Source organism: Oncorhynchus tshawytscha, linkage group LG14, assembly GCF_018296145.1.
Source record: "Oncorhynchus tshawytscha isolate Ot180627B linkage group LG14, Otsh_v2.0, whole genome shotgun sequence".
NCBI lineage: Eukaryota > Metazoa > Chordata > Actinopteri > Salmoniformes > Salmonidae > Oncorhynchus > Oncorhynchus tshawytscha.
Genome location: NC_056442.1, coordinates 373,029 through 445,117, shown reverse-complemented (window position 1 = coordinate 445,117; position 72,089 = coordinate 373,029). Strand labels below are relative to the sequence as shown.

At 41.9% G+C, this 72,089-nt stretch overlaps 2 protein-coding genes and 1 long non-coding RNA gene across 3 annotated transcripts in view; all 3 read left to right on the top strand.

Annotated features, from left to right (window-relative positions):
* LOC112237472 (adhesion G-protein coupled receptor G7-like) overlaps nucleotides 1-8,135 on the top strand; it is a 14,324-nt gene extending 6,189 nt beyond the window's left edge. Inside the window, exons 10-15 of the mRNA XM_024406063.2 lie at nucleotides 5,377-5,489; nucleotides 5,873-6,204; nucleotides 6,455-6,536; nucleotides 6,962-7,120; nucleotides 7,415-7,574; nucleotides 7,813-8,135. Coding sequence (XP_024261831.2) covers nucleotides 5,377-5,489; nucleotides 5,873-6,204; nucleotides 6,455-6,536; nucleotides 6,962-7,120; nucleotides 7,415-7,574; nucleotides 7,813-8,001 — 1,035 coding nt within the window. The 3' untranslated portion in view covers nucleotides 8,002-8,135. The remainder of the gene's footprint in view (nucleotides 1-5,376; nucleotides 5,490-5,872; nucleotides 6,205-6,454; nucleotides 6,537-6,961; nucleotides 7,121-7,414; nucleotides 7,575-7,812) is intronic.
* An 8,287-nt stretch (nucleotides 8,136-16,422) lies between these two features.
* LOC121839214 lies at nucleotides 16,423-34,128 on the top strand. Its single transcript, XR_006078745.1, has 4 exons — nucleotides 16,423-19,638; nucleotides 22,617-22,910; nucleotides 27,510-27,614; nucleotides 34,087-34,128. It is a non-coding gene; the product is annotated as an uncharacterized LOC121839214 (long non-coding RNA).
* A 2,575-nt stretch (nucleotides 34,129-36,703) lies between these two features.
* On the top strand, nucleotides 36,704-42,338 carry LOC112237473 (adhesion G-protein coupled receptor G7-like). Its single transcript, XM_024406064.2, has 12 exons — nucleotides 36,704-37,064; nucleotides 37,473-37,510; nucleotides 37,984-38,127; nucleotides 38,254-38,345; nucleotides 38,468-38,601; nucleotides 38,755-38,868; nucleotides 39,344-39,513; nucleotides 39,973-40,125; nucleotides 40,282-40,394; nucleotides 41,096-41,427; nucleotides 41,675-41,756; nucleotides 42,199-42,338. Exons 1-10 carry the CDS (start codon nucleotides 36,704-36,706, stop codon nucleotides 41,100-41,102), a joined length of 1,326 nt encoding a protein of 441 aa, XP_024261832.1. The 3' UTR covers nucleotides 41,103-41,427; nucleotides 41,675-41,756; nucleotides 42,199-42,338.
* Nucleotides 42,339-72,089: the final 29,751 nt, after the last annotated feature.

Below are 72,089 nucleotides of genomic sequence, written 5' to 3'. Positions count from 1 at the left end.
AGAGCAGTGATGTTTTGGGGCTGTTGCTGGGCAACACAGACTTTCAACTCCCTCCAAAGATTTTCTATGGGGTTGAGATCTGGAGACTGGCTAGGCCACTCCAGGACCTTGAAATGCTTCTTACGAAGCCACTCCTTCGTTGCCCAGGCGGTGTGTTTGGGATCATTGTCATGCTGAAAGACCCAGCCACGTTTCATCTTCAATGCCCTTGCTGATGGAAGGAGGTTCTTGCTGATGGAAGGAGGTTCACTCAAAATCTCACGATACATGGCCCCATTCATTCTTTCCTTTACACGGATCAGTCACCCTGGTACCTTTGCAGAAAAACAGCCCCAAAGCATGATGTTTCCACCCCCATGCTTCACAGTAGGTATGGTGTTCTTTGGATGCAACTCAGCATTCTTTGTCCTCCAAACACGACAAGTTGAGTTTTTACCAAAAAGTTATATTTTGGTTTCATATGACATCCTCCCAATCTTCTTCTGGATCATCCAAATGTTCTCTAGCAAACTTCAGATGGGCCTGGACATGTACTGGCTTAAGCATGGGGACACGTCTGGCACTGCAGGATTTGAGTCCCTGGCGGCGTATGGTGTTACTGATGGTAGGCTTTGTTACTTTGGTCCCAGCTCTCTGCAGGTCATTCACTATGTCCCCCCGTGTGGTTCTGGGATTTTTGCTCACCATTCTTGTGATCATTTTGACCCCATGGGGTGAGATCTTGCGTGGAGCCCCAGATCGAGGGAGATTATCAGTGGTCTTGTATGTCTTCCATTTCCTAATAATTGCTCCCACAGTTGATTTCTTCAAACCAAGCTGCTTACCTATTGCAGATTCAGTCTTCCCAGCCTGGTGCAGGTCTACAATTTTGTTTCCGGTGTCCTTTGACAGCTCTTTGGTCTTGGCCATAGTGGAGTTTGGAGTGTGACTGTTTGAGGATGTGGACAGGTGTCTTTTATACTGATAACAAGTTCAGACAGGTGCCATTGATACAGGTAACGAGTGTAGGACAGAGGAGCCTCAAAGAAGAAGTTACAGGTCTGTGAGAGCCAGAAATCTTGCTTGTTTGTAGGTGACCAAATACTTATTTTCCACCATAATTTGCAAATAAATTCATAAAAAATCCTACAATGTGATTTTCTGGATTTTTTTCTCATTTTTCTGTCATAGTTGAAGTGTACCTATGATGAAAATTACAGGCCTCTCTCATCTTTTTAAGTGGGAGAACTTGCACAATTGGTGTCTGACTAAATACTTTTTTACCCCACTGTACTTGATGCATGTTGCTTTGGATCTTCTCAAAATCAGGGGGTGTGATTTACAATGCTCCCCTCATCTCTGCTGTCACTTCCAACCTGGATCGTTATTTGGTTTTAATGCAGACTAGTGCATTAAATACAGCTTCACACCGATATGAGCTATCAAAGGGTACCATGAGTTGTAATGCTCGGAGGGAGACGGCAGGATATTTATTCCCTTTGGGTCAGGAACCAAAATGCTTTATACATTCGGTCATAAGGGCACAGAGCGAGACCCAGATGCAGACACGGGAGGCAAATGGTTCGAGTCTTTGATATTTATTAGTATCCAAGGGGCAGGCAAGAGATCATAAGGTCTAAGTCCAGGAGGTACAGAGTGGCAGGCAGGCTCGAGGTCAGGGCAGGCAGTACGGTCAGGCAGGCTTGAGGTCAGGGCAGGCAGTATGGTCAGGCAGGCGGCAGGCCAGGGTCAAAACCACGAGGACTAGCAAAAAACAGAGAAGGAAAAAGTAGGAGCACGGCGTAACATGCTTGTTGACTTGACAAAACAAGACGAACTGGCACAGACAGACAGACAGACAGACAGAAAACACAGATATAAATACCCAGTGGATAATGGGGAAGATGGGTGACACCTGGAGTGGGTGGAGACAAGCACAAGGACAGGTGGAACAGATCAGGGTATGACAATAATGGCTCTTGAAGCTTTTGATTTCACTTACTGGCATGTCAACTGAGGCAGGTTAACAGTCGAACAAATTTCTCTCCAGTAATAAATATTTTCTCTGAATCCACTGATCCAGTCACTCATCTGTAGAATGTTTTGTATTTCCCCTGCATGCTTGCGTTCAGTTCGTTCCATTTCCCAAATATGTAATTTACATAGGCAACAAGACGTCGTTTCTTTCCGTTACAAAGAAAGTCAACAGAGGCTGTTGTTTTTGTTGTTGCCCACCAGTCAATCCCATGGAATCTGTTTTTTGTCAATATAGTCACGCATCCTCTCTGCAGTTTCATGCTCGAGAATCGTGAGACAGAACAATATGTCACCGTGAATAACATCCCCGACATGTAGCGAACAAAAGGAAATGAATGGGCATCTTGGTCCTCACAACAAATGTCCATTTGGAAAGCTGGGGACTTTTTGAGTGGTTCATTCAGTTTCCTATTGATTGCTAGCTATAGCATCAATTCTTAGATTCAGTGTTAGCTGACAAAGGTATTGATGTGAGTTTCTGTGCCTCCCCATTCGCCTGAGAATAGGGTGACCACATATCCCGGATTGTGCAGGAATTTTGGAACATTGTCCTGCAAACAATCACATCCCAGATTGTATCCATAAATTCAAAACACCACCATCAGTCAGACATTCCAACCTGTCTCTTGCAGTCACGGTGAGAGAGAGAGAGACTTTTTATAAAAGCTGTTTATTATATACTTTTTTTCAATTGACATTTCTTTGTATATATATCCATAAAAATGATGCCAGCTGAATCACGATTTCAACTGGCTAAGAAACAATGCCTTCCTGTCAAATCTCCAAGTGTTGAAAATGAAATGTTAGTCTAAAAGAAATGTGAGATAATGTCTAGATGCTTTTTATAGTGGAGATCAAGTTTATACATTGACTGGCTGGGCTGAGGCCAGTGGACAGCGCAGTCAGATGGAACAGAGTAAATAAGCATTTTAACATCATAGATTTAGCCAGTGGAATAGACGCACACTTGTGGAATAGACACCAGCTGGAATGTAGTTTGAGCCAAACAGCATTCAGGATTAGACCCACACATTGTATAAAAAAGCTGAAACAATTTCTTGGAAGATCACTTAATGATTAATTAGTGTTCTGCATTACAGAATCAAATATAATAGCATAGTAAAATGTCACTGTTACACTAAAAACACCCCCTCATGAGATTTAGGATGGTTAGCTGAACAGTCCCAAAAGATGATAATGCAGCCAAACTTCAACAGTGCACATGCCACTAGGCAGAATGTGCTTTGATTGAAAAAAATTCAGGAAGGCTATATACACTGCTCAAAAAATAAAGGGAACACTAAAATAACACATCCTAGATCTGAATGAATGAAATATTCTTATTAAATACTTTTTTCTTTACATAGTTGAATGTGCTGACAACAAAATCACACAAAAATTATCAATGGAAATTAAATGTATCAACCCATGGAGGTCTGGATTTGGAGTCACACTCAAAATTAAAGTGGAAAACCACACTACAGGCTGATCCAACTTTGATGTAATGTCCTTAAAACAAGTCAAAATGAGGCTCAGTAGTGTGTGTGGCCTCTACATGCCTGTATGACCTCCCTACAACGCCTGGGCATGTTCCTAATGAGGTGGTGGATGGTCTCCTGTCCAACTCCTGGACAGTCTGTGGTGCAATGTGGCGTTGGTGGATGGAGCGAGACATGATGTCCCAGATGTGCTCAATTGGATTCAGGTCTGGGGAACGGGCGGGCCAGTCCAAAGAATCAATGCCTTCCTCCACATGAGGTCTAGCATTGTCTTGCATTAGGAGGAACCCAGGGCCAACCGCACCAGCATATGGTCTCACAAGGGATCTGAGGAGCTCATCTCGGTACCTAATGGCAGTCAGGCTACCTCTGGCGAGCACATGGAGGGCTGTGCGGCCCCCCAAAGAAATGCCACCCCACACCATGACTGACCCACCGCCAAACCGGTCATGCTGGAGGATGTTGCAAGCAGCAGAACGTTCTCCACGGCGTCTGCAGACTCTGTCACGTCTGTCACATGTGCTCAGTGTGAACCTGCTTTCATCTGTGAAGAGCACAGGGTGCCAGTGGCGAATTTGCCAATCTTTGTGTTCCCTGGCAAATGCCAAACGTCCTGCACGAAGTTGGGCTGTAAGCACAACCCCAACCCGTGGACGTCGGGCCCTCATACCACCCTCATGGAGTCTGTTTCTGACCGTTTGTGCAGACACATGCACATTTGTGGCCTGCTGGAGGTCATTTTGCAGGGCTCTGGCAGTGCTCCTCCTGCTCCTCCTTGCACAAAGGCGGAGGTAGCAGTCCTGCTGCTGGGTTGTTGCCCTCCTACGGCCTCCTCCACGTCTCCTGATGTACTGGTCTGTCTCCTGGTAGCGCCTCCATGCTCTGGACACTACGCTGACAGACACAGCAAACCTTCTTGCCACAGCTCGCATTGATGTGCCATCCTGGATGAGCTGCACTACCTGAGCCACTTGTGTGGGTTGTAGACTCCGTCTCATGCTACCACTAGAGTGAAAGCACCGCCAGCATTCAAAAGTGACCAAAACATCAGCCAGGAAGCATAGGAACTGAGAAGTGGTCTGTGGTCACCACCTGCAGAACCACTCCTTTATTGGGGGTGTCTTGCTAATTGTCTATAATTTCCACCTGTTGTCTATTCCATTTGCACAACAGCATGTGAAATTTATTGTCAATCAGTGTTGCTACCTAAGTGGACAGTTTGATTTCACAGAAGTTTGATTGACTTGGAGTTACATTGTGTTGTTTAAGTGTTCCCTTTATTTTTTTGAGCAGTGTCGTTTAACACCATCTGCTCTAATTTGTGCATGAAACAGTAACTCAAGAATATCTAAATGCATATTCTCATGAATCTGATTGAGATTAAATGATTGGCAATCAGATGCATTTTGGACATTTCATTGGCAAAACAGGAAGAATTATCATTCGTGATTGACAGATGATGCATTGGCCTATTTTGAAGTTAGGTACGGGGTAGGTTACACTGTCCCATAAATCCTCCTGTTGTCTCGCATTTGTGCATTTTAAATGTGGTCACCTTAACTGGGAATGATTCAAGTGCAGCGGTCAAGTGCGGCCCTCTGCCACAATCTAAGGCGCACTCTGGTTTCATTTTATGTTTAATATTTGAATCATTTAAATTAAGGTTAACCACAGGGATTTTGAGATTACTTTTTTTGCAGGATTTTGGAAATTCTCATTTTCATATCAGGTGACCCCTCGTGTGAGAACCACTGACCTATGGTTTACGGCAGCATATCCAGACACATGAGGGTGATGACTTTATACAGTATGACTGTGACAGAAACTTTGTGTTGAAATGTCTTTTTTCTTTTCTTTCTAGTCTTTCAGGAGGGATTATAAATACGCTAATGAGCTAAACTGGATCACCACATTGGGATGCTCCATGTCCATCATAGGGTTGAGTTTAACAATAACATTCCAGATGGTGACCAGGTAAGATCCTACAGGGTTCCAGAACCAATTCAAAATATACAGTAACATTCCAGATCGTGACCAGGTAAGATCCTACAGGGTTCCAGAACCAATTCAAAATATACAATAACATTCCAGATGGTGACCAGGTAAGATCCTACAGGGATCCAGAACCAATTCAAAATATACAATAACATTCCAGTTGGTGACCCGGTAAGATCCTACAGGGTTCCAGAACCAATTCAAAATATTGGGTGTTTCTCAATAGTGTAAAGAAGCCCTTTGTCTGATCCAACAGGACTTGATAGGTGAAACCATTATAAAACCCACTATTAATGAACCAACACATCCATAACTACACATCTAACTTCCCTAACATAGGGTTGTCTATCACCTGTCCCCAGGAAATCACGCAAAACCAACCCAACGGTCCTCTTAGTGAGCGTCTGCATGTGTCTCCTGATCTTCACCCTCCTCTTCATGTTGGGAGTGGGCAACCCTCATAAACAGCTGGGCAAACCTAAAATACAGAAGGACAACATTCTCCCCCCGTCCGACACACACACAGAGCGGGACAGAGGGCCATGTACTGCAGTGGCAGTCCTGCTGCAGTACTTCCTGTTGGGGACGTTCACCTGGAACACGCTGTACGCCACACATGTCTTCCTGATGATCAGAAACAGCCTGGCCACCAGCCCATCACACTTCACAGCCTATACCGTGGCCATCGGATGGGGTAGGACAGCATGGAGAAAAATAAAGTATTTAGTAGTTTCAGAAGCTTTGGCTGACATTAGACCTGGGCCCCTTAAACCAAAACTAATGCTAGGTGATATTTTCAGGCTCTAATAAGCCTGAAATAGAACTTAAAAGCAACTTGTATAGTGATGTTATGTCTTTAGAGGATGTATGTGTGGTATATATATACTCTGTATATGGCTGCATGCAAATCTACCAGGAAATAACGACATCATTCTCTCCTTTAGGACTGCCTGCATTTGTGGTGTCCCTCACCTTAGGAATTAGTTACAGAGTGGATAATCCACTGGGATACAGGCAGGAGGAATTGTAAGAAAATTCTTTACTATACTACTGCTGTACTGTACTGTACTGTACTATACTATACTGTACTATACTACTACACCTGAGTGCTGTGCTGTACTACAATTTACTTCCTCTTCTGTGGTTATTTTATAATAGGTTCAATTTAAATTAAAGTGGGGCAATTGCTTTATAAAGTTATTACATAACTCATGATGTTAAAGGTTATCCTTATCAATGTTCGTATGCTAATAATAATAATTGGCTAATAATTGGCCAAAGGCAATGTAAATATATTTATCCTTAAAAAAAAAAGTGATGATCCGTTTTGTTCAAAGGTTTCTTGTTTACTTATGCCACCCACCATGTCTACTTCATACCACGTTATTCAAATCACTGGTGTCCTGTTTTGTCACTGTCCCACTCTCTAACTCATTCATTTGACCTCTCAGTTGCTGGCTTGCTGCCCTCGATCCAAAGGAGAACTTTGACTTCAAGCTGCCAATGTTTTGGGGGTTCCTGATCCCTGTGGCGTTCATGCTTATCTTCAACACAGTGGTGTTGGTATATTTTACAGTTACAACATGCAAGACCAACCCACATTTAACCAGGTAATGTTAATGAGGGAATTTTGGGGACACAAAGTAGAACTTTGTAGTCATAATTGATTTAAATGCCTACTAACGAGCTCGTTAATTTTTAAAAATTGTATTTCAGTGAAAAGCTGTTATAAATCAAATGTATTATTATTTTGTCATTATTAATTCAGTCATTAGTAATCAAATCATAAAATTTAATTAGCACCATGCTCTAACCCACTCAGTCAATGGAAGCATACTGTTCTTATACCACAGCATTACAGCAGTCTATTACAGCAAACTAAGTATGTTGGTTATGTTTCCCAGTACAAGACACACATCGATGAAGAAGAAGTTCCTCAGTAGCTTTTCTCTGGCTGTGGTGCTCGGTCTCTCCTGGATCCTGGGCTATCTGTTGCTCATTACACAGAACCAGACCATGTACACCATACTCAACATCTCCTTCTGTGTTCTCACCACCACTCAGGTAGTAAATGTATGCACTCACTACTGTAAGTCACTCTGGATAAGAGCGTCTGCTGAATGGATCAAATGGAATCTATAAATACTAGTGTACTATTGTACCACAGAATCCAGACATTAATGAAAATTAGACACCTAGGAAACAAATAAATTGAGCTGGTCTTTATGGAAATGCTACCTTTTGTTTGTCCTTGTGTGTGCGTGAAAATACTTGATAATGTCTTTGTGTTTTCGCTCCACAGGGCTTGCAGATTTTCATTCTGTTCACAGCAAGAACAGCAATTGTCAAGAAAATGATGGCGGATGCTTTGAAATCTGTTTCTAGCGTTGGGATCCCGCTTCACACCAAGAGGTTCAGTCTATGGCGAGGCAAGCACAGAGAAAAGGTTGAATCATACACACAGCTGGACACTATTCTGTCAACACATTAACATCTTAACTGCCACAGAAAAAGTATTTTCCTGAAAAAATTGTATTTAACCTTAAAACTAGTTAGGGATAGGCGGGACGCAAATGTCTCAACTGGCCAATTGCCAGGGAAATGCAGAGCGCCAGATTCAAATAAAATACTATAAAATTCAAACTTTCATTAAATCACACATGTAAGATACTTAATTAAAGCTACACTCGTTGTGAATCCAGCCAACGTGTCAGATTTTAAAAATGCTTTTCGGCGAAAGCATAAGAAGCTATTATATGATAGCCTGCACCATCTGCACCAGCAGTAAACAAAGGGGTTAGCATATTTCAACCCTGCAGGCGCTTCACAAAACGCTGAAATAAAATATAAAACATGCATTACCTTTGACAAGCTTCTTTTGTTGGCACTCCAATATGTCCCATAAACATCACAATTGGTCCTTTTGTTCGATTAATTCCGTCCATATATATCCAAAATGTCCATTTAAAAAGCGCGTTTGATCCAGAAAAAAACAGCTTACAAAAAACACAACGTCACTCCAAAATATTTCAAAAGTTGCCTATAAACTTTGCCAAAATATTTCAAACTACTTTTGTAATAATACTTTAGGTATTTTTAAACGTTAATAATTGATCAAATTGTAGATGGGGCAATCTGTGTTCAATACAGGAATGAAAACAAACCAGCGCCACTTTTCACATCTTGCGCAACTCACAAAAGTGTACCCAGTTCCTAGTTGGCCTACTTCTTCATTGCACAAAGGAATAACCTCAACCAAATTCCAAAGACTGGTGACATCCAGTGGAAGCGGTAGGTTCAGGTTCCTAAGAAATATCCCTTGGCAATAACAAGTCAGGGAACAGAGAGAGGCAAAACAAGCAAAATTCTGAACAGTTAGTCCTCTGGGTTTTGCCTGCTACATAAGTTCTGTTATACTCACAGACATGATTCAAACAGTTTTAGAAACTTCAGAGTGTTTTCTATCCAAATCTATGAATAATATGCATATCTTATATTCTTGGCATGAGTAGCAGGAAGTTGAAATTGGGCACGCTATTTATCCAAAAGTGAAAATTCTGCCCCCTAGCCCTATAGGCCATAAATAATCTGTATTTGATCGCAAACAACTGTACCAGACTGAGTAGCCTGATTAGGTTAAACTTCATTTGTATTGGATTTTACATATGCTTCTTAATCTTAAGGATAGGGCTGATTGCTGCCCCCTTTGGGGAGATTGGGTGCCCATGGTAAACAGAAAAAAAATCTGTCAAAAATTGCTAATATATGCAAATAAAAATTATTATTCAATAGAAAACACTCTAAAGCTTCTAAAACCGTTTAAATTATGTCTCTATGTAAAGCAGAACTCTCAGGGCACTCATTCTCCCAAAGTCTCTCTTGTCATCATAAAAGTTGGCCCAACTTTGACGTCATCGCCCCCACCCTTCCCAAGCACCTACAGTCCTGGGAACAGTCTCTATCTCTTCAGCGCGGTGTCAGCTTTCAATGGGGCTTCTCATTGTGAGAATCGCGCGCTCACGAGGGTTTTGGCGGGCCGAAACCTTGCGGTCACGCGAGAAAACAGGCTACTCTCACGCGCGCTCTGTCTTTGTTCCAAGATTGATTAAACGACTCGTGTGTTTCTCTTTGTCCTGAGAATGGCTGTGAAGCTAGATAACATGCTAATGCTGTGTTCTGAACATAGTTTTACAAGTTTAGTCGACATATAATATGTAATTTCGACGTTTTGGTGCGCACCCACTTGACTTTTGGCTGCATTTCAACCGAAATGTGTCGTGTTTGATCACCGAAAGACACAGACTTCCAAACTAAAGCTGTTTTTGGTAAGTATAAACCCTTCCAGGTCTACTGATGGAAGAACAGCAAAGGTAAGGGAATATTTATGTGTTTATTATGGGTTTCTGTGGACTCCGAAGTAGAGGAGCCAAAATGCTAATTCCTGAGCGCCGACTCATATTATAGCCTAGTGAACGAAATCTGTAACTTTAAAAATAAAAGTAACACAGCGATTGCATTTAGAAGAAGTGTATCTTTCTATGCATATGTAGAACATGCATATTTAGTCTAAGTTTATGTTGTGTATTCCATGTTAGCTGACGGCATATGGCGGAGCTATCGTCATTTCTCCAGACATTTGAGTAGCATTTTTTTGAACATGCCGTCATTGTAAACAGATTTATGGATATATATAGCATATTATTGAAGAAAAAAAAAAGTACTGTGTAACATGTTATATTACTGTCATCTGATGAAGATTTCAAAAGGTTAGTGCAATTATTTTTCTTTTAATCCTGCGTTTGGTGATTGCATATTTTGTGGAATTTGGCTATGGAAATTAGCTTGGTCTTCGGTGTGTCTTCGGTGGTGGTTTGACATAAATATGTGCTATGTTTTCGCTGTAAAACATTTTAGAAATCTGACTTGCTGGCTAGATAAACAAGTTGTTTATCTTTCATTTGAGCTATTGGACTTGTTAATGTGTGGAGGTTAAATATTTTTAAGAATTTTTTTTGCGTTCCATGCGCCACATTCCTGCTGACGGTGGCTGGTTCCCAATTGGGACTCAACATGCTCAACAGCTCTCATCTGTACATCATTGTGCATTAATTAATGTCATGTCTGCTTCAGTTACTTATAATGGAAGACAGGCCAAGATAAATGACTGATTTCAATATGATACATTTGTGTCAATATATGAGTATTCATATATATGTAATTTCATGTTTACTGTTTATATGCTCATAATACCTGTAAAATGACATGTCCTGAAAACATTTGTGAAACAAATTGAAGATAACAGGTTGATATCAATATGAAAATATTTTTGTATTTGCATAGACAAAAAAAAATCCCATAACAATATTTCTTCATTGTCCATAATAGCTAGCTTTGTCTAAATAGCATTCCTTTAATGGGCATCTCAACTGCCAGGTAGAGCTATATTTTTCAAGAGTTCCTCAAATTAATAAATAACAACATATCAGTAATTTCATGATACCAAAATTATGCTTGAGGTCAGCAACATTGTACTGTGATGTCATATCCTGTTTTAAACACAAGTAGTACTGAAAAAGTGTGATCAATCAGGATAGGATTTGCTCACGTTCATGTCTTCGCTCACCTGCACATCTATGAATGTTTGTGTAAAAAAAATAGCAGTCCAATAATGAGAACCACATGATAATTGTAATAAATGGCATGATAAAATATGGTAAATAAAATGCATATGTTTAATTTAATTTGGTTGTCAACTGCTCAGTTGAGCTGCCTCTTAATAAAGAAAATGTACGCTCACAACGCTGCACCTTGGTCAGGTCATTTCCCTGACGAAGTTTGTGCCACTGGCAGATATTATCCGGGTTAAAGTGGCTGGTGTCTGTGCTAAAGGTAAAGACTGCTAGCAGTGGCTAACAATGACTAAATAACTAGTAGCTAATTAGCTGGCCAGGTTCTGAAGGCTAGCTTCCGATTGAGGTTCCAGTTACAAGGTCTAAAAAAAAATAGCAGATCCGTACCATGTTGGGTGAGGTGGGTTGCAGGAAGGTATATTTCATTTGAAAATGGAAAAAGAGATTGAAATACAGAAAATATTTACACGGGACAAAGACGTCTTGCTGCTACGCCATCTTGGATTGGAAATCATCTAATTGATTGGCTGCAAGTTCAACCTGTCAATATCTCATAGACCTCCATTATTGCCTATAGTTATACGCACACCATTTATATCTATCAAAAGTGTTATTGTCCAAAAATGTTTTGACCATGCACATGTTTGTAAATACTTTATGTACCTATGTTCTTTATGAATGTTGACTGTTTTGGATAAATCTGATTATTCTCTTGTTTCAGTATTCTTAGTGAGAATTAAAATGTTTGTGTTCTTAGTGAAATAAATTTGATTTCATTTTACACAATGTCTCAGAAAATAGCTTTAGACAGTGTAGAGGAGGCATGTCAGGCACATGAGGGGACTTAGACTTGACGCTCCGGTACCGCTTGTCGTGCGGTAGCAGAGAGAACAGTCCATGACTAGGGTGGCTGGAGTCTTTTATAATTAATTTTTAGGGCCTTCCTCTGACACTGCCTGCTATAGAGGCCCTGGATGGCAGGAAGCTTGGCCCCAGTGATGTACTGGGCCATTTGCACTGCCCTTTGTAGTGCCTTGCGGTCGGAGGCCGAGCAGTTGCCGTACCAGACAGTGATGCAACCATGCTCTCGGTCTATGAGCTATATTGACAGGTTGAACTTGCAGCCAATCAATTAGATGATTTCCAATCCAAGCAAGACGTGTTTGTCTTTGTCCCGTCTAAATATTTTCTGTATTTAAATCTCTTTTTCCATTTTCAAATTAAATATACCTTCCTGCAACCCGCCTCATCCAACATCAAATCAAATAAAAATGTATGTGTCACATACACATGGTTAGCAGATGTTAATGCGAGTGTAGCGAAATGCTTGTGCTTCTAGTTCCGACAATGCAGCAATAACCAACGAGTAATCTAACCTAACAATTCCACCACTATTACCTCATACACACAAGTTAAATTTCTTATTCTTATCCGTATTTTTTTAACTGCATTGTACACCTGTTGTATTCGTCACGTGACTAATACAATTTGATTTGCCTACTAGCCAAATAAAGTGTGGAGCATGCATGATGCGCACAACTCATCATTCCAACATTTTGAACATTTAATTAATCCTTCATTCAGTTCAGTCAATCAGTATGTCATCAATTATGTCATTTGTCTGAGTTGCAATAGGAACTAAATTGATGAGAATAGAACAGTCATCCATTTGTTTATTGAAATAATGTATTCTTCAAAGTTCTTTAGCCTATCACTTTAATAATTCAATGTTTAATTTAGGCCTATATTTCTGAAAAAAATAGGCCTTCAACTTGTAGGCATTGCAATTTAGGCTATCATTTTGGGTACTGTTGTTTTGCGGAATAATTTTAGAACTCTGTGTTTTATAACTGTTTTAATAATAGGCCTCCCCTCACAGCCCTCTAGAAAAAGTTTCTAAATAAAACATTTCCAAAATAGTTGAAGAAGCACATGCAGTGGCTGATAAGGAAAACAGATCTGCCAATAAGAACAGGCTATAGATAGCCAAGGGATCCCAAATGGTCAAGACTATTTCACTCAAGACAGGTTATAGCCAAGACTTAATCAATATTTTTTTTGTCTCATTCATTGATATGGATATAGCCTCTGCATAATGGGGTTGTGTACAAGCCTACATACAGAGTGGAACTTACAAATACAACAGTCAAAATGCCTAATACAAGGCCTACTGTCCATGCTCCCAAATACTGGGGAAAAAAATTACATTTTTTTATTTAACTAGACAAGTAAGTTAAGAACAAATTCTTATTTTCAATGATGGCCTAGAACATTGCCTTGTTTAGGGGCAGAATGACAGATTCTTACCTTCTCAGCTCAGGGATTTGATCTCGCAACCTTTTGGTTGATCACCACAGTAGTCTCAAGCAGCTATACAAATAAATTATGTAGTTATATGGCCATTAAATAACACAACAGCATTGCATATTTAGTGAGCAGAATAGGCCTAGTCTAAATCATATTTACTTTCTATTTTGCCGCTCAGGTGGTTATTCTAGACAAGACTCTTCTGTGTCTTTATAGTATTATTCTCACACAAGTCATTTGCTGAAAGCCCAAGCCTATACTACGCCATCTACTGGTATAAAGTCGTTACCTAATTCAGTTCTAAAACAACCTCTAGACTTTTATTTTGGAAATTAAACTGGAAGCTGCAAAGCAACTGACATGCTGCGCGAGCGTTGCAAAATACATACACATACATGTTATTCAATCATTGCATCCAAACTGCTCGCACGCGTCAACGAGCGTCTGTATAACCAGGCGCTAAAATAGAACTTGGTTCTATTTGTGATGCTTGATTTGCTGCAAGTCCCGCCTCTCCCATTGCCTCATTGGTTTAGGAGCATACACCCATGCGCCATCTCCACATTGGTTTTTAGGAGCATATGCCCACATGGGTGATTGAAAGATGAACTGAGGTTCACATTCCAGTCGGTAGTGGTAATGCTTGGTTGAGAGGAGAGATTACCAGAAACAAACTTTTATCTGTGAATTAATTGTCGGAGAAGAGAATTTTGTGCATTTTAGGTAAAATAACAACCCAATGTTTATATCCCAGGGCAAATTAGCTAGCTAAATTGGCATACATGTTTAATGCTTTTCGACCTGACCCCAAACTAATATAGTTGGTTCAGAGTTTGTTTTGATATTTCAACCTGCCTGTCCTGATCACGTCTGGTGTGGGTGGACAAAATCAACATGCGAGCGGTCTGGTCAGCACGTTAGCGAGCTAACTTAGTTACTCTTTGATAACTCAATAGAAAAACGAATAACGACAATCAATAACTTATTACTATATCTAGGTACTGGATGTGAGTCCTTGACTAGGGCAACCTTGTGGACAGGAAAGGTTCTCCTCCTTGCTTGCTACCAATAACCATAACGGTATTTGGTAGTTAAACAGTGGCTAGCTTGACACAGGCTTACTCCTTGCACAACAAAGTGTATTTTTTGTCAGTGACATGAGCTAACTAGCTAGGCCATATCATATGCCATGAGCAGAGATTGACTGTGTAAGCTAGTTAGTTAGCTAGCTTCGTGTCATTAGCTAGCTAGTGCTATCTAGATTTACATTAGCTACCAAAATGTGAAGTAATTATTACTCCTCAGTTGAATTGGACAACACAATCCTTACATGATAATTAGGCGGACCAGCACCATGTCGCTCTTCTCACACAGATTGCTCTTCTCACACATATTGCTACTCCGGTGGGAGAATGAGACTTGAACATGTGCAAAATACCTCTTTCTGGTTTCCCTGACTTCTGTTTTTTTTTTTACTGTGTTATGCTTGTTCACGTAGCGCTCCTCACAGGCTTAACATTTTTTGTTGGTTTTATTTTATTAGGATCCCCATTAGCTGTTGCAAAAGCAACAGCTACTCTTCCTGGGGTTCAACACAAAACATGAAACATAATACAGAACATCATCATACAAGAACAGCTCAAGGACAGAACTACATACATTTTTAGAAAGGCACACGTAGCCTACATATCAATGCATGCGCACAAACTATCTAGGTCCAATAGGGGAGAGGTGTTGCTTTCTGTTTTTTGAAACCAGGTTTGCTGTTTATTTGATCAATATGAGATGGAAGGAAGTTCCATGCAATAAGGGCTCTATATAATACTGTATGTTTTGAATTTGTTCTGGATTTGGGGATTATGAAAAGACCCATGGTGGTATGTCTGGTGTGATAAGTGTGTGTGTCAGAGCTGTGTGTAAATTGACAATGCAAACAATTTGGGATTTTCAACACATTAATGTTTCTTATAAAAAAGAAGAAGCAATGCAGACAATCTCTCCTCAAGTCATAGCCAAGAGAGACTGGCACGCATAGTATCTATATTTATATAGCCCTCTGATTACAATTAAGAGCAACACGTGCCGCTCTGTTCTGGGCCAGCTAAAGCTTAACTAGGCCTTTCCTTGCCGTGCTGGACCACACAACTGAACAATAATCAAGATTAGACAAAACTAGATCCTGCAGAACTTGCTTTTTGGAGTGTGGTGTCAAAAAAGCAGAGCATCTCTTTATTACAGACCTCTCCCCATATTTGTAACCATTGAATCTATATGTTTTGACCATGACAGTTTACAATCTAAGGTAACGCCAAGTAATTTAGTATCCTCAACTTGTTCAACAGCCACACCATTCATTACCAGATTCGGCTGAGGTCTAGCACTTAAGGAATAGTTTGTACCAAATACAATGCTCTTATTTTTAGAGATGTTCAGGACCAGTTTATAACAGGCCACCCATTCCAAAACAGACTGCAACTCTTTGTTAATGGTTTCAGTGACTTCATTAGCTGTGGTTGCTGATGAACCAGGAGTTTATTGGCCATTAACAATACTTTTTCCACCTCTCCCACACTGACTTTACAAAATTCAAACTTGCACTGCTTTTATTTCATTATTCGTTTTTTATGCATGAATATAATTGCTCACTGTTTGTCGTGGGCATTTCCTGCCTAAGTTTGCCCACTTTGCCAATGAAATAATCATTAAAATAATTGGCAACATCAAATAGTTTTGTGATGAATAAGCCATCGGATTCAATGAAAGATGGAGATGAATTTGTTTTTCTGCCCATTTAATTTAAAGTACTCCACATTTCTTTATATCATTGATTTTGGCTTCATAATAAAGTTTATTCTTCTTTTTGTTGAGTTTAGTCTCATAATTTCTCAATTTGCAGTAAATCAGCCAGTCAGATGTACAGCCAGACTTATTAGCCACTTCTTTTGCCCCATCTCTTTCAGCCATACAGTTTTTCACTTCCTCATCAATCCATGGAGCCTTAACAGTTCTAACAGTTCGTTTCTTAACAAGTGGATGTTTATCAATAATTGGAAGAAGCAATTTCATAAATTCAGATGAAACTGACAAAACTCTGAAAGGTACGATTATATGTCAGATTTGTTCAAGCCTAAAATGTTAGTCTAATCGTAACGTGGTGTTCATATGTTCACAGATGAAATGTCATGTTTACGTTTCACACATTTCTTATGAGCCTAACAATTTACATATGGATTTTCTTACTATCCTAACGATGCTATCTGGCTCCATACTGGCTCACCAAAAACAAGTGTCACGGAAAGCAAGCTTGGATTTTGGCGTCACTCCTTCACTCCGCCATTGACAGCATACGTCATTGACAGATAAACTTGCATTTTTGCATTTCGTTGTGTTGTTGTCCCCCGGTGGCCCTTTCCTAAATTATCCATGGATGGAGATAGGGATTTGGACTTGTTGTTTTATTTATCCTCCGTAATGGTGATTCTGATCCAACCATTAATTCATACATTGTTGTGCCACTGGCCTGAGAGGATGGAAGTTCAATATGTAGCTACAGTAACGTTAGATGTAACGTTAGAAGGCTAATGTTGCCTCGAATTGAAGTTAGGCTAGCGAACAAGCATTTTAGCCAGGTAGCCTAGGACAACAAACAAATAAAAGCGTGGACTGCTGTATGACCGAGTGATAAGACCGTGTCCTCAACATGAAAGAGGAGGATGGCATTGGCGTTTTTCTACAAGTAGGGTGAGTCAACATGTTTTTCTACTTGCACACAGAAATCAAACCAGGACAGCCACATCATATTTAGCTTACATTGATTGGACTAAATTGTTTTGGTATCTTTTTGTTGTGACTGTATTAGACAAAGCAGAGGTGATTCAATGATCAAATGTTGAAGTTGAAATGGTGCTGGAATAGTGGAGGCAGCTCCCGTTTTCTTTGCGATTTGCGATAACACTGGTTCTAATTCAATAGTTGTTTATTGGTCATAAAATGTTGGAACATTAACTTGCTTGATAATGCCGTAGGTCATGTAACTGCCTGTTACTGTACACGCAATATGCTTTGTGGACTTCATTGGACAGAGCAATCTGGTTTTGTGATAAAACAAAGGTGTGGTTGAATTTATTCTGCCACTTTGTCTTCTTATTGTCTCGGCCTTTAGACCTATATATCACGGTCGCAAAGCATATGAATTGGGTTATAGCACAATTACCACAACACAGGTTGTAATATGGCCTTTTTTTGTTGGGGGGGGGTTTGGCTTCACCAGTGATTTTACCCAGGCACCGCTGCTGATAGTCTACACCTGCTGATTAGAAGCATGTGTCAAGTACAATTTTATTTGATTTTGAAGCAGCCTCTGTGTCTACCTTCAACTGCCATGTGGTGGCGCCAAACTCTTCCTCTAAATGAGGATTTATTATGGCAGTGGAACGTTCCATCCAAACTGTTCACCAGTCTTCCTCATTATTGTGCATATAAATAGAGATGTTTATGAAAACACTGAGCATATTCACTGTCACTTATGTATGCTAATTTCAATAATTCAAGGTTCATTTGTTTCATAAGGTTCATTTAGGGGTACATTCTTAGAGAACTGCTATACATTTTGCCCACTGTTAAAGGGAATAAAGTGACAGTTCAATAAAGTGTTTTTTTTTTTTTTTTTTTAGCAATGAGGAGTTCAGCCTTTGAGCCTTCATTAGGGCCAATAGGCTGTCCTGTCATCTACCTGGTAAACCCTCACCTTCATTAGGGCCAATAGGCTGTCCTGTCATCTACCTGGTAAACCCTCTAACCTTCATTAGGGCCAATAGGCTGTCCTGTCATCTACCTGGTAAACCCTCACCTTCATTAGGGCCAATAGGCTGTCCTGTCATCTACCTGGTAAACCCTCTAACCTTCATTAGGGCCAATAGGCTGTCCTGTCATCTACCTGGTAAACCCTCACCTTCATTAGGGCCAATAGGCTGTCCTGTCATCTACCTGGTAAACCCTCTAACCTCCATTAGGATCAATAGGCTGTCCTGTCATCTACCTGGTAAACCCTCACCTCCATTAGGGCCAATAGGCTGTCCTGTCATCTACCTGGTAAACCCTCACCTTCATTAGGGCCAATAGGCTGTCCTGTCATCTACCTGGTAAACCCTCTAACCTTCATTAGGGCCAATAGGCTGTCCTGTCATCTACCTGGTAAACCCTCACCTCCATTAGGGCCAATAGGCTGTCCTGTCATCTACCTGGTAAACCCTCACCTCCATTATCTCATCTCCTGGCTCTGGAGCCTGTGGACAGATTAAGACTTGAGTTGTCTATCTGAGACTCCAGGGTTTAATGTTGACCTGTCCTGCTGCCTTTAGAAACCCATCCTCTTATATCTCATCCTGACCTATGGAGCTGGCTGCCATAATCTGTCCCCCAACGGATAGTACGCTAGTTACTGTACCTCCAGTCTTAGACATATGTTCCAATTATCTCTCCTTCCTCCACAAGTTAGCACAAGTGTTCACTGATTTGAATGGAAATGACTGGAATAATAAATATGGTAGAAATTCAAACTAGAACAGTGATGGACAACTTTGATGGGAGTGGGGAACACACAAAAAAATCAGAACTCATCAGGAGGGTAGTGGCTCCCACACATGCAGTGAGCCAGCCCTAGCCTTTTTGGGGGCCTTATGTGGAATTTTCTACACCCACCCAGTTTGGGAAACTCACTAGTACACCCTCTAGTGTCCTCAAATTCTAATCCAGACCTCCAAGACAGTTCCATCATTGTTTTTTACACATGCTCTAGTTCAAAAAAGGTCTGTTTACCAAAACATGTGCTGTACCTTCCCAGCTGCAACTAAGGTTTTGCATAGAGAAGGGTAACTCTATTGGTTGACTGATCCTCCCAGTATCCATCCATGTCTAATTTATTCATCCAGTAATGTCTGATCTATTTTCAAAGAATTTGTGTCATTGCCTTTACTGATCCTGTTGATTGTGTTGGAGCCAATGTACAGTACTTTCCCCTTAAATTCAACACTAAATCATTAACTGGTACCTGTACGTCACTGCGGACTCTGTAATAGGTGGAGCGCAGCATAAGACCCACAGACGGTCTAATAATGTGCAGTCTGCTGACACTGGATGACTGGAAACAGCAGAGATTAAGGAGCTATGGATTATGGTTGTCTTTGCTACAGGTAAGACTTGCTATATATTTGATTCATTCAGGGTGGTTTAAGATGTTCAGACTACACTGACTGTACAAAACATTAAGAACACCTGCTCTTTTTCCTTATTGATGTCTCTTGTTAACTCCACTCCAATCAGTGTAGATGAAGGGGAGGAGACAGGTTAAAGAAGGATTATTAATCCTTGAGACAATTGAGACATGGATTGTGTTTGTGTGCTGTTTAGAGGGTGAATGGGCAAGACAAAAGATTCAAGTGCCTTTGAACGGGGTATGGTAGTAGGTGCCAAGCGCAACGGTTTGGGTCAAGAACTGCAACGTTGCAGGGTTTTTCACACTCAACTGTTTCTGTGTGTATCAGAAATGGTGCACCACTCAAAGGACATCCAGCCAACTTGACACAACTGTGGGAAGCATTGGAGTCAACATGGGCCAGCATCCTTGTGGAATTCTTTTGACATCTTGTAGTGTCCATGCCCTGATGAGCTGAGGCTATTCTGAGGGCTAAGGGGGGGTGGGGTTGTTCCTAATGTTTGGTATACTCAGTGTATGATGATGATGTTAAGTTTCTTGTATGATGGAGAACTGTATTGGAAAGTTGCTTTCCCTTCTGATGTGCAAAGATGTATGATACATTTAACTTATCAATTGATTATTACCAATATATAACCTTACTGTTTTTACAGTTTGGTTTATGAATTTAAGTTGAGTTTTTCTTAAATGATTGATTGATGTTAGTCTTTTTGCTGTGAAGGATATACAGTTGAAGTCGGAAGTTTACATACACCTTAGCCAAATATATTTAAACTCAGTTTCACTATTCCTGACATTTAATCCTAGTAAAAATTCCCTGTGTTAGGTTAGTTAGGATCACCACTTTATTTTAAGAATGTGAAAGGTCAGAATAATAGTAGAGAGAATAATTTATTTCAGCTTTTATTTCTTTCATCACATTCCCAGTGGGTCAGAAGTTTACATACACTCAATTAGTATTTGGTAACATTGCCTTTTAAATTGTTTAATTTGGGTCCAACCTTTTGGGTAGCCTTCCACAAGCTTCCCACAATAAGTTGGGTGAATTTTGGCCCATTCCTCCTGACAGAGCTGGTGTAACTGAGTCAGGTTTGTAGGCCTCCATGCTTGCATAGCTTCTCCGCTATGCAATCTGGTTTTCGAGCTGGTTACGGGTGCACCTCAGCCACGCTCAAGGTCCTAAACGACATCATAACCGCCATCGATAAAAGGCAGTACTGTGCAGCTGTCTTCATCGACCTGGCCAAGGCTTTCGACTCTGTCAATCACCATATTCTTATCTGCAGACTTAACAGTAGTTTCTCTAATGATTGCCTCCTGGTTCACCAACTACTTCTCAGACAGAGTTCAGTGTGTCAAATCGGAGGGCCTGTTGATCGGGGCCTCTGGCAATCTCTAAATATGTGTATGGACCAATAACATCTGTTAAATATGGACCAATAACATCTGTTAAATATGGATCAGTTCTGCCCACAAATTTTCTATGGGATCGAGGTCAGGACTTTGATGGCCACTCCAATACCTTGACTTTGTTGTTCTTAAGCCATTTTGCCACAACTTTGGAACTATAGGTTGTAGTCATCGTCCATTTGGAAGACCCATTTGCCACTAACCTTTAACTTCCTGACTGATGTCTTGAGATGTTGCTTCAAAATATCCACATAATTTTCCTCCCTCATGATGCCATCTATTTTGTGAAGTGCACCAGTCCCTCCTGCAGCAAAGTACCCCCACAACATGATGCTGCCACCCCCGTGCTTCAGTTGGGATGTTGTTCTTCGGCTTGCAAGCCTCCCCCTTTTTCCTCCAAACGTAACGATGGTCATTATGGCCAAACAGTTTTATTTTTGTTTCATCAGACCAGAGGACATTTCTCCAAAAAGTACAATCTTTGTCCCCATGTGCAGTTGCAAACCATAGTCTGGCTTTTTTTATGGCGGTTTTGGAGCAGTGGCTTCTTCCTTGCTGAGCTACCTTTCAGGTTATGTCGATATAGGACTCGTTTTACTGTGGATATAGATACGTTTGTACATGTTTCCTCCAAGATCTTCACTAGGTCCTTTGTTGTTGTTCTGGGATTGATTTGCACTTTTCGCACCAAAGTACGTTCATGTCTAGGAGACAGAACGCATCTCCTTCCTGAGCGGTATGATGGCTGCGTGGTCCCATGGTGTTTATACTTGCGTACTATTGTTTGTACAGATGAACGTGGTACCTTAAGGCGTTTTGAAACTGCTCCCAAGGATGAACCAGACTTTTTTTTTTTAGGTCTTGGCTGATTTTCTTTTGATTTTCCCATGATGTCAAGCAAAGAGGCGCTGTGTTTGAAGGTAAGCCTTGAAATACATCCACAGAAACACCTCCAAATTAACTAAAATTATGTAATTTAACCTATCAGAAGCTTCTAAAGCCATGACATCATTTTCTGGAATTTTCCAAGCTGTTTAAAGGCACAGTCAACTTAGTGAATAAACTTCTGGCCCACTGGAATTGTGATACAGTGAAATAATCTGTCTGTAAACAATTGTTGGAAAAATGACTTGTGTCATGCACAAAGTAGATGTCCTAACCGACTTGCCAAAACTATAGTTTGTTTACATGACATTTGTGGAGTGGTTGAAAAATGACAATGACTCCAACCTAAGTGTACAGTATGTAAACTTCCGACTTCAACTTATTAGTGTCTATGAAGACATTGTTTCAGATTTTTTTAAATTCAGACACTATTGACGGTGAATAGACTACTGTCAGGTCTCAGATTCAGTTGATAACAGAGTAGCCTTTGCTGTCAACCGTTTATTGGCAGTGATAATGACTTCTTTCATAAACTACAGTAGAAAACATTTCTACACTGATACAGACACACTGAAACTGGAACAGCTTGGATCATCTATGATTATAGGAACTGACACTGTATCCTTGTTTATGTGGTTTACCGAATTATCTTTTTTAAAGTCTCTTTACTACAGGGGGATCTCAGCACATCCTCTGCCATTCCAACCACCATTGACAAAACTACCCCAACTACTACTGCCCGTTTAACGCCTGACTCTCCAGCTACTGACTCTCCAACTGCTGTTTACCTAAATACTACTGGTCTTCCAACTACTGGTTACCCTACCTCTATCACTAGTATCATTCTCCCCTCTCCCACCACAACCCCTCCTCTGGTCTGTATCAACAGTGGTGAGCTGCAGAGTGGAGTCTGTATCTGTCCGGATGAGTGGACCGGAGAGACCTGTTCAGAGGGTACATCCACACACTTACACTATACCTAACCCTGGATCTACCATTCAGACTCCTCCATAATACTACACTACTATACCTAATAGAGGTCTACCAATTTATCAGAATGGCCAATTAATTAGGTCTGATTTGAAGTTTTCATAACAATTAGTATTCAGCATTTTTGGACACAGATTATGGCCGATTGCATTCCACAAGGAGACTGCGTGGCAGGCTGACTACCTGTTACGCGAGTGCAGCAAGGAGCCAAGGTAAGTTGCTAGCTAGCATTACACGTATCTTATAAAAATCAATCAATCTTAACATAATCACTAGTTAAACTAGTAATATCATCAACCAGTGTAGTTATCTAGCTTGTCCTGCGTTGCATATAAATCGATGTGGTGCCTGTTAATTTATCATCGAATCACAGCCTACTTCGCCAAACGGGTGATGATTTAACAAGCGCATTCGCGAAAAAAGCACTGCCGTTGCACCAATGTGTACCTAACCATAAACATCAATGCCTTTCTTAAAATCAATACACAAGTATATATTTTTAAACCTGCATATTTAGTTAATTTTGCCTGCTAACATGAATTTCTTAACTATGGAAATGGTCACTTCTCTTGCGTTCTGTGCAAGCAGAGTCAGGGTATATGCTGCAGTTCGGGCTGCCTGGCTCGTTGCGAACTGTGTGAAGACCATTTCTTCCAAACATAGAATTGTACATAGTTATGACATAACATTGAAGGTTGTACAATGTAACAGCAATATTTAGACTTAGGGATGCCACCCATTTAGATGGCACTTTCCTGCATTTGCCAGCAGCTCTTCGCTGTGCTTCAAGCATTGCGAGGTTTATGACTTCAAGCCTATCAACTCCCGAGATTAGGCTGGCAATACTATAGTGCCTATAAGAACATCCAATAGTCAAAGGTATATGAAATACAAATGGTATAGAGAGAAATAGTCCTATAATTCCTATAACTACAACCTAAAACTTCTTACCTGGGTATATTGAAGACTCATGTTAAAAGGAACCACCAGCTTTCATATGTTCTCATGTTCTGAGCAAGGAACTTAAACGTTAGCTTTGTTACATGGCAAATATTGCACTTTTACTTTCTTCTCCAACCCTTTGTTTTTGCATTATTTAAACCAAATTGAACATGCTTCATTATTTATTTGAGATTAAATAGATTTTATTGATGTATTATATTAAGTTAAAATATGTGTTCATTTAGTATTGTTGCTATTGTCATATTTACAAATACAGTGCCTTGCGAAAGTATTCGGCCCCCTTGAACTTTGCGACCTTTTGGCACATTTCAGGCTTCAAACATAAAGATATAAAACTGTATTTTTTTGTGAAGAATCAACAACAAGTGGGACACAATCATGAAGTGGAACGACATTTATTGGATATTTCAAACTTTTTTAACAAATCAAAAACTGAAAAATTGGGCGTGCAAAATTATTCAGCCCCTTTACTTTCAGTGCAGCAAACTCTCCAGAAGTTCAGTGAGGATCTCTGAATGATCCAATGTTGACCTAAATGACTAATGATGATAAATACAATCCACCTGTGTGTAATCAAGTCTCCGTATAAATGCACCTGCACTGTGATAGTCTCAGAGGTCCGTTAAAAGCGCAGAGAGCATCATGAAGAACAAGGAACACACCAAGCAGGTCCGAGATACTGTTGTGAAGAAGTTTAAAGCCGGATTTGGATACAAAAAAATTTCCCAAGCTTTAAACATCCCAAGGAGCACTGTGCAAGCGATAATATTGAAATGGAAGGAGTATCAGACCACTGCAAATCTACCAAGACCTGGCAGTCCCTCTAAACTTTCAGCTCATACAAGGAGAAGACTGATCAGAGATGCAGCCAAGAGGCCCATGATCACTCTGGATGAACTGCAGAGATCTACAGCTGAGGTGGGAGACTCTGTCCATAGGACAACAATCAGTCATATATTGCACAAATCTGGCCTTTATGGAAGAGTGGCAAGAAGAAAGCCATTTCTTAAAGATATCCATAAAAAGTGTTGTTTAAAGTTTGCCACAAGCCACCTGGGAGACACACCAAACATGTGGAAGAAGGTGCTCTGGTCAGATGAAACCAAAATTGAACTTTTTGGCAACAATGCAAAACGTTATGTTTGGTGTAAAAGCAACACAGCTCATCACCCTGAACACACCATCCCCACTGTCAAACATGGTGGTGGCAGCATCATGGTTTGGGCCTGCTTTTCTTCAGCAGGGACAGGGAAAATGGTTAAAGTTGATGGGAAGATGGATGGAGCCAAATACAGGACCATTCTGGAAGAAAACCTGATGGAGTCTGCAAAAGACCTGAGACTGGGATGGAGATTTGTCTTCCAACAAGACAATGATCCAAAACATAAAGCAAATTCTACAATGGAATGGTTCAAAAATAAACATATCCAGGTGTTAGAATGGCCAAGTCAAAGTCCAGACCTGAATCCAATTGAGAATCTGTGGAAAGAACTGAAAACTGCTGTTCACAAATGCTCTCCATCCAACCTCACTGAGCTCGAGCGGTTTTGCAAGGAGGAATGGGAAAAAATGTCAGTCTCTCGATGTGCAAAACTGATAGAGACATACCCCAAGCGACTTACAGCTGTAATCGCAGCAAAAGGTGGCGCTACAAAGTATTAACTTAAGGGGGCTGAATAATTTTGCACGCCCAATTTTCAGTTTTTGATTTGTTAAAAAAGTTTGAAATATCCAATAAATGTCGTTCCACTTCATGATTGTGTCCCACTTGTTGTTGATTCTTCTCAAAAAATAGTTTTATATCTTTATGTTTGAAGCCTGAAATGTGGCAAAAGGTTGCAAAGTTCAAGGGGGCCGAATACTTTCGCAAGTTATATATATTTTCGCATATATATATATAAAAATCGTCCGATTTAAATCGGTATCTGCATTTTTTGTCCTCCAGTAAATCGGTACTGGTGTTGAAAAATCAGAATCGGACGACCTCTAATACCTAACCCTGGATCTAACACTGCTCCACTCCACACCACTACAGTACTCGTGGCTAAAAGTTTTGAGAATGACACAAATATTATTTTCCAAAGTTTGCTGCTTCAGTGTCTTTAGATATTTGTCAGATGTTACTATTGAATACTGAAGCATAATTACAAGCATTTCACAAGTGTCAAAGGCTTTTATTGACAATTACATGAAGTTGATGCAAAGAGTCAATATTTGCAGTGTTGACCCTTCTTTTTCAAGACCTCTGCAATCCGCCCTGGCATGCTGTCAATTAACTTCTGGGCCACATCCTGACTGATGGCAGCCCATTCTTGCATAATCAATGTTTGGAGTTTGTCAGAATTTGTGGGTTTTTGTTTGTCCACCCGCCTCTTGAGGATTGACCACAAGTTCTCGATGGGATTAAGGTCTGGGGAGATTTACTGGCCATCGACCCAAAATATCGATGTTCCCCGAGCCACTTAGTTATCACTTTTGCCTTATGGCAAGGTGCTCCATCATGCTATAAAAGGCATTGTTCGTCACCAAACTGTTCCTGGATGGTTGGGAGAAATTGCTCTCGGAAGATGTGTTCGTACCATTCTGTATTCATGGCTGTGTTCTCAGGCAAAATTGTGAGTGAGCCCACTCCCTTGGCTGAGAAGCAACCCCACACATGAATGGTCTCAGGATGCTTTACTGTTGGAATGACACAGGACTGATGGTAGTGCTCACCTTGTCTTCTCCGGACAAGTTTTTTTCCGGATGCCCCAAACAATCGGACTTTACCCCAGTACTCAGCAGTCTGTCCCTGTTGTTTTTCCTGGAGAGAAGTGGCTTCTTTGCTGCCCTTCTTGACACCAGGCCATCTTCCAAAAGTCTTTGCCTCAATGTGCGTGCAGATGCACGCACACCTGCCTGCTGCCATTCCTGAGCTCTGTACTGGTAGTGCCCCGATCCCGCAGCTGGACTTTCTTGGGCACCCTGAAGCCTTCTTCAGAACAATTGAACCGCTCTCCTTGAAGTTCTTGATGATCTGATAAATGGTTGATTTAGGTACAATCTTACTGGCAGCAATATCCTTGCCTGTGAAGCCCTTTATGTGCAAAGCAATGATGACTGCACATGTGTCCTTGCAGGTAACCATGGTTGACAGAGGAAGAACAATGATTCCAAGCGCCACCCTCTTTTTGAAGCTTCCAGTCTGTTATTCGATGTCAATCAGCATGACCGAGTGATCTCCAGCCCTGTCCTCATCAACACTCACACCTGTGTTAACGAGATAATCACTGACATGATGTCAGCTGGTCCTTTTGTGGCAGGGCTGAAATGCAGTGGAAATGTTTTTTGAGGATTCAGTTCATTTGTATGGCAAAGAGGGACTTTGCAATTAATCTGATCACTCTTCATAACATTCTGGAGTATATGCAAATTGCCATCATACAAACTGAGGCAGCAGACTTTGTGAAAATTAGTATTTGTGTCATTCTCAACTTTTGGCCACGACTGTACATAACCCTGGATCCACAAAACTATTCCTTGGATTTCACATTCAGAATGTATATTTCATGTTTGCAGTCACACTTTTGGTCCATGTTGAAATATATTTTATTTTGATAGAGAATTTCTGCAATTCCACCATCAAGGATGGATTCTCCTTCCCAAGAACAGTGGTTGACTGGTCTGCTTATTCAGAAGAGTTATGTGATGAGAAGACAACCAGTGGTATGTTACTTTTATTCACCTAAAATGAAACCATTTTTTATTTGTTACAATCCTAATGAATGTTGTATTAGGTAAAACATGTAATCAAGATGTGTTATTTAATAATATTTTTTTTCTCATTCAATTTTATGGTATCCAATTGGTAGTTACAGTCTCATCCCATCGCCCCAACTCCCGTACGGGAGATGCGAAGGTTGAGAGCCGTGCGTCCTCCGAAACATGACCCCGCCAAGCCACACTGCTTACAGCTTTTTGACACACTGCTCGCTTAACCCGAAGCCAGCCGCACCAACGTGTCGGAGGAAACACTGCACAGCCGGCGACCAAAGTTAGCGTGCGTGCGCTCGGCCCACCATAAGGAGGGCCGGGCACGATGGGACAAGGACATCCCAGCCGTCCAAACCCTCCCCTAACCCACAGACGACGCTGGGCCAATTGTGCACTGCCTCATGGGTCTCCAGTCGCTGGTGGCTGTGACACAGCCTGGGATCGAACCCGGGTCTGTAGTGATGCATCTAGCACTGCGATGCAGTACCTTAAACCGCTGCGCCACTCGGGAGGCCAATGAATTCTTATTTTTACTGTGTTATCTGACAAAGGTATTAATGTGAGTTTCTGTGCCTCAGCCTCCACACACCTTGTTTTCACCAAATTGATTGTGGCGATAAAGTCTCTGAAATAGTGTGTGGTTTCATATCGTAGTGGGCCTTGCCATTCACCTGAGAATAGGGTGACCACAAGTCCCGGATTTTATCCGGACAGTCCTGAATTTTGGCCCTTTACTCCGCAACCAAACAGTCATGTCCCACATTTTATCAAGAAGTTAAAACCGCACCAATTTTTGCAAAACTTACAAATGTCCTTGTTTTTGAAAGAAAAGCACATTTTTTTGTCAATTAAAATAGCATCAAATTGATCATAGGCATACAGAGGCCCATTATCAGCAACCATCACTCCTGTGTTCCAGTGGCACATTGGGTTAGTTAATCTAACTTTATAATTTTAAAAGGCCATTAGAAAACCCTTTTGCAATTATGTTAGCACAGCTGAAAACTGTTGTGCTGATTGATTAAATTCAGCAATAAAACTGGCCTTCTTTAGACTGAGTATCTGGAGCATCAGCATTTGTGGGTTTGATTACAGGGTCAAAATGGCCTGAAACAAATAACTTTCTTCTGAAACTCGTCAGTCTATTCTTGTTCTGAGTAATGAAGGCTATTCCATGCGATAAATTCCAATGAAACTGAAAATCTCGTACAACACTGTGTATTACCCCTTCACAAAACAGCGCAAACTGGTTCTAACCAGAATAGAAAGAGTGGGAGGCCCCTGTGCACAACTGAGCTAGAGGACAAGTACATTAGAGTGTCTAGTTTGAGAAACAGACACCTCACATGTCCTCAACTGGCAGCTTCATTAAATTGTACCCGCAAAACACCAGTCTCAATATCAACAGTGAAGAGGTGACTCCAGGATGCTGCAAAGAGAAGGCCATATCTCAGACTGGCCAATAAAAAGAAAAGATTAAGATTGGCAAAAGAACACACAATGGACAGAGATACAGCTTTTTCTTTGCAACTCTGCCTAGAAGGCCAGCATCCTGGAGGCACTTATTCACTGTTGCCATTGAAACTATCGTTATTGATATGATGTTTTTGCAGCTCAAGACGAGACATAGGCCTACGTCATAGGCCTTTCGTCAACAAATATTTCTCAAATCCTTTCAGCCTAAATTTCTGCTACTTGGAGAGGATTGTCAGGCCTCCTAACTACTTACAAAAAAACATGCTTCTGATGAAGAGCTAGAAAAGTAAGTAAATAGCCATATTCGACTGAAAGATAAGCATAGCAGTGGGAAATAGGGTGCCGAGGGTGTTACACCCCCTGAAAAATCAGAAATACAAAATAAATGAATTAATATTATTTCACAAAAGTAGTGCATTGGGCCTTTAGTCCTGTATTAGCAGACTGGTATAGTTGTTTGTAGCACAGGCAAAAAAAAAAAAATGAAATTATCATTCATGATTGACAGGGATGATGCGTTGGCCTATTTTGAAGTTAGGTACAGGGTAGGTTACACTGTCCCATAAATCCCCCTGTTGTCTCGCGTTTGTGTATTTTAAATGTGGTCACCTTAAGTGGGAATGATTCAAGTGCAACGTTCAAGTGCAGCCTTTTCCCACGATCTAAGGGCGCTTTCTGGTTGAATTTTATATTTGAGTATTATTAAAAAAAATGTTTTAAGGTTAACCACATTAATGATTGAGATACAAATACATATTTTATACAAATTAGTTTTATTATTATTTAAATCTTTAGCAGGATTTTGGAAATTCTCCTGCGATCTCATTTTCATATCAGGCGAACCCACATGGGGTTGTGACCCCTATTTTTTTGATCAGAAACAGCCTGGCCACCAGCCCATCACACTTCACAGCCTATACCATGGCCATCGGATGGGGTAGGACAGCATGGAGAAACAAAGTATTTAGTCGTTTCGGCTGACATTAGACCTGGGCCCCTTAAACCAAAACTAATGCTAGGTGATATTTTCAGGCTCTAATAAGCCTGAAATAGAACTTAAAAGCAACCTGTATAGTGATGTTATGTCTTTAGAGAATGTAAGTGTAGTATATTAATCAAATGTATTTATATAGCCCTTCGTACATCAGCTGATATCTCAAAGTGCTGTACAGAAACCCAGCCTAAAACCCCAAACAGCAAGCAATGCAGGTGTAGAAGCACGGTGGCTAGGAAAAACTCCCTAGAAAGGCCAAAACCTAGGAAGAAACCTAGAGAGGAACCAAGCTATGTGGGGTGGCCAGTCCTCTTCTGGCTGTGCCGGGTAGAGATTGTAACAGAACATGGCCAAGATGTTCAAATGTTCATAAATGACCAGCATGGTCAAATAATAATAATCACAGGCAGAACAGTTGAAACTGGAGCAGCAGCACGGCAAGGTGGACTGGGGACAGCAAGGAGTCATCATGTCAGGTAGTCCTGAGGCATGGTCCTAGGGCTTTTAACGATGGTAAAGAGCCATTTTAAAAGTTGTAAAAACTAAAAGAATGATCCATTCTGTTGAAAGGTTTCTTGTTTACTTATGCCACCCACCATGTTTACTTTAAACCACGTGATTCAATTCACTGCCTGTTTTGTCTGTCACATTGTCCCACTCTCTAACTCATTCATTTGACCTCTCAGTTACTGGCTTGCTGCCCTCGATCCAAAGGAGAGAACTTTGACTTCAAGCTGCCAATGTTTTGGGGGTTTCTGATACCTGTGGCATTCATGCTTATGTTCAACACAGTGGCGCTGATATATTTTGCAGTTACAACATGCAAGACCAACCCATATTTAACCAGGTAACATTAATGGGGCATTTTGGGGACACGAAGTAGAACGTTGTAGTCATAAAGATCAGTCTTGATTTTAAATGCCTACTGACAAGCTTGTTCATTTTTAACTGTCTTTCAATGAAAAGCTTGTTAGAAATACAGTTTATTATCTTCTTCTGCTTCTTATTATTAATAATTGTACGCAAATCATCAAATTGTAATTAGCACCATGCTCTAACCCACTCAGTCAATGGAAGCATACTGTTCTTCTACCACAGCATTACAGCAGTCTATTACAGCACTCGAAGTCTGTTGGTTATGTTTCACAGTACAAGACACACATCGATGAAGAAGAAGTTCCTCAGTAGCTTTTCTCTCAAGACAGTGTAGCCCAGGGGTGTCAAACAAATTTTCCCTGCCGGCCACATTTGGTCATTACCGAGGTCAGATGGGACGCACTTAAAATTAAGAGGCTTCTGCTCCATCTGCCTGTACAGCACAGGCAGCAAGCTGCAGCTGCCAGTTAGTTATGAAAAACTGAGGAAGAAAGCAAGAATATCAGAGGGAGGTATGAAAGGTTGAGGAAGAAAGCAGGCATGTCATAACCATGAAAAACCAGGGCATCTGGACATTCTGGGGCAGCGTGAGAGCGAGGGCACTCACCTGGCAAGACATCTGGATCATCGAAGGGCAGCAGATTAAGTTTCTGCATTGTACACAGGGCAATGTTTTTTCCACAACAAACCTTCACATGTGGGGGTTGGCAGACATCCCAGACAGCTGCACACTATGTGGACGATCAGCCAATCTGGAGCATGTGCTCTCCTCCTGCCACGCAGGTCTGACTGATAGACAATTCAAGTGGTAGCATAACCAAATACTGACTCAATTGGCCACAGGACTGGAGCATGCAAGGAGAAAGCTGAAACATCTCATCCAGGGCTCCTGTTTCATCCACTTCCTCAGGTCAGGAGAGCGAAGTGAACAGGGAGCAAAGGGATCTTTACCACAGCAGGGGACTGGGAGATGCAGGCAGACCTCAAGAAGCAGCTCAGATTCCCAGAGATAGCCAGCACAAGCCTCAGACCACATATCGTTCTCTGGTGTAGAGACACCAGCAGGTGGTCCTCATAGAGCTCGCAGTGCCCTGGAAGGAGAGGATCGATGAGGCAGGCACATGAGGGGAAGTTCAAGAAATAACAGTCCCTCGTCCTTGAAAGTCAGCAGAATGGATGGAGAGCCTGGAATCTACCAGTTGAGGTCAGCTGCAGGAGCTTTGCAGGCAAATCGTTCTGGTGAGCCCTGGGTCTGTTCGGCATTGAAGGAGTGGCAAGGAAGTGGCTGTCGTCAGCAAGCAGGCAGAAGTGGCATCTAGTTAGATCTGACAGAAGAGGAATGAGCAGTGGCAGAGCCAAGCAGACAGTAGGGAGTCAGGACTGAGTTGTGGTGGACCGAGGGGTAGTTCCAGGATGCTGGTTCTACCAACAAACCCCCCTGAGGTGTTGTGGGCTTATCACACTGGTGAAGGGGGGTGACCCCTAGAGAAACCAATGAAGTCCCACTTCGCTCTGGCCCAGTTAGGTGTGGAGCTTATCGTGTTTATAGTGTAGTTTTTTACTTTGCTTGAAGAAGGAGTAGCGATTGCATCCGGCTCACAGAAGAAACAGGTTGGCGAGTACCTTTCAGGTGAGCCAACAGCAATGATCCCCATTGTATTTTAGATATACTTCCTCAACATCTGCTCTAAAGTGTTTAAAGAATTCTAAAGAATTTTCCATGCTCCATGACTGTCTACCTTTTTGTTTGACTTTTATCAAGCTGAACAGAGTGAAGAGAATGAATGTAGGTTCATTATCATTTCAACACAGTTTAGATTTGGGTTGAATCATTTCAATGTCATTTTTTTCTCTCCAGAAGATCACATTAAATATTTGAATTCATTAGGGATCCCCATTAGCCTCTTCCTGAGATCCTAACACCGAACCCAAACCGCCTGCGCAGGGGCGCTATCATGCATAAATGTATTTTGCCCCCCCACACCAAACGTGATCACGACATGCAGGTTAAAATATCAAGACAAACTCTGAACCAATGACATTAATTTGGGGACAGGTCAAAAATCATTAAACATTGATGGCAATTTGGCTAGTTTGCTTGCACTTGCTAGCTAATGTTAATTTGTCCGATTTAGCTAGCTTGCTGTTGCTCGCTAATTTGTCATTTTACCTGAAATACACAAGGACCTCTACTCCGACAATTAATCCACACAGTCCACACAATCCAGTCATCTCTCCTCCTTCCAGGCTTTTTCATCGTTTAACTTATATGGTGATCGCATCTAAACTTTCATTGTATTTATTACCACAAATACCAACAAAACAGTTTGTCTTTCAGCCACCCATGTGGGTATAACCAATGAGGAGATGGCACGTGGGTACCTGCTTCTATAAACCAATGAGGAGATGGGAGAGGCAGGACTTTCAGCGCGATCTGCGTCAGAAATAGGAATGAGTTCTATTTTAGCCCTTGGCGTCGCTGGCGCGCGAGCAGTGTGGGTGCAATAATTGAATAAAATGGATTTCTACATTTATTTCGCGACGCTCGCGCATGCGACGTGTCCGGTCTGGTCAGCATGTAACACATTAAGACACTTACATTACATAAAACAAAATATAAAACAGTACATCATATAACATTATTACACCACTACATATCTACAATGCAAAATGTATAATACCACCGTACAACAATATTACAATGTACGTGTGCAGAGTGTGTGTGCTAGAGCTTGTGTCCGTTTTGTCTACCTGAGTTTTTTTCAATCTTATTCTATTGCTACCTGATGTGGAATAGAGTTCCATGTAGTCATGGCTCTATGTAATACTGTGCGCATCCCATAGTCTGTTTTGGAATAGGTGATTGTGAAGAGACCTCTGGCATTGTGGGGTATAAATCTTGGCCGGACTGAATCGGTTTGCTGGGTGGATCCTGCCGTGATGTATCCAATCGATACTAGCCTCAACTAGACCTAGGAAAAACAAGATTACAATTGTTACGGATACAAGTGTTACGGATACAAGTGTTACATACAAGTATCCTGTGTGTGTTTCTTTTCTCTCCTTCTCCCCTCACAGGTGAACATCATCACTCCCCAATCAGTCAACAATCAATCATCAATCAGAAGACACACCTCCTGTTTCCTACCCTATCACAGTTCCTTTCCCTTGGTTTAAAAACCCCATCAGTTGTTTGCTCTAGAGCTCAATCTCTGTAAATGCCATGTATGTAGAGCTCTGTGTTTCACTCTCTCTTTGTGTCTTAACCTCTCTTTTGTTTGAGCACCTCCAAATCACTTTCATCTCCTGTGAGTATTGTTTTTGGTTATGGTGTTTGTTTGATTGCTGGTGGGAAAAGGGGAAACCAAGACAAGTCGCCCATGGGCATACACTACCCGTAGGTAGACTTTGTTAAAAACACTAGTTAGAACTGGGCGGACCACCCACTGTATTTTTGGTTAGTTAGCTGTTAAATTAGGCTAGTCTAGCTTAGGGGTGTTTTGGATGGTTATTGTTTCTTTCCTTGGGTCCAGCTCAGCCCCTTTTCCTGCTCCCCCCATTACTGTGTGTTTTACAATAAACCCTGAGTTTGACGGTATAATTTCAGTTGTCGTGGTTATTTTGTTCACACTTTTACTTTGTCACAATTATAATTTGCATGAGTTATGTTACGGGTCTCATTACCATCCCCCCCCCTAGACTGTCGGGCCAAAAGGGATTCGTAACAACAATGGATGTATTTCAATACGTTTTGCCTAAAGGATGACTGTGGTATTATATTATGGAGAGTTGATGGTAATGTAGCTGTGACCTGAAGGGGTGATGTTGATGTCACCAGGAACTATGATGCTCATACTGTACTGTATATCTGCGTTGTGCTCCTCAAAGTCTGATGTACAGTTTATACATTCTTATTTACGTATGATTTGGTTTTTCTCTCCCTCAACAGGCACTGATATATATCAGAGTATCTCCTTAGTAGGGTTGCAAAATTCCAGGAAATGTCAATAAATTACATGGTTTTCCAAAATCGTGTTTGGAGGACTCAGGAAGGAATAAGCAGGAAATCCAGAATCCTTCAAACAGGATGTCTCAATGAACAGGGAATTTATTGAAAGTTTCCAGAATTTTGCATCCCTACTCCTTAGGTACCCAGTGGTGTAGTACATTCACACCATTAGTAAGTCTCAATGACGTATGCATGTCACTGTGTATTTATTCAATCTGTGTTATTTATATTATTGATCTTTAACTCTGCATTGTTGAAGGACCCATAAGTAAGCATTTCACTGTTAGTCTATACCTGTTTACAAAGCATGTGACAAATACATTATGATTTGATTTTGAAGCAGAGTCCTCTGTTTACCTTCCACTGCCATGTGGTGGCGCCAAACTCTTCCTCTAAAATAAGGATTTCTTATGGCAGTGGAACGTCCATCCAAACTGTTCACCAGTCTTCCTCATTAATTTGTAGATAAATAAAGATGTTTATGAAAACACTGAGCATATTCACTGTCACATATGTATGTCTAATTTCAAGGTTGATTTGTTTCATAAGGTTCATTTAGGGGTACATTCTAAGAGAACTGCTGTACAATTTGCTGACTATTTTATGGAAAAAGTGACTGTTAAAAATAAAGTTCTTTAAAAAAAAAAAATTTTTTTACAATGAGTTCAGCCTTTGAGCCTTCAATAGGGCCATGCACCTTTGTTGGACTGCAAATAGCAACAGACAGTTACTTCTATTTTGTATGTTGGTTAGTCAGAGTAAGTCATGACATCTCAGTGAGCTGTTGTGTGTGAACCAACCCTCATGTTTGACATTAGCGGAGGGTTCTCAGGATGTACACTGACTGGAAACAGTGAAGGGCTGGCATTGCACATCAAACCTTTTTAATGTAACTTTCCAACTACCGACACGCCAACTAACGACTTTCTATCTACCCACCTTCCAACTACTGATTTTCCAACTGCCGACATTCCAACAAACATTCCAGTAACCGATATTCAAGCAAACAACAATCCAGCATCTTACACTCCAGTAATCGACTTTCCAACTACCGACTTTCCAACTATCGACTTTCCAACTACTGACACACCAACTACCGACAGTCCAGCAACCGATACTCATGCAAACAACAATCCAGCAACTGATAATCCAGCAACCGACACTCCGACAACCAACTTTCCAACTACTGACTTTCCAACTACCAACGTGCCAACTACCGACATGCCAACTACAGTCTTTCCAACTACTGACTTTCCAACTATCGACTTTCCAAATATAGACACTCCAGTAACTGACACTCCAGTAACCGACTTTCCAACTACTGACTTTCCAACTACTGACTCACCATCTACCGGCATGCCAACTACCGACTTTCCATCTACCCACCTTCCAACTACCGACACTCCAGCAACCGACAGCCTAGCAATGGATACCCCAGCAACCGACACTCCAACAACCAACACTCCAACTACCAACAGTCCAACTACAGACAGTCCAACTACAGACAGTCCAGCAACTGACATTCCAGCAATTGATTCTCAAGCAAACAGTCCATCATCTGACACTCCAGCAACTATTGACTTTCCAAATATAGACACTCCAGTAACTGACTTTCCATCAAACGACTTTCCAACTATCGACCTTCCAACTACTGACTCTCTGTCTACTAACTTTATAACTACCGACATGCCAACTACTGATACACCAACTACCGACCTTCCATCTACCCACCTTCCATCTACCGACACCCCAGCAACTGACACTCCAGGAACCGACACTCCAACTACGGACTTTCCAACTACCAAACCTTCAACTACCGACTTTCCAACTTTCGGCAATCCAACTATTGCACATCCTTCCCTTCAAAGCACAACAGTGGGTGGAACCAGTACCACTCTCCCCACCACCTCTACCACCACCTCTCCCACCACCTCCACCACCCACTCTCCCACCACAATCCCTCCTCTGGTCTGTATCAACGGTGGTGAGCTGCAGAGTGGAGTCTGTATCTGTCCTGATGAGTGGACCGGAGACACCTGTTCAGAGGGTACATCCACACACTTACACTATACCTAACCCTGGATCTACCATTCAGACTCCTCCACAATACTACACTACTATACCTAACCCTGGATCTACCATTCAGACTCCTCCACAATACTACACTACTATACCTAACCCTGGATCTACCATTCAGACTCCTCCACAATACTACACTACTGTACCTAACCCTGGATCTACCATTCAGACTCCTCCACAATACTACACTACTATACCTTACCCTGGATCTACCATTCAGACTCCTCCACAATACTACACTACTATACCTAACCCTGGATCTACCATTCACAGTTCACACCACTACATTACTATACCTAAACCTAGATCTCACGGCAGGTAGCCTAGTGGTTATAGTGTTGATCTAGTAACCGAATCCCTGAGCTGTCAAGGTAAGAATCTGTACTTCTAACCCTCAGTGACATTCTAGGAAATGTAAGTCAATAGGCATATTTTTTATTATCCTGATTTATGACCAGTCTTGATTCAGCGTTCTTCTTTCTTCAGGTCAGTTACAGTCATCATTATGAGGAGTGGATCTTACAGTTTGTAGATCAGTAACAACTGGCTTTTACCTTCAGATCATGTATTCTGTTCCTTTATTCTGCTTAACAGTTGATGAGAAACATTTATTTTTTGTGTCTGACATCACATTTTATCTTTACAATTCGAAGATTTTTTTATCCAAAGCAACTTACAGTAATGAGTGCATACATTTTCATACTGGTCCCCTGTTGGTAGAGCATGGCAAGGGCCATGCTCTACCAACTGAGCCACATAGTTAGTACTGGCAACTATAATATCCAAATGTACTCACAGTTCAGCATGTTGCTGCCACTTATACAATCTTTTGTTGAAAAACAATAAAAAAATAAAATGAATAAAACCCCTTGTCTCTCCCTATTCAGATCTCCAGCAGTTCAGGTGATTTACGACAGTTAGCCTTCAGTACTCAGATCCTGACCTCCCAACCAGAGCAGCTGTCAGCTGACAACATCACCACAGCAGCTCAGATAGCTAACACACTGCTTCAGTCTGCAAATATCACAGAGGTATAACATGTTTTGAAATCAAGTCGTGACTATGACATGTTCTGGAGAGAAACGTAAGGTTGTTACTGAAGTTGAAATTTGATTTGAACCCCTGAGGTTCATCCCCTGGTTTTGATCATGTTGCAGGACATCGCAGTGGCAGCTGTAACCACCATCAGTCAGCTGCTCAATGCCAGTGAGGAGAGTACACAGGAGAGAGACGCTGTCCAAAAGTACAGGTGTGTGTGTGTGTGTGTGTGTGTGTTTCTGCATATATTTGAGTTTTATGTGTGTACGTGTGCCTCAGTGCACGTCTGTATGGGTGCATGTACACTAATGTTTTTCTGTGTTTCTCTCCCAGCCTCACAGAGACCTTGGAGAAGTTTTCCCTGGACCAGCACAATAATGTGTCCTTGGTGGTTCAGCCCAACCTGGCAGTCCAGTCTGTCCAAGTACCAAGTGACTCAGTAGGGATCCAGTTTACTGCTCTGACTGGTGAGTGAGACTGCTAGTGAACCTACACACTGGCATTTAAAGTTTATATCTGTGTTGACAGACTGGGTAAATCATCTCGTTTTTTAAAATGTTTCCTCTGCTGGTCAGTAAGGTTTGGTATGGATTGTATCTCATATTTATCTCCTTCTCCAGGGAGATCTGGTAATTATGTGGCCAACAGAATTCATCTCAACACCAATACCTCTGAACTGATAGCTGACAAAGGAGGTTCTACCGATGTCCAGATTGTTATCAAATTCACACCAGGTGAGCCAATGTTGGTGTACAAACATAATGTATAAACTCAAGCTTAATTTTCCTTGTACCGATATCACAGAGAGCTTAACCGCTCTTTGTGGTCTCAGAAATCATGTCAGCAGTGACAAAAATATTGATTGTCCAGTAAAGTTCAGTCACATGACATATGGCTAAATAAACTATTGAGAAGTCATTTCCACAATAAGCCTACAAGGCAAGGTCATGCTACTCATGTATATGAAGTCCTGACATGAACAACAATCTCTCTTTCTTTTGCTCTCTCTCTCTCTCTCTTTTGCTCTCTCTCTCTCTCTTTTGCTCTCTCTCTCTTTTTCTCTCTCTCTCTCTCATCAATTCGAAGGGTTTTATGGGCATTAGAAGCAGATGTTTACACACTCACAAAGGTTTCAAAGGAATATATCAATTTCAAATGTCATTGTGCCTATGTAGTGTTTTAATGATGTCTCTCTCTCTCTCCACTCAGTTTTGCATTGTAAAAACACAAACCACTCCATTGGTTTTGTGCTCTACCAAAACGACCGGTTCTTCAGGTCCAAGGCTTTCAGAGCTTCTCCAGGAACCAGCAGAAGGGTCATCTCTGCTAACCTGGGACAAGTGTCTGGGTTACATGTTGAGATGCTTTTCAAGCCCACAGTAGGATTTATATTGGAATCAGGAAACACATAGTGGTCCAAATTCTAAGTCAGGGGATAGGCAGCACAGTTCCTGGAGTGCCGCAGGTATTTCTAGGCACTATATCTGACCAACTAAGCTAATTGATCAGTTCAGTGATTGCCTAAAGTCAACACACCTGGTCTTCCAGGTCGTTTAAATCAAAATCATGACGTGCCTGTGGCCCTCCAGGACCAGGGTTGCCTACCCTTGACCTAAGTTATCCATTGTTGCTTATCCGCCATAAGGAACAAGGAAGTATATGTTGTATTGTATACAATATGATTTATGATAATTGTAATTTCTTCTTTCCCACATTTGCTTATTAATGACCTGTTATAAAATTGACTTTTTATGTATTTATTTTTATAAGGAATACTGTGAGTGTATGTCTTTTGCTGAAGGATTTACAGTGAGTTTGTGTCTGTTCTCACTTCTCAGGCTGTTCCCAACGCCTCCCTCTATGACTTTGCCTGCGTGTCATGGAACTACACGTTGAAAGACTGGAGCACCTTTGGCTGCTACAAAGTCAACCACTCAGAAGACGGCCTGCAATGTTTCTGTAATCACACCACTAACTTCGCTGTGCTGATGGTGAGTAGCTAGCTGCCTTCATCTCCCTTTTACTGACCACACTCTGACATATCTTATACATCATTAGCAGGATCCAGACACAAGAGGCAATGACTTTCTATATGACTGTGACAGAAACTTAGTGTTGAAATGTACTTTTTAATGTTCTTTCTACAGTCTTTCAGGAGGGACTTTAAATACGCTGAAGTGCTAAACTGGATCACCATATTGGGATGTTCCATGTCCATCATAGGGTTGAGTTTAACAATAACATTCCAGATGGTGACCAGGTAAGATCCTACAGGGTTCCAGAACCAATTAAAAATATACAATAACATTCCAGATCGTGACCAGGTAAGATCCTACAGGGTTCCAGAACCAATTAAAAATATACAGTAACATTCCAGATCGTGACCAGGTAAGATCCTACAGCGTTCCAGAACCAATTAAAAATATACAATAACATTCCAGATCGTGACCAGGTAAGATCCTACAGGGTTCCAGAACCAATTAAAAATATACAGTAACATTCCAGATCGTGACCAGGTAAGATCCTACAGCGTTCCAGAACCAATTAAAAATATACAGTAACATTCCAGATCGTGACCAGGTAAGATCCTACAGGGTTCCAGAACCAATTAAAAAAATATACAGTAACATTCCAGATGGTGACCAGGTAAGATCCTACACGGTTCCAGAACCAATTCAAAATATACAGTAACATTCAAGATCGTGACCAGGTAAGATTCTACGGGGTTCCAGAACCAATTCAAAATATACAGTAACATTCCAGATCGTGACCAGGTAAGATCCTACAGGGTTCTAGAACCAATAAAAAATATTGGGTGCTTCTCAATGGTGTAAATAAGCCCATTGATCCAACAGGACTTGATAGGTGAAACCATTATAAAACCCACTATTAATGAACCAACACATCCATAGCTATACATATAACTTCCCTAACATAGTGTTGTCTATCACCTGTCCCCAGGAAATGACGCAAAACCAACCCAACGGTCCTCTTAGTGAGTGTCTGCATGTGTCTCCTGATCTTCACCCTCCTCTTCATGTTGGGAGTGGACAACCCTCATAAACAGCTGGGCAAACCTAAAATACAGAAGGACAACATTCTCCCCCCGTCCGACACACACACAGAGCGGGACAGAGGGCCCTGTACTGCAGTGGCAGTCCTGCTGCAGTACTTCCTGTTGGGGACGTTCACCTGGAACACGCTGTACGCCACACATGTCTTCCTGATGATCAGAAACAGCCTGGCCACCAGCCCATCACACTTCACAGCCTATACCGTGGCCATCGGATGGGGTAGGACAGCATGGAGAAAAATAAAGTATTTAGTAGTTTCAGAAGCTTTGGCTGACATTAGCCCTTGGCCCCTTAAACCAAAACTAATGCTAGGTGATATTTTCAGGTTCTAATAAGCCTGAAATAGAACTTAAAAGCAACTTGTATAGTGATGTTATGTCTTTAGAGGATGTATGTGTGGTATATATATACTATGTATATGGCTGCATGCAAATCTACCAGGCAATAACATCATTCTCTCCTTTAGGACTGCCTGCAGTTGTGGTGTCTCTCACCTTAGGAATTAGTTACAGGGTGGATAATCCACTGGGATACAGGCAGGAGGAATTGTGAGTCAATACTGTACTATACTAATTCTGTATTACTTCTCTGTACTGTATTGTACTATACTGTACTATACTATACTTTACTGTACTATTCTGCTACACCTGAGTGCTGTGCTGTACTGCAATTTACTTCCTCTTCTGTGGTTATCTTATAATAGGTTGAATTTAAATTAAAACGGTGCATTTGCTTTATAAAACTCATGCTGTAAAATGTTATCCTGATCAATGTTCATATGCATGTTTATAATGCATGCTAATAATTGGCCAAGAACAATATAAAAAGTTCAAACATTATTATTATTTTAATTATCAATTTTGTTCAAAGGTTTCTTGTTTACTTATGCCACCCACCACATTTACTTTAAACCACGTTATTCAAATAACAGGTGTTCTGTTTTGTCTGTCACATTGTCCCACTCTCTAACTCATTAATTTGACCTCTCAGTTGCTGGCTTGCTGCCCTCGATCCAAAGGGGAACTTTGACTTCAAGCTGCCAATGTTTTGGGGTTTACTGACACCTGTGGCGTTCATGCTTATGTTCAACACAGTGGTGTTGGTATGTTTTACAGTGAAGACCAACCCACATTTAACTAGGTAATATTCATGGGGGCATTTGGGGGGCACAAAGTAGAAAGTTGTAGTCACAAAGATCAGTTTGGATTTAAATGCCTACTAACAAGCTTGTACATTTTGTTGTGTCTTTCAATTTAAAGCTTGTGAAAAATAAAATGTATTATTTTATTATTATTAATTCAGTCATTAGTAATCAAATCATCAAATTGAATTAGCACCATGCTCTAACCCACTCAGTCAATGGAAGCATACTGTTCTTATACCACAGCATTACAGCAGTCTATTACAGCACTCGAAGTATGTTGGTTATGTTTCCCAGTACAAGACACACATCGATGAAGAAGAAGTTCCTCAGTAGCTTCTCTCTGGCTGTGGTGCTCGGTCTCTCCTGGATCCTGGGCTATCTGTTGCTCATTACACAGAACCAGACCATGTACACCATACTCAACATCTCCTTCTGTGTTCTCACCACCACTCAGGTAGTAAATGTATGCACTCACTACTGTAAGTCACTCTGGATAAGAGCGTCTGCTGAATGAATGAAATGTCAACTATAAATACTAGTGTACTATTGTACCACAGAATCCAGACATTAATGAAAATTAGACACCTACTAAACATAAATAAATTGAGCTGCTCTTTATGGAAATGATACCTTTTGTTTGTCCTTGTGTGTTCGTGAAAATACTTAATGACATCTGTGTTTTTGCTTTTCCTCCACAGGGCTTGCAGATTTTCATTCTGTTCACAGCAAGAACAGCAATTGTCAAGAAAAAGATGTCAAGTACTTTGAAATCTATCTCTAGTGTTGGGATCCCTCTTCACACTAGGAAGTTCAGTCTATGGCGAGGCGAGCACAGTGATAACGTAGAATCATACACACAACAGGACACTGATCTGTCATTTTCACCTTGTTCCACAGACATCTAACTGATGGGCTGTAAGTTCAACCTCTGTTGTAAAATATCTCATATACTTCCACTATTGTCCTATAATATACAGTATAATACACACAACATTTTGTATCGACGTATATTCACTGTGAATTCCCTTAGAAGTTGTGTTGTCCAATGAACTATCAAAATAAAGGAAGTCGCACACTGCATGCATAATCTCCCAACAATTTAATGGGTATTTACCAACGTTTCGGCATCACTGTGCCTCCCTTCAACCTGTTGTAAAATGTTTTATGTACCACACTATTGTCATATAATATACAGTATAATACACACCATTTTCTATCAATGTATTGTTACTGTGAATTCCTTCAGAAGTTGTTGTCCAAGGATTTTTTGGCTATGCACATTTTTGTAAATACTGTATGTTATATATTTTTTTAAATGTAACTGTGTTGAATAAAACTGATTATTCTCTTTGAAACTGTTCAGTATTTTTTTGTTAGAAAAAAATCTCAGAAAATAGCTTTAAACAGTGCAGCTTAGGTGTCACGTAGCTAGGAGTGGTGGGTGCGAAGTCAGGCGCAGAGAGCAGAGGTTGAAGGAAATCCGTATTTATTCCAGTAAGGAAAGGTCACGCCAAAATAACAGAAAAATAAAGACCGACCCAAAACAGGACACTAAACAGTCCAAACAATAACCAAACACAACCATCCACAAACAGAACCGAGAATAAGCCCACACAAAAGCAGGTGGGCATAGAAGGCTTAAATAGCCCTGAACCAAATCCCAAACAAGAAACAGGTGAAACCAATACAGACATAACCAACAGAAAAGAAAGGAATCGGTGGCAGCTAGTAGACCGGTGACTTTGACCGCCGAGCGGCACCCGAACAGGGAGAGTAGCCACCTTCAGTGGAAGTCGTGACATTAGGCGTGTCGAATTACATAATTTGACACGCCCAAGACTCTTCCTAGAGCTGGCCGCCCAGCCGAAATTAGCAATCGGGGGAGAAGGGCCTTGGTCAGGGAGGTGACCAAGAACCTGATGGTCACTCTGACAGAGCTCCAGAGTTCCTCTGTGGAGATGGAAAACCTTCCAGAAGGACAACCCTCTCCGGCAGCACTCCACCAATCAGGCCTTTATGGTAGAGTGGCCAGACGGAAGCCACACCTCAGTAAAAGGAACATGACAGCTCGCTTGGAGTTTGACAAAAGGCACCTAAAGGACTCAGACCATGAGAAACAAGACTCTCTGGTCTGATGAAACCAAGATTGAACTCTTTGTCCTGATGCCAAGCGTCAAGTCCGGAGGAAAACTGGCACCATGCCTACAGTGAAGCATGGTGGTGGCAGCATCATGCTGTGAGGATATTTTTCAGTGGCAGGGACTGGGAGACTAGTGAGGGTTGAGGGAAAAATGAATGGAGCAAAGTACAGAGAGATTCTTGACGAAAACCTGCTCCAGATCACTCAGGACGTCAGACTGGGGCAACGGTTCACCTTCCAATAGGACAATGACCCTAAGCACACATCCTAGACAATGCAGGAGTGGCTTCGGGACAAGTTTCTGAATGTCCTTGAGTGGCCCAGACAGAGCCCGGACTTGAACCCAATCAAACATCTCTGGAGAGACCTGAAAATAGTTGTGCAGCAACACTCCCCATCCAACCTGACAGAGCTTAAGAGGATCTGCAGAGAAGAATGGGAGAAGCTCCCCAAATACAGGCTTGTAGCATCATACCCAATAAGACTCGAGGCTGTAATCGCTGCCAAAGGTGCTTCAACAAAGTACTGAGTAAAGGGTCTGAATACCTATCACATTTACATATTTCAGTTTTTTATTTTTAATACATTTACAAAAAAATCTAAAAACCTGTTCTTGCTTTGTCATTATGGGGTAATGTGTGTAGATTGATAAGGGGGGAAACTATTTAATCAATTTTAGAAACAGGCTGTAACATAACAAAATGTGGAAAAAGTCAAGGGGTCTGAATACTTTTCGAATGCCCTGCATATATATAGTGCATATTTTATGTTTGTTTACTGTCTGTATATTCTGTTTACTGTGGCAAAACCATTTCACACAGTCAAATTCCTGTACATGCAAATGTATTTGGTGAATAAAGGTGATTCCTTGAAGGAGTAGCGATTGCAGTGCCATCCGGCTCACAGAAGGCACAGAGTGGAGAGTACCTGTCAGGTGAGCCAACAGCGATGACACACATTTATTTTAGATATTATACTTCCTTGCAGTCAATATTTGCTAGAAATAGTCCTCTGTCCAGTGCTTTTAGAATTGTCCATGCTCCCTGACTGCCTAGGTTTTGTTAGACTTTTATCAAGCTGGACAGAGTGAAGAGACTGAATGTAGGTCCATTATAATTTAAACACAGTTTAGATTTGGTTTGAGTCATTTCAATGTCGTTTAAGATAATAATAAAACAAATCAGAAGATAAAATAAATTATTCTGGGCCAGATTGAATGGGCTCGTGGGCCAGATTGAATGGGCTCGTGGGCCAGATTGAATGGGCTCGTAGGCCAGATTGAATGGGCTCGTGGGCCGGATTGAATGGGCTCGTGGGCCATTGAATTTGAATGGGCTCGTGGGCCAGATTGAATGGGCTCGTGGGCCAGTTTGAATGGACTCGTGGGCCAGATTGAATGGGCTCGTGGGCCGGATTGAATGGGCTCGTGGGCCAGTTTGAATGGACTCGTGGGCCAGATTGAATGGGCTCGTGGGCCAGATTGAATGGGCTCGTGGGCCGGATTGAATGGGCTCGTGGACCAGTTTGAATGGACTCGTGGGCCGGATTGAATGGGCTCGTGGGCCGCATTCATCTGTGGTGTATCCAATCTATACTAGCCTAAACTAGACCTAGGAAAAACAAGATTACAATAAAGGATGACTGTGGTATCATATTATGGAGAGTTGATGTTGATGGAAATGTAGCTGTGACCTCAAGGGGTGATGTTGATGTTACCAGGAATTATGATGCTCAAACTGTACCTTATATCTGCGTTGTGCCTGTCAAACAAAGTCTGATGTGAAGTTTATACAAATTCTTATTTACATATGATTTGGTTTTTCTCAATGAATGATATTGTCACTATATATGACAGTTAGGATATCTCCTTACTGGTACCCCGGGATGTAGCACATTCACACCATTAGTAAGTCTCAAATCATTTAAGTATGCATGACACTATGAATTTATTCCTTCTATCACTATTTTGTGTTCATGGATGCCAAGGGAAGCCAGGCTTCCTCCAAAATAAAATAAAAATGTATCTCACAGGAGAAAGCATCCTAGCAAGCAAAACAGCGCCCTCTGTCTCTCTACGTGTCTATCTCATTCTGTCTGGTCCAAAGGAGTACGACATTGTTGCTGCCCGTAGCATTGAAGGCAAGTGAAGCCAGCGTGCATCTGGCCTCCCTTGACCAAAAAAGTATAAAACAAGCGTTGAGCTAAGCGAGCTCAACTGTGAGTGGTCCTGGCCCACCAAAAGAAAAGTGTCAAGTGTAACGGATGTAAAACGGCTAGCTTAGTTAGCGGTGCGCGCTAAATAGCGTTTCAATCGGTGACGTCACTTGCTCTGAGACCTTGAAGTAGTGGTTCCCCTTGTTGGTTAGTAGTGGTTCCCCCTTGGAATTGGCTTTTTTCTAAGTAACCATTAGGGTGAGTCAACATGTTTTTCTACTTTTACTCACACAGAAATCAGAATCATTGGCAGCCACAACATATTTAGTTTACATTGATTGGATAAAATTGTTTTGGTATATTTTAGTTGACACTGTATTAGACTCCGCAGAGGTGATTTGATGATGTTCAAATGTTGAAGTTTTGCTGGAATAGTGGAGGCAGCTCCCGTTTTAAAGAGAAAGGTATTGTAGTCACAGTCTTATCTCATCGCTGCAACTCCCGTACGGACTCAGGAGAGGCGAAAGCCGAGAGCCGTGCTTCCTCCGAAACACAACACAACCCAACCAAGCTGCACTACTTCTTGACACAATGCACACTTAACCCAGAAGCCAGCCGCACCAATGTGTAGGAGGAAACACCGTACACCTGACAACCGTGTCAGCGTGCACTGCTCCCAGCCAGCCACACAAGGACATCCCTGCCGGCCAAATTGTGGTCCGCCACAGCCGGCTGCAACAGAGGCTGGACTCAAACCCCAGAATCTCTAGTGGCACAGCTAGCACTGCATTCTTAGACCACTGTGCCGCTCAGGAGGCAGCTCCTGTTTTCTTGGCGACTTGTGGTAATTCTCTGCGGTCCGAAAATGTCGTAAACATTAACTTGCTTGACCATGCTGCAGGTCATGTAACGGTACACGCAATATGCTTTGTGGACTTCATTGGACAGAGCTATACGGTTTTGTGATAAAACAAAGGTGTGGTTGAGTTTATTCTGCCACTTTGTCTTATGGTCTCGGCCTTTATGCTTATATATCACGGTCGCAAGGATAATTAATTAACAGGTTATAGAGCAAACTAGCAATTATCACAACATATGTTGAAATATGGCTTTGTTTTGTTTGGGGGGGGCTTGGCTTCACCAGTGATTTTATCCACGTACCAGTACTGATAAGTAAGCAGTTCACTGTTAGTCTACACCTGTTGTTTACGAAGCATGTGACAAATACATTATGATTTGATTTTGACGTGGAGTTTTCTGTGTCTACCTTCAACTGCCATGTGGTGGCGCCAAACTCTTCCTCTAAATGAGGATTTCTTATGGCAGTGGAACGTCCATCCAAACTGTTCACCAGTCTTCCTCATTATTGTGCAGATAAATAAAGATGTTTATGAAAACACTTTGAGCATATTCACTGTCACATATGTATGTCTCATTTCAATAATTCAAGGTTCATTTGTTTCATAAGGCTAATTTAGGGGTACATTCTTAAAGAACTGCTATACATTTTGCCCACTATAATTATTAAAGATAGTTCAGACTTTGAGCCTTCATTGGGAACATGCACCTTGGCTGGACTGCAAATAGCGACAGACTGGATGCTTCTATTTTTCATGAGTCGGTTAGAAACTAGAAACCATTCTACATTTTAAGTTAATTGTAATGATGTGGAAACAACATTGCATCAAAACACATTAATTTCACATGTGAAGTGTTCCACAAACACTTGTTTTCACATGAAAATCATGTTTTCACATGTGAGTTGTTCTATAGATTCATGTATACATGACAACACATTCAAGCCAGATAGATGCCTCCCCCCGCCCCCCTCCATCTGATTTAAACAGAAACAACAGGGGAGGCATGCGGGAGAACACAACAATCCCAATCATAAAAAATACATTCTCTGGGTGTTGGAAAACGCAAGGCCTTCAAAACACAACAGTCTGTTACCACAGCAACGGCTCAGCTGGAAGCTGACTGGATCCAGGGTCATCAACCAGGGGGTGAGAGATTGTGGACAGGGGATGTCGAGATTCTCCAGCCCCTATCCTGATCCAAGCTCTGAATCATCCCACAGCTAGTTTGTTGAACTTTGTGGGAGCTCAGCTTCCAGATCAAAGTTGGATTTGCTAAGGCTGCTGGGAGAACCAGAGAGAGTGTGTTTTTGAGTGTGTGTGTGTGTGTGTATGTGGTGATTCATCTAGGAGAATTTTGACCTTGAAAGGAAAACAATGAATGTCTCCCACTGAGATAAATGTTGGCTGGCGTTTGGCCCTTCAGTCTTTGTTATGGATCCCTCGGCTGTTTCTCAAATACCCTTTCAGCAAGTTATAGGGTAGTCAATGAGACTAACTATACTCTGACTATGGCCACATGAGTAGAACTGTCAGGATATATTTCACGTGTTTGAGGAATCTGTGTGATTTGGATCGACCACATTGTTTGTATCTACCTCTGGATGAGAAGCCTGAATCCTGTCCCTTCCGCCTCCCCTCCCCTCCTCTCCTGTGCTGTCAACGCTTGGCTCTGGTCTCCACTACGGCCCTTGAATGTATCAGCTTCAGCTAATATTAGAAGAAGAGAAACAACAAAGGAAAGGAAAATAAAATAAGCCTTTGTTTCTTTCAGGGGGCTCGTCAGTCTGACCCAAAAGTTTAGCACATTTCGTGACGTGCCTAGGAACCTCGCCATGTGCCGGGGGCTGTGACCTCACGTGGGCCTGCCGATCTAAGGCATGTGTGGCGAAGGTTTTGGGATCCCCTACTGTTTCACGGGATACACCCGAGCACAAAAAAAGGCGGGAGGGAAAGTAGAGAGTGATTCCCCGGCTATGCCGGCATTCTGACAGCTCTTGCTCCTTCACGCTTCTTCTCCCTCCATAGTATCTGTTCAGTGTCATTCGGTTAGATGGGTGTTGTGAGCATGGAGGCAAGGAGTGGCCAAGGCTCTTCCTGATGGTTGCAGTCTGCTCTTCTTCTGAGAAACAGGATGTGTGGAGTGATCTAGTGTAGTGTGTAACATTATTGTAGATATCTTATATCTCAAACAACATTTTTACCTGACAGCAGAATCACTCCGTGCCAATGTGCACATCCTACATTATATTGGCAATGAGTAGTGAACAGGCTTTGACCTGTGTCAAGTAGCTTTCTATATCAGTTTGTTTTTCACATTCACACATCTACTAAGAACACATCAACAGCAATACCATGAACAACAACATTTTGTCTAAAGGTAGATAGATAGATTGGACTCCCTAAGGGCTGATTCGATGGACATGCCCTCCTGTGTTCTGATAATGCCGTTGTCCAGGCTGTTCTCATAGACTAGACGTAACATAGTAAACAGAAATCCGGGACACTCAAATTAGAAATATATGTTACGTTTGGTATGCTTACATAAGACTGGATGGCAAAAACGAAAGGTTGCGTGAAGGAATCTCGTCACGGACAACTTTATTTTAGCTAATTAGTGACTTTGCAACTACTTATTACTTTTTAGCTACTTTGCAGCTACATAGCATGGTAGCTAACCCTTCTCTGAAACTTAACCCTTTAACCTAACTCCTAACCTTAACCCTAATGTATAACCCTTAATCCTAACCCCTAGCCTAGCTAACGTTAGCATTAGCCACCTAGCTAACGTTAGCATTAGCCACCTAGCTAACGTTAGCATTAGCCACCTAGCTAACATTAACCACAACAAATTGCAATTTGTAACAGCATACAAATTGCAATTTGTAACATAGCATAAAAATTGTAATTTGTAACATATCATACCAATTGTAATTTGTAACATATCATACAAATTGTAATTCGTAACATATCATACATATTGTAATTTGTATCATATCCTACAAAATGGATGATGGACAACCACAAATGAATACATATCATACCAAACGTAACATATCATACTAATTTGAGTGTCCAGGATTTTCATTTACTAAGTTATATCTCCCCCTCAGTCCAGGTTGCAGGCCTTTGTCAATTTGTTCCTTTTGGACATATCCCAAGACCAGTGACGAATGGTATCTGTGGAAGAAATATGACTCGCTTTAAGGGTAGAGAGAGAGAGATCATGTGATTAGTGATATCTACCATGCCAACTTGTTTCTTACTGTAGTTCTGAGCTTGTAGCTTCTCTCTCTGTCTCTCTCCCCGTCTCACTTTCTCTCTCCTCCTATCTCACTGAGCTCCAGACCCACTGCCCATCAGCAACGTCGATCTCTTTCTCTAATGGAAAAGGTGACTCCTCTGAACAGAGAGAACAGAGCCACAGGGGTTCTGCTCTTGCCCTTCTCAATATAGAGAATCATCTCCATTACAAAATGGTCTGTGATGATTTAAAACCAGCCCAGGGTGGAAACATTAGAGAATAATGCTTCTGATGATGAGGATCCCGGCCTCTGCCTGTTTTCATATGTCAGCTTTTATTTAAAGCCATTGTGGGGTTTAATTGTGAGCCATTGAGGAGGAGTGATGGGTGCTACACTGCATCAGTAATCCTTTCCCAGTTCATACCTGAAGATGCCAAGGACTGGGAAAGGAGCAGTAGAAATTACATCACACATGGTTTCATGAAATGAACTTGAAGAAATAAAATGCTAAGTGTTAGCTAAGCCATTATTAATTGCTGTTGTTGTGGTTTGGAAATCTTGTTTGTACCAAGAGATACATTGATATTTCATCAAGCACCTGTGCACACTTTTATGGTTAAAGTGTACAGCTATTTCCAACCATTTATTAACATACAACATCACCAGTTTGCAATAAAAGGGAAGGGAGAGGACACATGAATAGTCTGGTCTGCTGTCTTCTTTGCGAACATGGAAGAACTTGAGCGTATGGAAGCATGTCCTGTTTTCAGTCTGAACTGGGGTTTACCATCAAAGTGGTCATAGTCATTTTAATACGTCTGAGTGCATTCTATAAGATCTCTCCCCTATGAAGACCCTGCTGTGTTGGAAGTGGTGCGGGGCTCACCACAGACACAGACTAATAGGACCATGATGTGCCCCTGATCCTTACTGCTATATTGAAGCTGTCTCCTGTCCTGTTACCCGACCACGCTATGCTGCTGAGGGGAGGGAGAGAGACCCGGAAACAGCAGTCAGACCTGTGGAATCTCACAGAGAAACTGAAGCTCATAAACATGCCCCCTCCACCTCCCCTCCTCTCCCATCACTGGCTCTTGGTAAAGAATTGGAACACTCAGTGAGGGTCTGCATATCACTCTGCCCTCCTGTGTAGCTCAGTTGGTAGCCATGGTGCTTTCAGTGCCAGGGTTGTAGGTTCGATTCCCATAGGGGACCAGTACACAGAAAAGTATGAAAATGTATCCACTCACTACTGTACATTGCTCTGGAGAAGAGCTTATGCTGAATGACTAAAATTATATTTGACTCTGCTGCAGACTCAAGTACCTTTCTGGAAGGTGTTCTCTTCTCATCCACACCCTCATTGATGTCAGGTCACCACTCTGGCGGCAGTCAACATCAACTACCTGTGAAGAGGCTAATTGAAAAGATGCCTCCCTTTTATTGTCCTGCAGGACTCATGCTGAGCTGAGCTGAACTGGGTTTAAGAAAAAGCCCTTGTGAAGTGATTGATATTGTGCGGATGATGACTCAACTCGTAAATTAGCTCTCTCCCCTTGAATCTGGTCTCCTCTCTTCTCTGTGTCTTTTAAAGAGAGGAATTCCTGGGTATTTGGCGAACAAGCAGCTAGCGTTAAATCACAAAGATGGATGACTGCCTGGCCAGTCTGATTTTTCCTTGCCTGTGTTTTCACTTCAGGCATGTGTCAACAAAAGCAGCAATGCAAAAGACTTCCCTTTGATTCGGGAGGCTGGCAAGCAGTGTGTTGCCATAGCGATAGTAGATCGTGGAGTATCTGAGGCTATTGTCACATAGCAGTATAATCTATACCACAGGAGGTTGGTGGCACCTTAATTGGGAGAACGGGCTTGTGGTAATGGTGGGAGCGGAATAGGTGGAATGGTATCAAATACATCAAGCACATGGTTTCCATGGTTTCCATGTGTTTGATGTCATTCCATTTGCTCTGTTCCGGTCATTATTATGAGCCGTTCTCTTGTGATCTATACATTCTGTATCAGCTGGCTGGGAACTACGGCATTAAACTATACACAGTATCTTTGTGTTTCATCGACACACTTCATTTCAGTTAGTTAAAACCACTTCTGGTCTCTACAAATGGTTTGTGCTTTAATGACTTTCCTTTTCAGCTACAGCCATATCTCCATGCTGACCTCAGAGCCATATAAACACTCAACTGGTGGACCTGTGATATGGTCTGAACTATACAGTATGTGCGTGATCTAACAACATAACCACTCCTACAGCAGAGCATGGGCATGCAGTTTTTTAAATGTTTTTTTTTACCCCTTTTTTTCTCCCCAATTTTGTGGTATCCAATTGGTAGTTACAGTCTTGTCTCATCGCTGAAACTCCTGTACAGGCTCGGGAAAGGCGAAGGTCGAGAGCCATGCGTCCTCCGAAACACAACCCAACCAAGCCGCACTGCTTCTTGACACAATGCCCATCCAATCTGGAAGCCTATGCAGTTGCACAGTAACCAGGTTTACGGGTGATGCCATCAAAGTCACAAGCATTGTTGTTGCACTTACAGATTTTAATGCATTTCTTCAACAAAACCTGCAGACGCTTCAGGACTGGCATTGAGAACTGTTGCTTTAGATCATGTACACTGAAAGCACAACGTCTGTCGTTGGCCACCATCCAAAAGACAGACAACAGGTGGAATTACTCTTTATGGCATTTTTGCTAGTTATTAATCCCCTGTGTGTCTAATGCCTTAAACTCATTATCAAGAGTATAATGTATTTAATAGCCATGAGCCATATGTAAGGTCTCTGCCACACTTCACTGGTGGTTCCAATAACCATGTTTATGGTGCCTGGAACTGAGACTTGTTTTATAGCCATTATACTGCTGATCTGGTCTTAGAGTATCTCTATAATAGTTGTGATGAAGACACCAAGCGCTCATAGATTTATTTTAATGTTATTTTTTATTTCACCGTTATTTAACCAGGTAGGCCAGTTGAGAACAAGTTCTCATTTACAACTTCAACCTGGCCAAGATAAAGCAAAGCAGTGCAACACAAACAACAACACCGAGTTACACATGGAATAAACAAGCATACAGTCACACAATAGAAAAGTCTATATACAGTGTGTGCAAATGAAGTAAGATAAGGGTGGTACGGCAATAAATAGGCCGTAGTGGCGAAATGATGACAATATAGCAATTAAACACTGGAGTGGTAGATGTGCAGAAGATGAATGTGCAAGTAGAGATACTGGGGTGCAAAGGTATGCAACCATATTACATAGAACCGTATGCAACCATATAGATATGCAACCATATTACATAGACATTATTCCGGGGTAACTGCAAAATGATATTACACTAGTTATGAGGTACTGTAACACTGCAATTACTGCTGCTAACTCTGTTTTCAGACCATGTAAAGACTTTCAGATGCCTTGTAAACGTCAGATCTCAGATGCGTTGGTCTTCTTTGACAGTGGGAATCAAGTTGTTCATTTACTGCTCTATCAACCTAAGACCCACTGTATCTTTTCTTCAGTTTTTCCTCTTGGAGATGTGGTCAGCACCAGCCTGTGCTTCCCCCGCTGGGTTGAACAGGAGGTTACTCCGCCCGCAGAGGTTCGTTTCTACACCCGTTTAGCGTGGGAGTCGAGAGGTCGGGGACTTTTCTTGGAGAAAACATGTTTTGGTTGTGACGGACCACTGGAGCAGCAGATCTTGGAACAGTCAGGAGAGGATTAGCAGTGCTCTGTCTGTAGAAATAATCTAAACATCAAATATCATTTTCATAATTGCTCACAGCTGCGATGGTTGAAATAGCTGAGGGGTTACTGCATCGTGACATGATGACGGCAGACAGACGTCTCTCTCTCTGATGTGTTCAGAGAATCCTTGTAATTATACCACAGGTTGGTTTATGTCCGGTTTCTGTATTTTACTGCTCTGCTCTTTGGTTTTCTGTCTGAACTGGTTTAGGTCTTTTGTTCAGACGAGACACACATGAGTGTCCAGAGTGTCTCAATGATCAAATTCGAACAAGGCTGTTGTTTGTATGATATCTGGCTCGGAAGGAACATTCTAGCTGAGAGGAGATAAGGGTTTTCCACACTTTCATTTTTCGAACAGTTAGACTGAAAGGTGTTGCTCTCAGTTATACTCTCTATCACTGCCATCGAAGTTGAACAAACATAATAAATATGGATTTAAGAATTTGTTACGATCCTTGCACTTAGTGTGCAGTAATCAAGTTAACTTTTTTTCAAACGCTCCACTTAGTTGACTTCCTGTGTCTGCTAAGTAATTTACTATTGCTGCTCACTCTGGGTGAATTAAACCTTTGTTTGAGTGGGTTTGTTTCCTGAAATGCGCCATTCCCATGATTGTCCATCACATTGAGCTTAAGCCCTCTTCAGCACACATGACTGTGGAAACAGAAGAAATTGAAAAAATTCTGACAAGTGATGGTGTTTAATTTCCTGGTGTCCCCCGGGGGCCTCAACCCCAGCCAAGTTATGCTCTCACAAGGAATTGCTTCAACTCACAATTATAATTATATATATATATATATATATATATTCTTATCAGTGTGTAAGACAGTCATGTTAAAATACATTTTTAAACTGCAGTATGTGTTGGAGTCTCAGAGCAGAGTAGTGATTGAGTCTCTAAAGTTTTACAGCTTGAGCTTTGTCGATCTTTAGTTCCTTTGAGGCATATTCACAGGATATACTCAACCTTTAAGATATACTGTATAAGTAGAGTTCCTGGAATGTACTGTATGTATTCCTCTCTTGGACTACAGACCATGGTCTACAGACCTGGGACTACAGAACTTGGACTACAGACCCTACCATGTCTCAGAGGTTTAATATACACTCTTAGGGGGAAAAGTATTATTTGGCTGTCCCCATAGAGAACCCTTTGAAGAACCCTTTTTGGTTCCAGGTAGAACACTTTTGGGCTCCATCTAGAACCCTCTGTGTAAAGAGTTCTACCTGGAACCAAAAAGGGTTCTTCTATGAGGTCAGCCAATGAACCCTTTTGGAACAAGAGTAGTCTTAATGATTTCAGTACTGTTTGGAATCACTGTTTCTACCTCCCCAAGGCTCTTTCTAATAACTCTTGTTTCTGTGTGGCTCATTTAAGATCTGGTTTGGCAGCAGACCGGTCCATTGTTGTGACTCGAGGGTTGGAGAAAACTTGTTTACAGGTGGTTTGGACTGATTCAACCACTCTCTCCCCCCGGTGCTCCAGGTCTTTCTCTGTGAGGTTCTGCGCCATCTTCCAGTCTGTTCAGGAGATTTACGAGCGGGTTCCATTTCTACCTCTCCGTTTCTAGACATTTGAATAGGGCCTATATTATCTTATTTTTATGCCAGGGGTCCCAATGGCTCTTGGGTTACACTTGTACCCTTTACCAGGAAACTGGTTTTCCTGTTACCTGGCAACTGGCTTCCTGTTACCTGGCAACTGGCTTCCTGTTACCTGGCAACTGTCCTCGCTACCTCTCCATCAATGAGTGTCTGAAAGAAGGAGACCTATTTTACGAGGGCGGTGGAGGGATCTGGAAGCATGCGTTTGTTTTCAGGAATAGTCCCCCGGGCAAGCAGTCCACCGCACGCTTCCAGGATCCCAGTGTGTCGACAGATCGTTTATCAGGACGTTCGCTGAAGAGGGTGGTATTTCACTCCTCAATTGCAGCAGGAGCATCATCCTCCCTTCGTCTGCTGGGTTTTAAAGTGCGGTCTGGTCATCAGACTTCTCCCGATGACTTTGAGTAGGCCTCACGGGAGGCTGCAGGGAATTTCATCGAGGCCGACTGTGGGGAGGAGAGTAGGAGAAAAGAAGAGGAGAAGAAAAGAGAGCAAAGGAGAGGTCAGGACAGGAGAAGAAACTGAGAGGAGACAGAGGAGACTGAGAAGAGAGGGGAGAGGAAGGAAAAGGAAAGGAGGCAGAGGAGAAAGGAGAGGAGAGAAGACTGCAAGGAGAGGAGAGGAAAGGTGACTAAGAGGAGAGGAGAAGAGACAGAGAAGAGAGAGCAGAGGAGGGAGGGTGAGACAGCAGTAAGTTCATGCCAGTCTCTCTCTCTGAGCTCACAACATTAGATCATCGCCCATCTCAACCACGAACCCAAACACAGCCACAGTAGTCTCTGTCAGACACAGAGCCATTTTAGGATGTTCCAGTGGTGATTCTGTGGTACCGTCTTTCATCTTGTTGATCCTCAGCTGCTCTGCTACTGGAGTTTGATACACTCAAAGACACATTGATGTGGTGAGGCCCATCAATGTTATGCTACAGTTATCCCAAAGACACATGGATGTGGTGAGGCCCATCAATGTTATGCTACAGTTATCCCAAAGATGGGTTGCTGTGGTAAGCCAGACATCCTTGTGGTAGAGGCAGTTAGCCCTTACTGACGGTGAAATGGGTGAACTCACCATACAGGCGAAGAGAATACACCAAATGTCCCTTTTTCCACAAATTATACTATTGACTTGTCCACTTGGTTTGTTTACAGTCTGAGGCAGAATTATCAACCCTATCAATGACATACAGTGGGGCAAAAAAGTATTTAGTCAGCCACCAATTGTGCAAGTTCTCCCACTTAAAAAGATGAAAGAGGCCTGTAATTTTCATCATAGGTACACTTCAACTATGACAGAAATAATTTGAAAAAAAATCCAGAAAATCACATTGTAGGATTTTTAATGAATTTATTTGCAAATTATGGTGGAAAATAACTATTTGGTCACCTACAAACAAGCAGGATTTCTGGCTCTCACAGACCTGTAACTTCTGCTTTAATGTGTTCTGAAAATGACGTCAGAAACTATACCTGACTTCACTGCTCTAGTCAATGCCCCTCAGAGAATTCACTCCTCACACTGATTTCAGTAATTTAAATGTAATGTTGAGCTCTCTCTCTTTTCTTGTGTTTTTGTGCATACCCGTTAAGAGTTCTGTCCGTGGTGCTGAATGCACAGTGTACTTTTCCCTCCATGTAGTTCATTGCATGTTTAATAATGAAAATACCTACCAAAAGGGGAATGTGTATGTGGTTTGTTTCTGTGCATCTTAAAACAGTAAAATAAGTAGCATATCTGGATGTGATTTACAATAGCTATATCTGTCAACACAGTCATACACATGATGTATAATCCTGTAATATGATTCTGTCCTGCAATGGCAAAAATATATTCTAATGTGGCCCTCCATGGAAAATAATTGCTACAGTATTTTCTTAAGGATGAGAGAGCAGAACTGTAGCAGATACTATGCCAATGACACCCAGTTGGAGGTGTAATCCTGATGACTTTTCAGGGAGAGCTATCCTCATATAAGTACTTAGCTGAGTTCCACTAAGCCAGCCAGCACTTCCAGTGCTGGCTGGCTTAGTGGAACTCAGCCCTCTGAAGTCATCTTTCCACTGTCCGCACTGGGCTGCATCTCCAAGGTGTTGTGCTGCTACCATTATTATTTTCCAGTCTGTTTGTCACCGTGTGGTCCTAAATACTCCATGTGTGTCCGTCCCTCATCGTTGCTGCTGTCTGGCCTGGCGCGGTACTATCCACCAATTAGAAAGCTAGCTCATCCCTTCCAGGATCAATCACCAGGCTCCCTGGCGAGATGGAGTTTGGCACCAGGACTGAGTCTGTCTCTCCTAACCCTAACCCCGGAGGAGGGACTGTCCTAGCCAAGGAACTCCTGGGACGGCGGTAATTTGTCTTGGTTTGTTGTCATCTTCAGACAGTTATGAGACAATGGTTATATTATGGTTAGGGCTAGGGCTACCACACTTTATTTACAGTTTCGTCTGGCATTTAAATAAATTATGTCGTACAAGTGTGTACTTTCATATAAATGTTTTCACTTATGATTGGAACCCTTCCTACTAGGCACAAACGTCAGTTCAACGTCTAGTTTTGATTTACATTTGGTTGAGTTGTCAACTGATGTGAAATCAAAACATTTAGCCATGTCATTGGATTAAGGTTAAAAGTTGGGTGCAAAAAATATTAAATAACTTTTTTCAAATCCAATCAGTTTTCCATTGACTCAACTTCATCACATTTCATTTTTTGGTTGAAATGGCATGGAAACAACGTTGGTTCAATCAGTTATTTTCATCATTAATCCATATTCTGAAATGTTAAAGATGCACTCTGCAGAAATCGCTCTCTGCCATTTCCTGGTTTCTAAAATTCTATTAGTTCGCCTAACTTCAGTTTATGTGACAAAACAAGCAAGTATAGTGTAGATAGTACAATAATTATCTTAACTGCTGTGAAATATATTTTCCATAACCAAAAATATAGTATTTTCAGCTAAAAGTAATACGCAAAAACAAATCTTAAGAATGGGAAGAATATAAATATCGCACATAGAGCAGACCTACCACTTCTTAGACTTGCTTTTAATGAGAAGGACGTATCTATAACTCAAATTTCTATGTGAATTTGGTCAGGTCGCCCCAAAAGTTACAAATTGCAGCTTTAACTAGGAGCAGAATGTGGTAAGGTCTCTCTTATGGCCCACTGTAGCTACTTTACAAGTCAAGATGATGGAGCATCCTGTTCTGGAACAGATGTACCACCTTCCTCTATGCAGATCCTTTCAGATGACAGGACTTGGGTCTTTTCTGAGGAAAAATATCAGGGGCCAGATGGTCAGTGAAGGTTTTTATTTTTAGTTGTTGAATTTGACCCCTTTTTCTCCCCAATTTCATGGTATCCAATTGTTTTAGTAGCTACTATCTTGTCTTATTGCTACAACTACCGTACGGGCTCGGGAGAGACGAAGGTTGAAAGTCATGCGTCCTCCGATACACAACCCAACCAAGCCGCACTGCTTCTTTACACAGCGCGCATCCAACCCGGAACCCAGCTGCACCAATGTGTCAGAGGAAACACCGTGCACCTGGCAACCTTGGTTAGTGCGCACTGCGCCTGGCCCGCCACAGGAGTCGCTAGTGCGCGATGAGACAAGGACATCCCTACCTGCTAAACCCTCCCCAACCCGGACGACGATGGGCCAATTCTGCGTCGCCCCACAGACCTCCCGGTCACAGCCAGTTATGACAGAGCCTGGGCGCGAACCCAGAGTCTCTGATGGCACAGCTGGCACTGCAGTACAGCGCCCTTAACCACTGCGCCACCCGGGAGGCCCCAGTGAAGGTTCTTCTAAGGGTAACAATCCCCTCACGTTGATCAATGACTCCATCAGATTAGAGGGAGGTTGTGACTACTTTGATGCTGTTTAGGCCTATTCTGTTCCTGGCTCAGTGAGTGAATGAATAAACCAGGAGATGTTAATTGCACGATAAAGTATTTTCACTTGTTGACTGATAGAAGCCAGACCTTTTCTTTTCTCAGCAAAGTTCTGCCATCTGTTTGGTTCTACTGTAATCGTTTGGGAACAGTGGTTTCACCAAAGTGTGTCCACAACGGTTACAGCTGCCGGCATCCCCCTGTAGTCTGGGGCCTAATCACGGAAATAGTGAGTCCAGGTGTGCTTAATGATGAGGCGCGGGTGTGCGTAATGAAGGTTGCCAGGTGTTTGTAAAGATGGGTTGCCAGGACCGGTGGTTAGTAGCCCGGCAACGTCAAGCACCGGAGAGGGAGAGCGGGAGTAGACTGCTCTATTTCTAAGGAAAAAAAGTTCAAATCCAGACGGTGAGGCCCCTCTGCTGAAGGGTTTGACGTAGATTTTCTCCACAGTTAGAGAACAGTACCATGGCATGAGGCGAGACCCAGATGCAGACACAGGAGGCAGATGGTTGGAGTATTAAAATGTTTATTAATCCAAAGGGTTGGGCAAGAGAATGGTCGTGGACAGGCAAAAGGTCAAAACCAGATCAGAGTCCAGGAGGTACAGAGTGGCAGACAGGCTCGTGGTCAAGGCAGGCAGAATGGTCAGGCAGGCAGGTACAGAGTGGCAGACAGGCTCGTGGTCAAGGCAGGCAGAATGGTCAGGCAGGTGGGTACAAAGTCCAGAAACAGGCAAGGGTCAAAACTGGGAGGACTAAAAAAAGGAGAATAGCAAAAGGAGTACGGAAAAAACACACTGGTTGACTTGACTTAAACGTACAAGACGAACTGGCACAGAGAGACAGGAAACACAGGGATAAATACACTGGGGGAAATGAGCCACACCTGGAGGAGGTGGAGACAATCACAGGGACAGGTGAAACAGATCAGGGCGTGACAAACAGATGTATTGTGTTGCAACATGCAAACCACAAAAAAAGGAAACATCACAAAAATTATTAACCAATCATCTTAAATGGACATCTATCAACAACGTGTGTCAGATTGAAGACACCATTGTCTGTATCTGACTTTAATCCATTTACTGAAAGTCACAGATTGGTTACGTCTACTGTCTCCTCTTCACCGAAGACTTGAAGAAGAGAAGGAAGAGGAGGGCTTGGCAGCTGGAGTAAAGTGGGAATGAGGAGAGGAAAATGTAGTGAGGCCATGGGCTGGCTAGTCTAATACTCCCTTATGAGGACTGTTTTAGATTAGAAAAAGGGACTTTCTCAAGTTTATTTATTTCACCTTTATTTAACCAGGTAGGCAAGTTGAGAACAAGTTCTCATTTACAATTGCGAGTGCCCTGTATCATGTATAAAAAGCACATTTAAACATGACAAATTGCTCATCAGAAGCAGACGATTCAGCTTGCTGCAAACACATCTTCCACTTATGAGGGAATTATGTAAATGCTTCATTGCAGTATAAGCTAGAGCTAGGCAACATCATCATTGCTGAACGGACATTGAAAAGCCTGTTAAAGTCAACTTTTTTTTTGGTATTGCACCCTTTTGCAATACCTTTTTCAACCATGTAAATAGTTGGTAACTATGCACCTAAATGGTAATTAAATCATAAGAAATGGTGCATGAAAGGTAATGAACAAGAACGACAGGAGCAGTCAGAGCTACTGATGAGCCCAGAGGGGACAATGTACTGAAATGAGCTCTCAATATTTACTCCTTGTAAATTACTCAGCAGACTAAGTGCCCGGATGTAGTTACTGTTAAAATGGCTACTAATCACCTACCTGATGGTTTTATGTCACCCCAGGCACTGTAGGAGGAAGTGATCTGTTTATTGTGCTTGGCACAAAGAGGTATAACAGTACTGTACAGCCAGTATTATGTAACATTGCGTACCTGCACTGTAATAACACTGTTGCTATGTCGATACCATGTGAATATGTATGTTTTGTGGACACCCAGAAGTTTGAGCAGGTTGTCCATGTTGATTGAATACAGGCCCTATTCGCCCTCTATCAGTCACTCCATTTTGACAAAGTAGGTGTTAGCAGACTGCTAACCTTCAGGCTTTTGCTTCACTTACAGGCCTTTGGTTCACTCTCTGAGACTTAAACCCAGTCAGTCACCTGGAGAGTTTACTATGGCAAAGGTTCACAGATGAAACCTTCTCCATGGACATCTTCCAGTGCTTTCTTCTATCTACGCTCTCCAACCCACTGCACTTCAACGTTCATTTACAGAGCCGTGTGGTAAACTAGTGTTTTTAAAATAGACCCCAGTCCCCCACATGTACACTTCTCTGCCTTATTTTAGCTGTTATGTTTTCATAACCTTAAAGTGCAGGTTATGTAAGAGTAGTTATGAACAGCCAGGTAAACAGAGAGGAGGTGGTGAAATGGAGATGCTATCCATGGGGTGAAGGAAACTGACCCAGATTCATGACTGTGAGATTGACTGATTTTAGAGGGAGAGAAATCCAACTATTTCCTAATGGAGAGGTTCAGAAGACATCGATCCCCCTGGTGTTTGGCCCTGCAGCTCTAGGCTGCGGTGAGATTTATTGATCGTGAGCTCTAAACTGATCTTTGGCGAGGATTGGTCTGGCGAGGTCTGCCATGTGATATTGGTACTCCTACACCTTTCCACTAGGAGGTGGATAAAGCAGGTTGCGTTACAAAAGACGACCATAATTCCATTAGCATCATAACTTAGAACTTTTGCTTAAATCATGTATTGCGCAACTTAGGAGGACTGAACATAAATCCGGCCATAGTGACAGGTAGCTTTTGTGGAAGCCAACACAACCCTACATACACATGAACTTAACCCGTTAGAGACTGTCCGCCTGTCTTCAGCTGCTAATCATGGGATGATTTAAAAAGCTCATGCTGACTCCAGTGATATTTCTCTCTTGATTTCGCCATTTATTTTTGCTCCATACTTGACATGATGTCGGCGCTTACAGCTGTCTTTTATTAGGTGGACGCGGTCATTTGTCCCCAGCCAGAGGTTTCCTGAGTGACAATGACACAACGTCGCCACCGCCAGCCAAATGTGTCATGTCAGCTGGAAGCGGGACGTGTCTGTCACACGTGGAGCGTACAGTAGGCCTGACCTTAAGGTCAGCTGCAGCCACAGAGTAGCTGTAACTGGCAAGCTGTATATGAGTCTTCAGATCTTAAACCATAACCACAAGTGCTGTGAAATGTCATGTTGTTTACAGTCTGTTTCTACAGTATGGTTTCTGTGCCAGAGCAGACGATACGTGACTAATTGTACTCTGCATTTAAAACGTTGTGGGCCTGTTGTATGGACTGTAAACGGACACAGTTTGACTGGGAGACTTTCTTTCATACATTGTTGCTATTTGTCTGGTTAAGTATGACTTGAGTCTGTTATTAGTAAGTCCCTGGTGCCAGCTATTGATATGGTTTCGAATTTACTGACATTTGATGTTGTGTTTTTATAATGCTAGATGAACGGGGGATCTCGTTATGTCACCATTGTGTCCCCCTGCTTCGCTTTGACGATGACATAAAAAAAACAGCAGAAAGTTTTTGAGCTTTGCCATGGGTGAACGTCACTGGTTACCATTATTATATTGGCCCCTATGTGGAACATTTGAGCAATTACAAGTTCTTGTACTGTACTGAGTACATTCTCATTTAAGCCAAGGTGTGATGGAAATATGTCATACAGTATAATTCTTAGCTTCCCCATTTCAGAGACAATTCTTCCATTCAGATGAAGACGGACATATGAAAACATTCTGTTCTCATTCGACTGGTCATAAAGTGATACGTTTGGGGCCTGCAATAACAGTGAACGGACATTAGCAATCACACGTTTTCCCAAAGTCGGAAAAATCATTCACAGTTGTCATCAGCACAGCTAAGTACAAAAATGTTATGCCAGATTATTACAAGCAGGACTATAACTAACTACTGTAAACAAAACAAAAAATAAGAAGAAGAATGTGGGAATGACCTCGGCCCGATGTTGAAGGATTGTAGACAAGACTGTTCATAAGTAATCATTAGTTGCTGATAGCCTTCTTGCATCTCTTTGTTATGTAACCTCTTTCTCCGAGATAGTTTTTTCCCTCCAAAATGAGAAACATGCATTGATTGCAGTGTTGTGCAGTGTGTCATGGCTCTGGATGTCATAAAGCCATAGAAGTCGCCATTAAACATCAACTGACACTAGCCGGACAACAATTCTGGTCTCAGGGAGGACAGGCTAATATGCTCCTAAGTGAAACCTTGCCCCCTGCTTATAAAAGGCCAAATATACAGTATGTTCTTCCAGGACTTTTTTAATTTGACTATCTCTTTCTACCCCATCCGTTGGCCTTTTTAAGTAATTCACGTTCCTAAAATGCTTTGTATTTTGTTGAACTCACGGTCTGTCTTAGAACCATAACCTGCCATCTTTGACATCATCCTCCTTCCATGTTAATGACTCTTATTCAAGCAGATATGATCAACACAGCACATTTACAACCTCACATATCCTGCATCTCCATGTATGTAGAAATTAAGTTTAATTCCAAAACGCTATACAGTATATACATTTGAAACAATATGGGTAAATTCACTTTTTTTGTTTAAATAAATGATGTAAGAGATTGGTGTGTTTTTTTCCCAATCTAATCATGGCATAGGGTTGGTAAATGACAGATGTTTTTGTTTGAATACTATTACTAGGTAGTTTCAATTCAGAGGGACGAACAATCACATTTTGTTGCAAAACTAGATATATCTGCCTCACTCAGAGAAGAAACTAGCATTGCAGGGTGTGAAAAATAATCATGTTTTTAATTTTTAAAAACGGTACGAATGATACATTTGTGACAATATATTTTTTTTAAATACATGTTAAAAAATGTATCGACACAGTAATATGGGCTCTGATCAAAAGCAGGGCACTATATAACCGCCCTACAGCCATCGGGCATCTGCCATTGAGGGAATATTTCCTTTAAAATAAATGAAAGCTGCTATACTGCCCGGGTTGCGCACGCACTGCGTCACCTCCAATGGCAGCGTCTAAGCTCAAGAATTGCCAAGGTTCAATAATGGCTGACGCACCTGTTCATTTTATCTTGTGACTTAAAATAATGAGAAATAAAGTCCATTTTGGTTGCATATGGACTAGACACCACTGGTTATTTAACTACGTTGTATGTGTCACACACGCTCAAAGGCTCCAGGCTCCCAAACATTACGCACTCATGCCACCATCATTACACACACACCTGCCTTCCCCCGTCACGCGCATCAGCAATTATTGGACTCACCTGGACTCAATCACCTCTGTCATTACCTCCCCTATATCTGTCTGGTTCCCCGCTCTGTTCCCTGCTACAGCATTAATTGGTGTTTGTCGTTTTGTACCCGTGTGCATTTAATCAGGAAACAGACAAAGCTTTGTTCTTGTCTTGGTCATTGTCTGTTTCCCGATTAAATGTTGACTCCCCTTACCGGCTTCTCATCTCCGGTGTCGGTCCTTACAGTATGAAGTCAAGAAGATTCTAGCTAGCAGAAACTCTAGCCAGCTACATTGACTATGTTCATAATGTAAACAAAATCAACGTGTGTAATTGGAGGATAATTTAGCACAAGCATATTCCTTAGCCATTGACACTATGCTGATAGTGGAGCTGAAGGGTAAGGAATAGCCATTGACACTACTCTGATAGTGGAGCTGAAGGGTAAGGAATAGCCATTGACACTATGCTGATAGTGGAGCTGAAGGGTAAGGAATAGCCATTGACACTAAGCTGATAGTGGAGCTGAAGGGTAAGGAATAGCCATTGACACCAAGCTGATAGTGGAGCTGAAGGGTTAGGAATAGCCATTGACACCAAGCTGATAGTGGAGCTGAAGGGTAAGGAATAGCCATTGACACTACTCTGATAGTGGAGCTGAAGGGTAAGGTACATTGGGAAATGTATGTGCGGGAAATGATGTAAATATATCACTAGCCACTTTAAACAATGCTACCTTATATAATGTTACTTACCCTACATTATTCATCTCATATGCATACGTAGATACTGTACTCTATATCATCGACTGCATCCTTATGTAATACATGTATCACTAGCCACTTTAACTATGCCACTTAGTTTACATACTCATCCCATATGTATATACTGTACTCGATATCATCTACTGTATCTTGCCTATGCTGCTCTGTACCATCACTCATTCATATATCCTTATGTACATATTCTTTATCCCCTTACACTGTGTATAAGACAGTAGTTTTTTGGAATTGTTAGTTAGATTACTTGTTCGTTATTACTGCATTGTCGGAACTAGAAGCACAAGCATTTCGCTACACTCGCATTAACATCTGCTAACCATGTGTATGTGACAAATAAAATGTGATTTGATTTGATTTGATTAAGGAATAGCCATTGACACCAAGCTGATAGTGGATCTGACAGATAAGGAATAGCCATTGAACCAAGCTGATACTGGATATGACAGATAAGGAATAGCCATTGACACCAAGCTGATAGTGGAGCTAAGGGTTAGGAATAGCCATTGACACATTGCTGATAGTGCAGCTGAATAGCAAGGAATAGCCATTGACACCAAGCTGATAGTTTAGCTGAAGGGTTAGGAATAGCCATTGACACCAAGCTGATAGTGGAGCTGAAGGGTAAGGAATAGCCATTGACACCAAGCTGATAGTGGAGCTGAAGGGTTAGGAATAGCCATTGACACTAAGCTGATAGTTTAGCTGAAGGGTTAGGAATAGCCATTGACACCAAGCTGATAGTTTAGCTGAAGGGTTAGGAATAGCCATTGACACCAAGCTGATAGTTTAGCTGAAGGGTTAGGAATAGCCATTGACACCAAGCTGATAGTGGAGCTGAAGGGTAAGGAATAGCCATTGACACCAAGCTGATAGTGGAGCTGAAGGGTTAGGAATTGCCATTGACACTACTCTGATAGTGGAGCTGAAGGGTAAGGAATAACCATTGACACCAAGCTGATAGTTTAGCTGAAGGGTTAGGAATAGCCATTGACACAAAGCTGATAGTTTTGCTGAAGGGTTAGGAATAGCCATTGACACCAAGCTGATAGTTTAGCTGAAGGGTAAGGAATAGTCATTGACACCAAGCTGATAGTGGAGATGAAGGGTAAGGAATAGCCATTGACACCAAGCTGATAGTGGAGATGAAGGGTAAGGAATAGCCATTGACACCAAGCTGATAGTGGAGATGAAGGGTAAGGAATAGCAATTGACACTATGCTGATAGTGGAGCTGAAGGGTAAGGAATAGCAATTGACACCAAGCTGATAGTGGAGCTGAAGGGTTAGGAATAGCCATTGACACCAAGCTGATAGTTTAGCTGAAGGGTTAGGAATAGCCATTGACACCAAGCTGATAGTTTAGCTGAAGGGTTAGGAATAGCCATTGACAACAAGCTGATAGTGGAGCTGAAGGGTAAGGAATAGCCATTGACACTACTCTGATAGTGGAGCTGAAGGGTAAGGTACATTGGGAAATGTATGTGCGGGAAATGATGTAAATATATCACTAGCCACTTTAAACAATGCTACCTTATATAATGTTACTTACCCTACATTATTCATCTCATATGCATACGTAGATACTGTACTCTATATCATCGACTGCATCCTTATGTAATACATGTATCACTAGCCACTTTAACTATGCCACTTAGTTTACATACTCATCCCATATGTATATACTGTACTCGATATCATCTACTGTATCTTGCCTATGCTGCTCTGTACCATCACTCATTCATATATCCTTATGTACATATTCTTTATCCCCTTACACTGTGTATAAGACAGTAGTTTTTTGGAATTGTTAGTTAGATTACTTGTTCGTTATTACTGCACTGTCGGAACTAGAAGCACAAGCATTTCGCTACACTCGCATTAACATCTGCTAACCATGTGTATGTGACAAATAAAATGTGATTTGATTTGATTTGATTTGATTAAGGAATAGCCATTGACACCAAGCTGATACTGGATCTGACAGATAAGGAATAGCCATTGACACCAAGCTGATAGTGGAGCTGAAGGGTTAGGAATAGCCATTGACACAATGCTGATAGTGCAGCTGAATAGCAAGGAATAGCCATTGACACCAAGCTGATAGTGGAGCTGAAGGATAAGGAATAGCCATTGACACCAAGCTGATAGTGGAGCTGAAGGGTTAGGAATAGCCATTGACACCAAGCTGATAGTTTAGCTGAAGGGTTAGGAATAGCCATTGACACCAAGCTGATAGTTTAGCTGAAGGGTTAGGAATAGCCATTGACACCAAGCTGATAGTGGAGCTGAAGGGTAAGGAATAGCCATTGACACCAAGCTAATTGTGGAGCTGAAGGGTAAGGAATAGTCATTGACACCAAGCTGATAGTGGAGATGAAGGGTAAGGAATAGCCATTGACACCAAGCTGATAGTGGAGATGAAGGGTAAGGAATAGCCATTGACACCAAGCTGATAGTGGAGCTGAAGGGTAAGGAATAGCCATTGACACCAAGCTGATAGTTTAGCTGAAGGGTTAGGAATAGCCATTGACACCAAGCTGATAGTGGAGCTGAAGGGTAAGGAATAGCCATTGACACCAAGCTGATAGTTTAGCTGAAGGGTTAGCTGAAGGGTAAGGAATAGCCATTGACACCAAGCTGATAGTGGAGCTGAAGGGTTAGGAATAGCCATTGACACTACTCTGATAGTGGAGCTGAAGGGTAAGGAATAGCCATTGACACCAAACTGATAGTTTAGCTGAAGGGTTAGGAATAGCCATTGACACCAAGCTGATAGTGGAGCTGAAGGGTAAGGAATAGCCATTGACACCAAGCTAATTGTGGAGCTGAAGGGTAAGGAATAGTCATTGACACCAAGCTGATAGTGGAGATGAAGGGTAAGGAATAGCCATTGACACCAAGCTGATAGTAGAGATGAAGGGTAAGGAATAGCCATTGACACCAAGCTGATAGTGGAGCTGAAGGGTAAGGAATAGCCATTGACACCAAGCTGATAGTTTAGCTGAAGGGTTAGGAATAGCCATTGACACCAAGCTGATAGTTTAGCTGAAGGGTTAGGAATAGCCATTGACACCAAGCTGATAGTTTAGCTGAAGGGTTAGGAATAGCCATTGACAACAAGCTGATAGTGGAGCTGAAGGGTAAGGAATAGCCATTGACACCAAGCTGATAGTTTAGCTGAAGGGTTAGGAATAGCCATTGACACCAAGCTAATCGTGGAGCTGAAGGGTAAGGAATAGTCATTGACACCAAGCTGATAGTGGAGATGAAGGGTAAGGAATAGCCATTGACACTATGCTGATAGTGGAGCTGAAGGGTTAGGAATAGCCATTGACACTATGCTGATAGTGGAGCTGAAGGGTAAGGAATAGCAATTGACACCAAGCTGATAGTGGAGCTGAAGGGTTAGGAATAGCCATTGACACTATGCTGATAGTGGAGCTGAAGGGTAAGGAATAGCCATTGACACCAAGCTGATAGTGGAGCTGAAGGGTTAGGAATAGCCATTGACACTACTCTGATAGTGGAGCTGAAGGGTAAGGAATAGCCATTGACACCAAGCTGATAGTGGAGCTGAAGGGTAAGGAATAGCAATTAACTCCAAGCTGATAGTGGAGCTGAAGGGTTAGGAATAGCCATTGACACTATGCTGATAGTGGAGCTGAAGGGTTAGGAATAGCCATTGACACTATGCTGATAGTGGAGCTGAAGGGTTAGGAATAGCCATTGACACTATGCTGATAGTGGAGCTGAAGCGTAAGGAATAGCCATTGACACTATGCTGATAGTGGAGCTGAAGGGTTAGGAATAGCCATTGACACTATGCTGATAGTGGAGCTGAAGGGTAAGGAATAGCAATTGACACCAAGCTGATAGTGGAGCTGAAGGGTTAGGAATAGCCATTGACACTACTCTGATAGTGGAGCTGAAGGGTAAGGAATAGCCATTGACACCAAGCTGATAGTGGAGCTGAAGGGTTAGGAATAGCCATTGACACTACTCTGATAGTGGAGCTGAAGGGTAAGGAATAGCCATTGACACCAAGCTGATAGTGGAGCTGAAGGGTAAGGAATAGCCATTGACACTACTCTGATAGTGGAGCTGAAGGGTAAGGAATAGCCATTGACACCAAGCTGATAGTGGATCTGACAGATAAGGAATAGCCATTGACACCAAGCTGATAGTGGAGCTGAAGGTTAAGGAATAGACATTGACACCAAGCTGATAGTGTAGCTGAAGGGTCAGGAATAGCCATTGACACCAAGCTGATAGTGGAGCTGAAGTGTAAGGAATAGCCATTGACACCAAGCTGATAGTTTAGCTGAAGGGTTAGGAATAGCCATTGACACCAAGCTGATAGTGGAGATGAAGGATAAGGAATAGCCATTGACACTATGCTGATAGTGGAGCTGAAGGGTTAGGAATAGCCATTGACACTATGCTGATAGTAGAGCTGAAGGGTAAGGAATAGTCATTGACACCAAGCTGATAGTGGAGATGAAGGGTAAGGAATAGCCATTGACACCAAGCTAATCGTGGAGCTGAAGGATAAGGAATAGCCATTGACACTATGCTGATAGTGGAGCTGAAGGGTTAGGAATAGCCATTGACACTATGCTGATAGTAGAGCTGAAGGGTAAGGAATAGCCATTGACACTATGCTGATAGTGGACCTGAAGGGTAAGGAATAGCAATTAACTCCAAGCTGATAGTGGAGCTGAAGGGTTAGGAATAGCCATTGACACTATGCTGATAGTGGAGCTGAAGGGTTAGGAATAGCCATTGACACTATGCTGATAGTGGAGCTGAAGGGTTAGGAATAGCCATTGACACTATGCTGATAGTGGAGCTGAAGGGTAAGGAATAGCAATTGACACTATGCTGATAGTGGAGCTGAAGGGTAAGGAATAGCAATTGACACTACGCTGATAGTGGAGCTGAAGGGTTAGGAATAGCTATTAACTCCAAGCTGATAGTGGAGCTGAAGGGTTAGGAATAGCAATTGACACCAAGCTGATAGTGGAGCTGAAGGGTTAGGAATAGCAATTAACTCCAAGCTGAGAGTGGAGCTGAAGGGTTAGGAATAGCCATTGACACCAAGCTGATAGTGGAGCTGAAGGGTTAGGAATAGCCATTGACACTATGCTGATAGTGGAGCTGAAGGGTTAGGAATAGCCATTGACACTATGCTGATAGTGGAGCTGAAGGGTTAGGAATAGCCATTGACACTATGCTGATAGTGGAGCTGAAGGGTAAGGAATAGCCATTGACACTATGCTGATAGTGGAGCTGAAGGGTTAAGAATAGCCATTGACACTATGCTGATAGTGGAGCTGAAGGGTAAGGAATAGCAATTGACACTATGCTGATAGTGGAGCTGAAGGGTTAGGAATAGCCATTGACACTATGCTGATAGTGGAGCTGAAGGGTTAGGAATAGCCATTGACACTATGCTGATAGTGGAGCTGAAGGGTAGAATAGCAATTGACACCAAGCTGATAGTGGAGCTGAAGGGTTAGGAATAGCCATTGACACTACTCTGATAGTGGAGCTGAAGGGTAAGGAATAGCCATTGACACCAAGCTGATAGTGGAGCTGAAGGGTTATGAATAGCCATTGACACTACTCTGATAGTGGAGCTGAAGGGTAAGGAATAGCCATTGACACCAAGCTGATAGTGGTGCTGAAGGGTAAGGAATAGCAATTAACAAGCTGATAGTGGAGCTGAAGGGTTAGGAATAGCCATTGACACTATGCTGATAGTGGAGCTGAAGGGTTAGGAATAGCCATTGACACTATGCTGATAGTGGAGCTGAAGCGTAAGGAATAGCCATTGACACTATGCTGATAGTGGAGCTGAAGGGTTAGGAATAGCCATTGACACTATGTTGATAGTGGAGCTGAAGGGTAAGGAATAGCAATTGACACCAAGCTGATAGTGGAGCTGAAGGGTTAGGAATAGCCATTGACACTACTCTGATAGTGGAGCTGAAGGGTAAGGAATAGCCAT

Coding starts and splice junctions, on each gene's coding strand:
- LOC112237473 (XM_024406064.2), top strand. CDS start 36,704: ATGCCAACTACTGATACACCAACTACCGACCTTCCATCTACCCACCTT. Junction 37,511..37,983: donor TCAGTGACATTCTAGGAAAT/GTAAGTCAATAG, acceptor CTCCCTATTCAG/ATCTCCAGCAGTTCAGGTGA. Junction 38,128..38,253: donor AGTCTGCAAATATCACAGAG/GTATAACATGTT, acceptor ATCATGTTGCAG/GACATCGCAGTGGCAGCTGT.